The 69992-nt window shown below is 51.6% G+C and overlaps 1 protein-coding gene across 3 annotated transcripts; it reads left to right on the plus strand.

Moving 5' to 3' along the window:
• Positions 1 to 1078: 1078 nt before the first annotated feature.
• On the plus strand, positions 1079 to 37491 carry AKAP1 (A-kinase anchoring protein 1). Of its 3 annotated transcripts, XM_019981438.2 has the most exons (12): positions 1210 to 1228; positions 2747 to 2875; positions 21610 to 23167; positions 25367 to 25500; positions 27231 to 27357; positions 27879 to 28006; positions 29518 to 29695; positions 30927 to 31077; positions 31466 to 31533; positions 32301 to 32374; positions 32574 to 32636; positions 33002 to 37491. In XM_019981438.2, the coding sequence occupies exons 3-12, from the start codon at positions 21634 to 21636 to the stop codon at positions 33074 to 33076; spliced, it is 2532 nt and encodes an 843-aa protein (XP_019836997.2). In that variant the 5' UTR covers positions 1210 to 1228; positions 2747 to 2875; positions 21610 to 21633; the 3' UTR covers positions 33077 to 37491. The 3 variants fall into 3 exon arrangements, with proteins under 3 accessions (XP_019836996.2, XP_019836997.2, XP_070628605.1); XM_019981437.2 differs by lacking the exon at positions 2747 to 2875 and having other exon boundaries at positions 1079 to 1228; XM_070772504.1 differs by lacking the exons at positions 1210 to 1228; positions 2747 to 2875 and adding an exon at positions 12218 to 12427.
• The last annotated feature ends 32501 nt before the right edge of the window (positions 37492 to 69992 follow it).

The raw sequence follows: 69992 nt of genomic DNA on the forward strand, positions 1-69992 counted from the left end.
ATAGGCAAATGTTATCTCATCGTCATTTAAATTTGTATTTGAAAACTAGGGAAAATTAAGCATGTTCATAAGTAATATGAACTTTTTTCACTTCCTGTCCTCACTTCCCTGGCCAGCTGGAACCCGACCCTGTCCACCTGTACCGGGGGTTGGGGGGGGGGGGGGCGCAATTTATTTTCCTAAGTTTCCTCTTGGCAATAATTATTCCAAATCCCAACCGTCTTTAGAGCAAAGTGTGTCACTCCGAAAAGGGGCAAGAGTGACATGTGAGTTGTGACGGGCACTCCCATTATGCAGTTGCTGCTAAGTCACTTCAGTCGTGTCCGACTCTGTGCGACCCCATAGACGGCAGCCCACCAGGCTCCCCCGTCCCTGGGATTCTCCAGACAAGAACACTGGAGTGGGTTGGCATTTCCTTCTCCAATGCATGAAAGGGAAAAGTGAAAGTGAAGTCGCTCAGTCGTGTCGACTCTTAGCGACCCCATGGACTGCAGCCCACCAGGCTCCTCCGTCCGTGGGATTTTCCAGGCAAGAGTACTGGAGTGGGGTGCCATTGCCTTCTCCCATTATGCAGTTATTATCGTGCAATTATTAAATATCACCAAATCACGTACAATGCAATGATGAATCACACTGAATATATCTATTTAAGTGAAGGCGAGGGAGGCGCTGCCCACCAGCGGCCCCTCTGCCTGCTTCAGGGGCCTCCCGAGGCAGGCAGACGGTCTCACTAGCCCCGGAGACCGTCCGCGGCCGAGGCGGGCGAAGCCGCGCAGAGCTCGGAGCTTCACCGATGGAAACGCGCAAGAAGCGTCCCAGAGCATCCAGCGCGGCCTGTCTCCCGAGCCCCACCGAGACGACAGCTCATCTCGCGAGAGCACGGGCAGCGCCCGGCGGCGGCGACGGCGGGCGGTGGCGAGCGGCGGGCGGCGGCCAAGCGCTCTAGACCGCGCCCCCTCTGGCGCGGCCGGGAGCGGCGCGCACGCGCAGGGGTGGCTGGCCGGCGTGGGGGCACGAGGGCGGGGGGCGGGGCCTGCGTCGCGCCGCGGGCACGTCGCCGCGCGTCCTCGGTATTTAATGTGTCTGTGTTCCCCTGGCCCGGCCGAGCACGTGGGGGAGCGGTCAGAGCGCTGCGCTGAGGGGCCGCGCGGTAGAGGCGGGGGCCGGGGGGCCGGGGGGCGGCGGCGGCGGCGCGAGGACTCTGCACCCTGACGGTGGCCGAGCAGCGGTGAGTGGGGGCCGCCGGTGAAACGGGGAGCACCTGCGGGGGCCCCGGGGGCGGCGCCGTCGGGGCGGCGCTGAGGCGGCCGGGCCGTCGCCGCCTGTCAGGCAGGCCCTCTCCCTCCCACCGCCCGCGCGCCCCGCCGGGCCCCGCCTGACGCGCCTCTGGTGACCGGCCACGGCCGCCCTCGGCAGCCTCGCGGGCCCCCCGCGCGCGTCCTCGTCCCCGGGGGGCGGGAATCGCGGGCTCGGCGCTCCGTACGCCTCTCCGCGGCTTAACTTTCCGCGAGCTGCGGCTCACACCCTCCGGGGCACGGACGCCAGTGCGTCCCACCCAAGGTCGCCCGGCCTCGCGCGCGTTTCGCTTTCAAAGGTCGCGTGCGCCCGGCCTGCGCCGGGAGAGGCGGCGGCGGCGGGCAGGGCCAGGTGCTCACAAGGGCGCGGGAGTGTCCGAAGGCCCGCGGGCGCCCTTCCCCCGCCTCCTCCGGGGTTGGAGCTGAGCTGGTCACTTCAGAGAGCTCCCCCAACTTCTGGGCTCTCCCGTCGTGCCCCGGGTTTCGCCGCACCGAGGCCCGGCGGTGGCACACCCGAGCGGGCAGCCCAGCCCCTGGGAGCGGCACGCGGCGAACTCAGGGCACGGGGTCTCGGTCTGCGGGACCGCGAGGCTGAGCTCGGAGATCCGCTGTGCTTGGAACCCTGTTGCGGGAGGAGGGAGGTTTAGGGTCCTGGTATCGAAGGCTTGGTGTCTCTCGAGGACAAGCTCTCCCAGCCCCTTTACAGGGTGTCCGGGGAGACGGAGGCGTGCCGCCCCGGGCGCCCGCTGACCTCGCGCCCCGGGGCGGCCCGGGGGGAGCACGCTGGTTTCGGGGTCACAGGTCCCAGTGTGCGTGGGCAGGCTTTGGTCTGGATGCCTCGGGGGCGAGCTTTCACCAGCCCTCCTGCTTTGTGCCACCTTGGGTACGGTCGCTCCTATTTCCCACCCCCGGAGGAGGCCCAGAGAAGGACCGGAGCTGTTGGTGGCAGGTGGTGCCCAGTCGACTGGCTGGGAAAACCGCGCGTTTCGCGGTCCCCCTTTCCCGCGGAGATGACGAGGTTGGCGGGCGCCTTCTTGCCCTCTCGTCCTCCGCTAACAGCAGCCGGGTTTATGTACATAACTCCAGGTGTCAGAGGAGGCCTCTCAAGCCGTGTCGGGTATATGGGCGAGCCCTGAGGTTGAACTAGCTGTCTTTCCCCTGGGGAAGTACAGGCTGTCTGGTGTTTAAATGTATCTCCTGTAGGTTAATCTGGGTTGCTGGACACTAGGTACAGTCATATCTTGTTGGTTGGTTTGTTTTCCAATACCCCCACCTCCTTTGTCGAAATTCTGGATCAAGAAACCCCATTCACAAAAAGCTGTCAATTCTGGGAATTAGTAACCTTACCTTGCTGCCACATTCTTGGAACTAAGTCCTTCCAAATAATTTTCTTTTAAATTCTAATTAGAAGTTTGAGCTCTTAGCACTGCCCATCCCCTTTGCTCTTAAAGGTACAGAGCATCTTTGAAGCGAAGAGAGGGGAGCATGACGTGCCCGTCTGTCAAATTCCTCTGTTCTTGAAGTTCAAGGGATTCACCTGCTGATGATTTAAGACATTCTTAGCACTGGAGACAAGTGAGGTAGATTTTTTTGACTTGTGTTGAACCTTTCCTCTAACTTCTGAGCTTGTATTATGGGTTCTGGGTAGTAATTCCTGGGTGTGCATTTAGATGAAGAATGGCCTTGGGCTATAGTAGGTTCTCTGGATCCTACAGGTATGCAAATCATTGAAGCCTTGGTGCCTATCTGAATTCAGTAGGCTCTATTGTCACACATATTGTCAGGTGATGGCCCCTGAAGTCGCAGAAAACTGATCCCCTCCCAGCCTGTGGTGACACTGGTCTGCTGTCTAGCTCTTAGATTATCTGCTCTTCCGCCCAGCAGTCTCTAGGAAGTACTTGGCCACTGCAGGGTGTCGGTGAGGATGTCAGTTGAAGTGGCTGCTCAGGTGCCAAGGAGATATGTCTCCAGAATAAGGTTGCTCAGCGTCAATATTTTAAAGTAGTTTATTCTACCTAGTAATGCAGATTATTCTTGGGCGTTGAACCCAGGCCAGGTCAAAATCACCATTTGTGGGTGTAGGCTGGTTTTAAGCTTTTCAGTCTTCTTTCGTCCTCAAGACAAATTGAGATAATATTTGTGGGGCGCAGCGCTGTGCCTGGCACATGTTGGGTACTCACACATTATTTTTTTTTTCCCTCCTTCTCAAGAGTCTCTGAGACTGACTTTGTTTCTCTTGAATCTGTTAAGTGACTTGAATATTAATAAAAGGACTCTATTCCCCAACCTCTCACCTGGAAACTTGGTTGGAAGGAGGAAAAATTGGCTTCCTACACATTGCCAGCCAGCCTCCTGGCTCAAGCCACGTGCCTGGTGAGCTGGTGCTTTCCAGCCTATTCTCCCCCAGTGCTTCCTTCCTAATCTTGTGAGTCTTGAATGAGAGGTCTTCTCTGCAGTGTGGACTGTTGTGCTCTGGTGGGGAAGTTTGGATGTGAGTAAATGCCTTCATCCTGCTATCTAGGGAGTTTATCTCCTCTGGGGAGGAGGTTGGTCCTTATGGGCCTCTTAGTCCGTTGAAATCGTCTCATACTATTTGAGTTGCTAATCTGTGTGGGATATATTTTAATCCCAGACCTTCATTCCTAGGGCATGTGTTTTCATCTACATCCCTTTCTGATGTAATGCCTCACACAGATTTCACCTTTGATTATTAACATCAACTACCGATTGTGTGTGGCATTCTCACTGAGCAAACCTGCTGTCCCTCATACCTAATTTTAAACTTGGGCAATGCAGAACAAGGACAGTGCTTTGGGTAGGACAGAGTGGCTGGAGAAGTCACTTGTGGAGACAGAAGCTAAAATTTAGGGGACGGCTTTTCCTTGATAGTTACTCTGCGAGGTGAGTTACAAGCAGGCACCTCCCTGTTCCTTTAATCCTCACACTTCTGAGTACAGTTGAGGAGGGTGAAGCTGGAGGTCATTCGGGATTGTTTCAGTGGCAAATAAAAATACAAATTGAAGGATAGAGAAACTGACTAAATTTGTGTTTGGACTTACACTCGGTCCTCTGGAGGGCTTTTGTGAGAAGAACAAGGAGTCGTCAAGTCTATGGGGTTTTCACCTTTTCTGTCTGCTGCTTCCTAAGCAGATTGTTGCAGTAAAAGGAATGTGTGTTGCCGTTCAGCATTCTGAGGACTGGCTTTCAGTCTTATGGACCTTTCTAGGTGTCCTCTTCCTGTCCTGTATGGTTCTGCTAAGTGGTCTTTGTTCTGTTCAGTTCTTGCCATCTGAATGTTTCCACAGCTCAGTTTGGTAAGTTTGTAGAAGTTGATACTAAACTTGCTGTCGCCATCTGGCAGTGCTGGTCCTCACTGAGGCCCATGCACTTGGGAACAGAGCAGGGCCCCAGGAAAGTTCTGGAAGTAAAGCTGAGCAGTGCTGAGGTCTTGTTTCATCCCTGAGGGGTTAGCTAACAGGAGTCTTGGTTAGGGGTGGCAGGGTGAGGTGGAGGTTGAGGTCTCTACAGCTTTCAAGACTGAAACCTGGCTGGAGTTCCGGGCAGGTCTCAGTTTCTGCAGCTGGGGAAATAAAGTTAGTCAGTATGAAATGCATTCAGATTGTGCTTCTGGGAGCCCTGGAGTTAGTCTGCCCCTTACAACTGCTGGTAGGTGGAGTTGCCTGCAGGGTGGGGTATGTTTGGGCCAGGGATGCCAGGATAGTACTGCTGCTGCTGCTGCTAAGTCACATCGGTCGTGGCCAACTCTGTGCGACCCCATAGACGGCAACCCACCAGGCTCCCCCGTCCCTGGGATTCTCCAGACAAGAACACTGGAGTGGGTTGCCATTTCCTTCTCCAATGCATGAAAGTGAAAAGTGAAAGTGAAGTCACTTAGTCCTGTCCAACTCTTAGCGACCCCATGGACTGCAGCCTACCAGGCTCCTCCATCCATGGGATTTTCCAGGCAAGAGTACTGGAGTGGGGTGCCATTGCCTTCTCCGAGGATAGTACTAGCCAAAGACCTAAAAAAAAAAAAGTCAATCCACTGTTTTAAGTGCATTTGAAGTTCACTTAGCTCTCAGGTGCTACTGTATTAAGTGTTTTTATTTCTTACTATATCTTTATTTTCCTGAATCCATCCTTAGGGCTGGGGGTGTAGAGCTGCCTGTCCTATAGATAGCTACTAGTTATGGGTGGCTAGTTAAATTTAAGCTTTTTAAAGCATTAAGGAGAATTTAATTATTAGCTCCTTGGTGACATTAGTCACATTTCACATGCTCACATAGCTTCATGTGGCCCAAGGCTGCGGTACTGGACAGTGCAGATCAGGAACGTTTTCATCGTCACAGAAAGCTCTGTTGGACAGCTCTGGTCTTAGTTCTTTGCCCAACTCTAAGAGCTTCATTGTCTCGCCTTGTAAAGCATCACGTGTTTGGCCTCAGTCTTCTATATTCCACAAACCGAACATCTTTGGTGACAAGTGATTTATCAACTCTCTCCATGGCATGTTCAGAAGCAAGTTCTGGTCTACCAGTTTGGAGGGCAGTGATCAATCATGAAACAGTTGGAGAGAGGCGTGTAGCAAGGGGTCTGGGGATGGGAGAGAGAAGTGAAGGGCCGGACGCTAAGCCTTGGGAAAGCCATCTTGGCTCGAGAGACTGTTCATCATCGTAAAGGTCCTCGCTAGTTCTCCAAGGCCTGTGCTCATTGGCCTTGGTCATCATGTCAGCAGACTTGCTATTTGGTCCTTCAGTGGCCTGGTGACTTTTGCAGGATCCCAGCGTGGGCCTTTCTAAGCCAGGTTGTGTGCACCTTACAGACGAGTGTCATTTTCATTCTGTCCCGGCAGGCCGTTTCAGCGGTAGGAAGCCTGTCTTTACCGAAGGCTTTGGGGAGAGTTGGTTCCCAGTGGGGATCCCCAAGTCTTGGTGTGGGTCTGGCTCTGGGGAGCAGGCTTTATTTCCATATGCCCCTCATCTAGTCCTGGGTGTGCTTGGTTTTAACCCTGCTAGACTGGCCTTTGGCATATACTGTGAACTCTTTTCTTGGAGCCTGACAGAAGATTTATAAGGCATTTATTGAGCATCTGCTGTATACCTGATAACTTAGGAGGGTTTTTGCACATTATTCCCTTTTTATTCTCTCTCATCCCTATGAGGTTAAGAATTTCTAGTTTTGTGTATATGGAAGCCAAGGCTCTGCGAAAAGGAAGCTGATTCCAGGACACAGGGCTGGGCTGGGTCAGGCCCTTTGGGGCTCTTTCTTATTAACTGCCCTGTTACCCCTCCATCCTCATCCAGAAAGTGAAACCAGGCTTTTAAAACGTAAATTTATTTATCCCACAAACTGAGTCAGACTGTTAGATCATTCCAGCCTCATTCAGCCTTAGGAGGGAGGTATTTGTATCTCATTTCTTTCAATGTTATTTTACGGGAAACGGGAGTTAAGGATCTTTAACGCCCTTATATTTCCAGTGTTTTTATCGTCAGAATTATGCAACCGTCCAGTGCCTTCAAGCTGCACAGTAATGGCAGTGACTAAGAGCAGACAGCCTCCTAAGTGAGGTAGCCCTGCCTTAGGGCCTGGAAAACTGCTCTGAAGACTCTATGGCTTAGTTCAGTCACCTGGCTGAAAAGGCTGTTGTGAAGCCACTCAGTCCTTGGCTAATAATAGTGTGGCCTGTCAGACCTTGCACAGGGTCACGGGACAGTCCCCTGGCCCTCAAGCAGGCTGCAGCCCAGAGCAGCCTGGTCCCTGTTGGAGGAGGCCGCCCCACTGCCCCCATCACTTCCCTCCAGCCTTGGCTTGGAGGACAGGTTTCCACCCCCACCCCCCGCCCTGTGGATTTCCACCCCACTCACCTCCCCCTTCCTGTCTCTCCAAAGAGAAAGGAGTGGCTTGCCCGGAGCTGCATGGGCTGGGCCTGAGAATAACCTCCTCGCTTTGTCCTTTGACTTTGGTGCGGCCTGCCCGGCCAAGCATGTGCTGTCATGCTATTTTTAGCAGGTGGTTCCTTTAGGAGGGCCAAGTGCGTGCGGCTTCAGTGTGTGGGGCAGGTCCGAGCTCCAAAGCCGCCGCCTCTCTTAATCAGGGAGGAAGGGGGAGAAAGCCCCCTAGAGACCACCGTGGGTGTGGGAGTGGCCACTCATGAGGTCCCCGGGGCTGCCGCTTCTATTGGGACCTGTGGCAGGGACCCAGCCCTTTCTCCTGAGCAGGCAGGCATGTGACCGAGGCAGCCCTCTGAGCGGACGCTTGTAGGTCAGGACTGCCATCCTGGGGAAGGACAACCCAGCGGCTGGGTGCTGTTTCCATGGGAAGTCACCCAGCCTGAGGACCGGCCACTAAAGAACTGCAGCCTGGAAACCGGCGTCCTCTGGCTTAAGCCAGAAGAAAACCACGAGGGAAGGGAAACTCATGCCGTTCACGGGGAATTCTTCCTGGGGAGTCACTGAGGCCCAAAGGAGACGAAAAAGGGGGCTGACGGATACGTTTTGTCCCTCATTGCCCTCCTTCCTCACCCTGCTCCTCCCTCGCTCCTTCTTTCCTCTGACTCCGAGCTGCCAGCCCCTCTCCCTGTTTCTGATTAAGGAAGCTTCGAGCCATATAAGGTCCTCTGTTGCCTATGGTTTATGTTGGCTGGAGAGCAAGATTGTTTTCGCAAAGTCTGATTGAAAGAAGTGGCAAGGGCTTCTGTGGGGCTGCGTATATGTGTGTGTCTGTCTGTGCCTGTGTCTCTCTGTCCGTCACTGCCCTCTGTCCCCAGCCCCCCTCTGTGGGGGGGGCCTGGGCCCCCTTATTCTGACAGATACGTTTGAAGGTGTGAAGGGCTGAGGGTAAGAGCTTAGCTCCAGTTCCCCAAGGGTAATGAGGGGTGTGCCCCCAGGTCTTCCTGGCAGATGAATTTGCTGAGGGAACCTCTTGTCACAGCGTCCCTGCTGTGCTACCAGCCGCAGGGGCGCTCTGTCCTGGAATGGATTCTGCAGTCAGCTTCTGTTTATTAAGAACCTGCAGTCCCGTGGCTCTTGGGGCGCCCTCTCCGGAGGGAGTTGGGTGAGCTTTAGCTCAGCGTCTGCCCAGCGGTGCTGGGAACGGCTCCTCGGGCAGCAGCCCGCAGTCCTGCCCTGCCCTCCGCTTCTGGCCGGCTCTTGAGTCAGCCAGGCTTGTGACTGCCGCAGGACTCTGGCCTGACTTCTCCCTGCTGGAACTTCTCCCCCTCCTTTCCCGTCCTCTTAGGTCTTGGCAGAGCTGCTCCTTGCCGTTCACGCTGCTGCCACCTCTGCAGAGATCTTCACTGACCATGCTGTCTAGAGCTAAAGCTCCTCCTCTCCCGGGCGGGCTTCACCTGGCTTTCCTCGGCCCGGGCTCCTCGTTTAAACTACACAACACTTTCTCAGCTCTCCCAGATGGTATCGTTCACAATGCCGTTCAGTTCAGTCACCCAGTCATGTCCGACTCTTTGGGACCCCATGGACTGCAGCACGCCAGGCCTCCCTGTCCATCACCAACTCCCTGAATCCACCCAAACCCATATCCATTGAGTCGGTGATGCCATCCAACCATCTCATCCTCTGTCGTCCCCTTCTCCTCCTGCCCTCAATCTGTCCCAGCATCAGGGTCTTTTCCAGTGAGTCAGCTCTTCACATCAGGTGGCCAAAGGATTGCAGTTTCAGCATAGTTCTTCCAGTGAATGTTCAGACTGATTTTCTTTAGGATAGACTGGTTGGATCTCCTTGCAGTCCAAGGGACTCTCAAGAGTCTTCTCCAACACCACAGTTCAAAAGCATCAATTCTTTGGTGCTCAGCTTTCTTCACAGTCCAACTCTCACATCCATACATGACCACTGGAAAAACCATAACCTTGACTAGATGGACCTTTGTTGGCAAAGTAATGTCTCTGCTTTTTAATACGCTGTCTAGGTTGGTCATAACTTTCCTTCCAAGGAGTAAGCGTCTTTTATTTCATGGCTGCAGTCACCATCTGCAGTGATTTTGGAGCCCCCAAAATAAAGTCTGACACTGTTTCCACTGTTTCCCCATCCATTCCCCATGAAGTGATGGGACCAGATGCCATGATCTTAGTTTTCTGAATGTTGAGCTTTAAGCCAACTTTTCCACTCTCCTCTTTCACTTTCATCAAGAGGCTTTTTAGTTCCTCTTCCCATTCTGCCATAAGGGTGGTGTCATCTACGTATCTGATATTTCTCCCGGCAATCCTGATTCCAGCTTATGCTTCTTCCAGCCCAGCGTTTCTCATGATGTGCTCTGCATGTAAGTTACATAAGCAGGGTGACAATAAGGATGCACAGGAGTGTGGTTAATCCATTGCACGACGGGATGCCCAGGGCTCAGTGCTCTGTTGAGAGGCTGCGGGTTTCTTACACAGGTTCCCACATCTCTACAGTGTTATCTTATTACCTGAAATGTGACTCCCTACCCCTCCCTCCATCTTTGCTTCCTGAGGGCTCCCCCACCTGCAGTGGATCCTGGCTCCCTGTGGGTCTTTAGTCTTTATTAAACTGCTGGCTCTGAGGGGTTCTGCTGCCTGAGGCTAGCTTGCCCTCAGTAAGCATGTTCTCTTTCTGATTGTTGCTGTGTGTCAGGAGGCAGTTGGGGGTTTCTTGAAGCAAGGTTGCTATCAGTTAGTATTTGAAAATAAACAGTATAAGTTTGTACATAGGTGGATTAGCGCTGATACATATTAATCATATAGGTAAAAGTTGTATGGTAATAGAACATGTAGTTAATATTTAGGAGAGTATTAATTTATCATAGGGTTGCTTGTAGAAGGATTTGACTTGACTCTGCTAAGGTTTGAAAGAACAGCCCTTTGCCCAGAGTGTTCGCCCACCTGTCCTGACCCCTTCTGGAGGGGGCTGGCCTCCCTCCTGAGTACTTCTGCAGGGCAGCCTCTGGGTCTCCTGGGGGGTCGGGTCCAGACCTCCGCAGACCCAAACCCGCGCACATTCGCAGCCCTGTAGGCTCTGTCCTTGGGCTCTGTGTCCATGGGTAAGGAAGGCTGGATCTGTTTCTAAGCAGTGTACTGCTTTATTTTTTCCTTCCTTCCTTTTAAAAACTGCTGTCTGTTCTGTTTTTCTACTCTGGAAGATACGGACTTGGCCCATTCCTCTCCATTTTCCCCCTCATTGTCTCAGTAGAGGGGCAGCTCAGCGTTTGGTCATGTTACAGGGTTGTGGTATTTATATTGCCATGGCTGCAGAGTTCTAGCTTCTCCGAGTTTCCTCTCTGGTCTTCTCCCTTCCTCCTCTTCCCCTAGTTGATTTCCTGTGTTTCTTTAGCTTGGTATTCTCTGAATCTCTCTCCAGCCTCTGGCTCTACCTTGGGCCTTGGCCACTGCAGTCCACTGGTGGGAAGCTCCTCTCATGCTCACCGTGTGCTCAGCATCCCCGGGCCCCTGCGTCCTGGAACCTCCTCTTCCCCTTCTCTGGTGTTGCTTCCTTCCTCTCCTTTCTGGTTTTACTCCCTTGTCTTGGTGAGAACATGTGCGAAGGTGGGCAGCCAACCAGAAGCAAGCTGCTCTGAACACAAGGACAAGCCCCTTTGAAGGCAGGAGTTGGGGCTGTGTGGCTGAAGGCGAAGGGTTGGTGGAAAGACGGCAGAGAAAGCCAGGCCCTCAGATCCTTTCTATCAATACCACGCCCGCAAAAGACGGGCTTTACTCTCGGAGTAGTTGAAATGAGAGTGGATCCAGATTTGGGTACCAGGTAGTGGCGGGAACGAAAGTCTGCGTGCTGAACGGGCACCCCGCCCCGCTTGACTGGCTCAGTGCTGCTGTTCATGCTCCTGTCTTCTCTTACCCCGGGACAGTCCAATTTGGGACATCTGGTGGCCAGATCCTCCCCCCGCAACCAGAACCCTTGATTCACTCTCGGGCTAAACCTGTCACTTGGTCAGTGGCAGTACCAGGCCAACTGAGGAAGAGGTCACTGGGGAATTTTCCCCCAAAGAAACTGAAAGGCTTGGAAGAAGGCCGTGTTTCTGTCTGGTTCATGTCTGTGCCCCGCTGAACTTTGTACCTTGTTGGCACCAATGAATTTTTTGTTGAGTAGAAATTAGCTTATGCGTTCAGGTCATTTCTGAGTTAGTCCTGTTGCACTGGCTGCCGTTTGGGAAGTCGGTGTCGTATTCCCTCTTTGCGTCTTTTGCCTCTCCTCAGCATCTTTTCTGATTCCTTTTGAAGGCATGTGCCGTCCTTAACAGCTTTCGGGTGAGCTTGCTGTCCAAGCACACCTTCATATCTTTGGGGCAGTCTTGTGTTCTCTGGTTGTGGGTGGGAACTCCATGTGCCTGGGAGCACTACCCTGGCACCTGATCTGTCACCGTCCTCAGAGACCTGTCAGAATTCACTGGTAAAGCAAGAAGGTTGCCAGAAGCCAGGGATGAGGGGCAGGATGGATGTGACATCGTCGTTCAGGGATGCAGTGGGAAGGTTTTTGTAGGAGATGCTGATTTTATCACCTGAAGCTGAGTGAGGCTAGATGGTTGTGGGTTTAGTCGGAGGAGTCAGGGGATTTGGGGTGTTCCTTGCATGGGTTTCTGGTTTCTGAAGTTTTGCAAACTGGAAGCTTAATTTTGAATTGAGCTGGAGGAGGAGATCTTGATTTGAACCATGTCCAGATGGGATGTTTTGCTTCTGACTTCTTACCTGGAGCTCTGGTACTGGACCCCAAGTTTCTGCTTCAGCAGGAGAAGCCTTCCCTGAGCAGATCCTCTCACCTAGACATTACTGGGAGAAGGCTCCAGTCTCCTGGAGGGCAGCCAGGAAGCGCCCTGTGACTTATGGGACCGCGGGTCCCACCAGGGTGGGCAGTGTGGCGGGGCTGGCTGCGCTGGCTGCCCTGCTGCTGCGCTGGGCCGTCACAATGGAGGGTGTGGAGGCAGCCCTCTCTGTGAGCTAGTGTGGAATCTCTAGGGTGCTCACACGAGTCACAGCCCAGCCAGGCCCCCTAAGGATGAAGGTAACAACCCTGTGAGCACGGGCTGGGCGAGACCAACCACCTGAGGATGGCCGCGGCAGTCTGATTCCGGGGCCTCAGTCATGCTGCTGAGGGTCCGCGGCCCAGCGCACCATCGTCCCCCACCCTCAGGGGCAGGACCACACTCTGCCCGGCAAGGTGGGCACTGGCCATCGCGCCGTTGACCCGGCTCTTGTGTCTCCTTCGGGCCCTTGAGGACGCCCTCTAGCACCGCGTCTGTGCTCGGGACGCGAGGCTGCCACTTGCTGCACGTGGCTGTTTGGGTTTAAGCTGACATTAGATTTAAGGTTCAGTTCCTCTGTCACCCCGGTCCCGTTTCCAGTGCTCAGGAGCCCCTTGTGACGAAGTGGCCTCCAGTCCTAGCCTTCGGTTGCCCCTCAGGGATGGCCCAGGCCTTTGCGTCTTGCGACCTGCTCTGCTTTGGCTGAATCTCAGCTGCCACAACTTCTCCCTGCCATCCTCGTCCTCACGGCAGAGGTCATACTCCTTTGTCCTCCCCCACCAGCTTTTTGGCTCTGGCTCCCGACTCTTTCTTCCCCTCTCTGCTGCCCCCTTCACTCCCCATTGTGTCTTGGTTCAGAAGCTCAGTTTCTGTTGTTAGCCCCATTACAACCTAAGGAGATCCTGGCCTTCTTTGAGACAGCCTCCTGGGGTGAGTACTCTTTGCCACGTCTGAAGGTGGGCTCAGCTTGGTGCAGTTCTGTGTGTGAGAGACACCCAGAGTCTTCCATTGGCGTTGTGAGCTTCTGGTGACAGGAAGTTTTTATTTGCATGGTTTAAATGTACGCACATAACCTCAGCCTGGTGAGGAATTGGGTAAATGCGTCCTGTACAGATCCAGAGACACCCTGGTAGTCCTATACAAAGACCTCTGTGTGTGACCTTCCTCCCAGGGTGGAGGGTGGTGAGGGGGGCGGGTCGGTGGGGGTGATGTTGGCCCAGCCAGCAGCCTGCTGTTCTCTGAAGGCGGTGGCAGCAAGTGCTGGGTCATGTAGCTATTTCCTGTCCTTGGAAGGGACCCCTTAAGAGGAGAAGCTCCTTAGCAAGAGTTTGATGTGCTGGACACGCAGCGATGGGGTGTCTTGCGCCCCCTGTTGGTGAACACCCCAGGACTGTAACACATCATGCTGGAATAATGGAAGAAACGTTCCAATTTCCACTTGGAGAGTGTATGACAGTCCATTCAGAACACAGGAGTGGATCCAGGCCCAAGCCCACACTGGACTTGTGAGTCTCCTGGTGTTCCCTCGGCTCTTGTGTTACGACCAGTTCCCCCGCCCACCCGGTCATGAATCACATGCCATTCTTTTTCTAACAATAACCGCAGCCAAATTGACTTAGTTACTGGGACCAACACTTGTTTTCTTGTTTAATAAATCTCCTGGAAATTTGCCTTCTTACTTAGCAGAAGGCTCTAGACTGCAGTGACTGAACTGGTCATCAGGCTTGGGGTGAGACCAGTATTTCTCCAGGGGTAAGCTCTTCTGTGGAGAAGGAAATGGCAACCCACTCCAGTATTCTTGCCTAGAGAATCCTGTGGGCGGAGGAGTCTGGTGGGCTGCTGTCCATAAGGTCGCACAGAGTCAGACACGACTGAAGAGACTTAGCATGCATGCATGCATTGGAGAAGGAAATGACAACCCACTCCGGTATTCTTGCCTGGAGAATCCCAGCGACAGAGGAGCCTGGTGGGCTGCCAGCTATGGGGTCGCATGGGGTCGGACACCACTGAAGTGACTTAGCAGCAGCAGCAGCAAGCTCTTCTGAGAAGCTGCAGGTGCCTCTGGGAGAAGGAAGAACTCTCTTTAAATCCTGGGGCTGCTGCTGCTAAGTCTCTTCAGTTGTGTCTGACTCTGCGCGACCCCATAGACGGCAGCCCACCAGGCTCCGCCTTCCCTGGGATTCTCCAGGCAAGAACACTGGAGTGGGTTGCCATTTCCTTCTCCAATGCATGAAAGTGAAAAGTGAAAGTGAAGGCGCTCAGTTGTGTCCGACCTCATGAACCGCAGCCTACTAGGCTCCTCCATCCACAGGATTGTCCAGGCAGGAGTACTGGAGTGGGGTGCCATTGCCTTCTCCGTAGATCCTGGGGAGTCCAGGTGAATGCTGCAGTCTTGTGGGGCTGTGGCACGTGCCAGCCTTGGGCTGTGTGACCACTGGGAAGCCAGCCAGCCTGCATCTATTCCCCAGCAAATGGACCTGCTAAAAATAAACAGGCAGCTATTCAGTTCCACCAGATTCAAAATAGCCAGGCCGTCCTCCCCACCAGTGTTAAGGTCCCTTCTGCATTCTTCTGCGAGAACGGGAGGCAGTGTCCTTGGCCTCCCGGGTAGTAGGCCCTAGGGAAGGAACCTGCCTTCCCAGTGAGTGAGTGTGAAGGCTGCTAGACCTATGGTGCTAAATGCCACTTGTATCTTCAAAGGTTCAGGTTAAAACAAGTCACACATGCACAGAACCAGGGCCAAGAGAGCAACTCGTGATTCTGTGCCCAGAGAAGGAAGGTAGCAGTGGGCTGACGGAGGCTGCAGAGTGTGTATGTATCTGTGTGTGTGTGTGTGTGTGTGTGTCTGTGGTCAGTGTTCAGGAGAGGTGGGCGCTTCCTACACCACCTGTCCAGGTCTGTCAGACCTTGTGAAGCAGGGAAAATCGGCACCTCACTGATTCACAAGTCTATCCAAGTGACATTAGCTCAGGTAGGACCCTTCCAGACTGAAGAGCCAAGGAAGTGAGGGGCAGTTCTTGACTGGTGGCAAGTGGGGCTCCCTATGAGGTGCTCCCAGGCCGCCGTGCCCTTGGTGAAATCCACTCGCCTCCTGAACGCGTTGCCTTTGGGTGGAGTGGCTGCTGGTCCGGGGGCTTCTGGCCCTGGTCCCAGTGCCCTTGCTGCTCTGCGCCCCACTCCTGTCTGGGGATCTGCTCGCTCTGAACTCAGGAGCCGGGAGCAGTTCCTGCGGGAGACGGGGCAGTGCAGGGCCAGGTGCTGCTGCTTACACGGAAGCTGTGGCTCCTCGGCTTGAGGGCCCGGGTGAGTGGTGGGCGCTGGGGCTCCGCTGGGACATCCCGGGTCCTGTGGGGAGGGTGACGTTGCTTCACAGGAGCAGCGTTTCCCGCCTTCTCTGAGGCCCTTTTGGGTATTGGTCCGGCTTGGCAATGTAGAAAGTGTTTCCTGAGCTGTCGTTAACTGAGTGGCCTATTGGGCTGGGTGAGGCTATAGGTGGTGACTCTTGCTGGGAGCTTGGGCCTCAGTGTGTGCGGACCGAGCTGGGCTGGAGGGTGAGGTGGGCAGGTGGCAGGTGTCGTGGCCCCAGTCTGCACTAGGAAGGGAGCAGAACGGGGAGGCGGCAGGGGAGGCCTGGCACGGGGCAGGTTAAGGTGTGCGTGTCCTGGGTGCAGGACCGAAGCTCGACAGGGGTCTGTGTCTGACCTCTGCCTCAGGGTAGCACAGATCTGATCCGGGAGTGGGGCGGGGCCTGCGGGAGAGCAGACCCCTGCCATCAACTTTAGTTCCAAGGGAGTGGGGAGCGGGTTCTCCCAGCTGTTTTGAGAAGCAGTTTGTATCTTGGATAGCAGCTCCCCACTTACACCCTGATTTTTAAGACTGTAAAAGTTGGGCCCCTGGTATGTAACGTGAGGAGACTGCCCACTCTGGGTTGTTAAGACGTAGGATTCTTTTTCTTCCTCTCCATCCCATTCCATTTAATCTCTTACCTGAGAGTAGAGAATGGCTAGAATACGATGGGAATCGCAGCTATAAACTCTGGGATTGCCGAATTAGTGAAGAAGTAGAATAGGAATTTGCTGATGAGAAGAAAACCTCGGTTCATACCCCAGCCCCACTTCCTGTTGCGTGTGATCTCTTGGGTGGGACTTGATCTGATATCAGGCCAGGGACGGACTGCCTTATCCTGAGTGCCCCCTTCCCCCCAACCTGTTTTCTTTCTCAAATTTCATTTTTTAAATTTTTTATGTGAAAGACATTAAACACAAAGCAATTCTCCTTAATCTCACCTTTTCTGGGGTGTGCGCAGGTTGTTATGGAACAGTGATTCCCCAACTTGACTGCACTTTGAAATCACCTGGGTTGATTTCAGGTGGAATCAAAACCTGACGCCCAAGTCTCAGCCTGAGATTCTGATTTAATTGATCTGGGTGCCACCTTGGGGTTTTAAAGGTTCCCAAATGATACCAACAGGCAGCCAAGGTGGAGAATCTCTGTTAAAAAAATTTTAAATTCTCTTCCTGAAAGAAAGAAGACTATCTCTATTTACAGATAAGGATAAATAAATAGACAGGTCTGGGAAGATTTGCGAGATCAATGTACAAACCTCCCCCCTTCCATAACCAAGAGGCCTGACGCGGATCTTTCCCAGTTTTTCCCTGAGATTATGTGAACATAATCACAAATGCACACTGGTCTACAGCTTCTGTTTTCTGTATCACGGCAGTTTTCCCATGTCAGTACATGAGATCAGCTTCCTTCTGCAAAACTGGTATATGCATAGGTTCTGCAGTACATTTAGCAGTCATTCCTCGGAGTTTTGCTTCAAATGATACCCCAATGAATGCTCTTTTTTTATAACTTTTTATTTTATATTGGAGTATAGATGATTTACAAGCAGTGTAATAGTTTCAGTTGAACAACTGTGAGGAGTCTCCACCATTCATATACATGTATCCATTCTCTCCCAAACGCCCCTCCCATCCAGGCTGCCATATAACATTGAGCAGAATTCTATGTGCTATACAGTAGGGCCTTGTTGGTTATCCGTTTAAAATGGAGCAGTGTGTATATGTCGATCCCAAACTCCCTAACTATCCCTTCCTCCCACCCTTCCCCCCCAACAACCCTGAGTTCCCAGTGAACATTCTTAATACATAGAGATGTCTGCCTGTGTTTTTCTTTTTTTAAAGGAAAGATTCTGGGTGTGGGATTTGGGCATCATAGGATAGGATCATTAAGTTTTAAGAGAAGTACAAACTTCTTTCCTTGCTCTGTACAATGCCTTGTTTGCACACACCCTTGGGTTCTGGATTTAATGTGGAGTAGACCCAGGTTCTTTTCCATGGGGATGGTTTTGATCCCTGACTCCTGTACAATGTCACGAACCTGAGTCCATAATTCATCAGGCACTCTATCTATCAGATCTAGTCCCTTAAATCTATTTCTCACTTCCACTGTATAATCATAAGGGATTTGATTTAGGTCATACCTGAATGGTCTAGTGGTTTTCCCTACTTTCTTCAATTTAAGTCTGAATTTGGCAATAAGGAGCTCATGATCTGAGCCACAGTCAGCTCCCAGTCTTGTTTTTTGCTGATTGTATAGAGCTTCTCCATCTTTCGCTGCAAAGAATATAATCAATCTGATTTCAATGTTGACCATCTGGTGATGTCCACGTGTAGAATCTTCTCTTGTGTTGTTGGAAGAGGGTGTTTGCTATGACCAGTGCGATCTCTTGGCAAAACTCTATTAGCCTTTGCCCTGCTTCATTCCGTATTCCAAGGCCAAATTTGCTTGTTACTCCAGGTATTTCTTGACTTCCTACTTTTGCATTCCAGTCTCCTATAATGAAAAGGACATCTTTTTTGGGTGTTAGTTCCAAAAGATCTTGCAGGTCTTCATAGAACCGTTCAACTTCAGCTTCTTCAGCGTTACTGGTTGGGGCATAGACTTGGATTACTATGATATTGAATGGTTTGCCTTGGAAACAAACAGAGATCATTCTGTCATTTTTGAGATTGCATCCAAGTACTGCATTTCAGACTCTTTTGTTGACCATGATGGCTACTCCATTTCTTCTAAGGAATTCCTGCCTGCCATTATATGGTCATCTGAGTTAAATTCATTTTAGTTCACTGATTCCTAGAATGTCGACGTTCACTCTTGCCATCTCCTGTTTGACCGCTTCCAAATTGCCTTGATTCATGGACCTAACATTCCAGGTTCCTGTGCAATATTGCTCTTTACAGCATCGGACCTTGCTTCTATCACCAGTCACATCCACAACTGGGTATTGTTTTTCTTTGGCTCCATCCTTTCATTCTTTCTGGAGTTATTTCTCCATTGATCTCCAGTAGCATATTGGGCATCTACTGACCTGGGGAGTTCCTCTTTCAGTATCCTATCATTTTGCCTTTTCATACTGTTCATGGGGTTCTCAAGGCAAGAATACTGAAGTGGTTTGCCATTGCCTTCTCCAGTGGACCATATTCTGTCAGATGTTCAAGCTGGTTTTAGAAAAGGCAGAGGAACCAGAGATCAAATTGCCAACATCCGCTGGATCATGGAAAACGCAAGAGAGTTCCAGAAAAATATCTATTTCTGCTTTATTGACTATGCCAAAGCCTTTGACTGTGTGGATCACAATAAACTGTGGAAAATTCTTTAAGAGATGGGAATACCAGACCACCTGACCTGCCTCTTGAGAAACCTATATGCAGGTCAGGAAGCAACAGTTAGAACTGGACATGGAACAACAGACTGGTTCCAGATAGCAAAAGGAGTACGTCAAGGCTGTATATTGTCACCCTGCTTATTTAACTCATATGCAGAGTACATCATGAGAAATGCTGGGCTGGAAGAAGCACAAGCTGGAATCAAGATTGCCAGGAGAAATATCAGTAACCTCAGATATGCAGATGACACCACCCTTACGGCAGAAAGTGAGAGGAACTCAAAAGCCTCTTGATGAAAGTGAAAGTGGAGAGTGAAAAAGTTGGCTTAAAGCTCAACATTCAGAAAACGAAGATCATGGCATCCAGTCCCACCACTTCATGGGAAATAGATGGGGAAACAGTGGAAACAGTGTCAGACTTTATTTTTCTGGGCTCCAAACACTGCACATGGTGATTGCAGTCATGAAATTAAAAGACGCTTACTCCTTGGAAGGAAACTTATGACCAACCTAGATAGCATATTGAAAAGCAGAGACATTAGTTTGCCAACAAAGGTCCATCTAGTCAAGGCTATGGTTTTTCCAGTGGTCATGTATGGATGTGAGAGTTGGACTGTGAAGAAAGCTGAGCGCCGAAGAATTAATGCTTTTGAACTGTGGTGTTGGAGAAGACTCTTGAGAGTCTCTTGGACTGCAAGGAGATCCAACCAGTCCATTCTAAAGGAGATCAGCCCTGGGTGTTTTTTGGAAGAAATGATGCTAAAGCTGAAACTCCAGTACTTTGGCCACCTCATGTGAAGAGTTGACTCGTTGGAAAAGACTCTGATGCTGGGAGGGATTGGGGGCAGGAGGAAGAGGGGACGACAGAGGATGAGATGGTTGGATGGCAGCACCGACTCCATGGACATGAGTTTGGGTGAACTCCGGGAGTTCGTGATGGACAGGGAGGCCTGGCGTGCTGCGATTCATGGGGTCGCAAAGAGTCGGACATGACTGAGCGACTGAACCGAACTGAAGTGAGACCCAAGTTCAGCCCCTTGAGGTATTTTAACCTTTAGGATGGTAATAGGTATTCCAAACCAGGTAGTTGAGGATTAAACAATGCACGGGAAAGCATCTAGTGAGGTTGTGTTTGAATCTGAAGCTCCAGGGTAGCATCTTTGAAGCTTTCTGCCTGAAGGGATTAGTACAGTCTTCTGAGCCCCGGCCATTGCTTAGCTTTGCTTTTGTATTTTCCAGTCCCATTGCTTCATCTTTGAATATTAGCAAGAAGGTTTCTCTTTACAAACAAGGGAGTTTCTGGAAATGACTGCCCCCCAACCCCTTCACTTTGGAGCAGAACACTCCTCCCTGGCCCCTTCCGCAGCCGCCATGTGCTGGGGGACCTTGGTGGTCCTGTTAAATGGCAGCGCGCGATTCAGTGGGCCCGGGGTGGGCAGCAGGTTCTCAGGTGACGCTCAGTGCTTCTGGTCCATAGACTACGCTTCGAGAAGCAAAGTTTCCAGGCCTGTTTTTGCAGTGGTTGAACTTTCTTTTGCCTTGGCTGAACATTAAAACCACCTAGGAAACAAGAGTACGCTCTGGTATTTCCAGAGTGCACTCATGTAAATAAATTCAGCTAGTTGCTGTTTAGTCACTAAGTTGTGTCTGTCTCTGTACCCCGTGGACTGTAGCCCGCCTGCTCCTTTGTCCTTGGGACTTCCCACGCAAGAATACTGGAGTGGGCTGCCATTTCCTTCTCTAGGCCATCTTCCTGTCCCAAGGATTGTGAACCCACATCTCCTGCGTTTCAGGTGGATTCTTAACTGCTGAGTTACAGGGGAAGCCAAGTTAAACTAGTGCAAGTTTAACAGTTAAAGAATCGTTAAAGCATCACTTACGTCCACTACCACGCACAGACCACATTAGGGATAATTCACCGTAACAGTGGAGGATTTTTCGTTTTAAGGATTCTTGTCATTTTTGCAGACAAATTTTGCTGGTAGGGAGGCAGTGCATGCAAGTGTGTGTTCTAGAACACGTCCGTCACATGCCTCTCATGAGAGCTAACCCTGCTTTACCAGCACTTCATGTATGTCTCAGCTGACCTTAGCCAGCCATTCCTTACAGTGTGTCCCCGCCTCACAGGTGGAGAAAGCCATTTCCGTCTCTTGTCTACTGCCTCTTCTGGGCTCTTAGTCCTCTTTGCCTGGATCTGACGGACCAGGTACTCAGCTTCCTTTCATTTGACATGCTCCTGTAATAAGCTAGAAGCACAGTTTGGGAGTGTGTGTTCCTTGCAAACCAAAGCTGGTTCTCTATTTACTGCAGAAAAAAGCGCAGCCTCTGCAGTGGATGCAAGAGCCTCACTGAACCCGCTGAACAGCTTGACTCTCAAACCACTCGATTTCCACAGCCCTGTGTGTTGCTGGTCCCTCGCCTTGGGGCACCCCCCATCCCTTGAAAAATCTCACTTGTCCTTTGTTCTGACTTAATTGTGGCATAACTACTGTTTCCTTGGCTGATGGTTTGGGGGATGATTTCGAGGGGACGTGTCCACACGGATTTCCATGGGTATTTAAAAGTGCTGCAATATCACCTGAATAGAAGTGTTCTGGGAGTTTAGAGAATGAAAACACTAAACACAGCTAGTCCCTTGTGGGGGAACCTAGGGAGAATTGGGCATCAAGAAGTGATGCAGGAAAGGACTTGGTTTCGGGAGCCGGCTCAGTGTGTTTCAGGGGAGTGTGCCTGGATGAGCGGGCAGCAGGCCGGGGGCAGTGCGCGCCCCCCCACCCCACCGCGTGGGTCACTGGCCGGGGTGTGCCCAGAGGGAGGGCTGCGCCTTCCAGGGGCCAGGGGCGCGGCTGGCCTTCCTGGGCAGTGAATCCCATCAGGAGCCCTCGCCGGCTCTCACGGCTCCCCCTTGCTCTCCTCTTCCCGCAGGTGTAATTACTCCACGCCTCCAGGATGACGATCCAGTTCCGTTCACTCTTCCCCCTGGCCCTGCCTGGAGTGCTGGCGCTCCTCGGCTGGTGGTGGTTTTTCTCCCGTAAAAAAGAGCCCCTCGACAGCCACGACAGAGCAGCGGAGGCCGGTGCGGTGGCGCTGCGGGCCGGCCCTGAGGCCCAGGAGGTGCTCCCAGTGGAAGACTCGCGGCCTGGAGCAGCCAGCCCACCGCCTGAGAGGGAGCTGTGCGGTGGTGGCAGGCCCTCGCCGGAGCCGCCGGCCCTGTTGCGGGCACACCCGGCCTGCCGGAGGTCCGAGTCCTCGGGCAGCCTTCCGAACCCCGCGGACACGAGACTCCGCCCGGGAGCGCGCAAGGAGGTGGAGCTCACCCTCGCGGGCGACGAAGCCAAGGCTGTCCCTCTAGAGTGTCCCCTGCCAGCCCCCAAGGGCCTTCCGTTCCCCCACGAGGCAGTCGAGGTGTGTAAGCGAGAGGCCGTGCTGGGCCGGCCGGGGGGACGGGGCCGCCAGGGTCAGCCTGCAGCCCCCGCGGAAAAGCCGGCCCCTGAAGAGAAGGCCCGGGAGACAGGGGGCGCCGAAGGCACGGGGGACGCGGTGCTGGGAGAGAACGTGCTGGAGGAAGAGCCGGCGGCCTGGGAGCCAGCCCCCGAGTTAGAGTTACAGAGCAGCCGGGCGGCCGGAGCGGGAGAGAAGGACCCGGGCCGCCTGCTGGACGAGGCCGTGGTGGAGGCGGCACCCGAGGAGGAGACGCTGGCGCCGCGGGGCCTGGCGGGCCGAGCCTGGGATGGAGCCTTTCCCCAGGAGCAGGGTGGGGAGGAGACTTGGGACAGAAGCGAGAAGATCGAGCAGGCTGCCTTCCAGATCATCTCCAAAGTGATCCTGGAGGCCACCGAGGAGGTGCTGGCCACCACCATGGGCAGGATTGCAGGCCGGGTGTATCAGGCCTCAGCCACCCAGCCCCAAGGGCTGAAGGAGGAGAGCTGTGCCTCCGCCAGCCAGAAAACCCCCCTGGGCCTGGAGGCCTCGGAGCCTACCCTGGCTGCGGTAGAGGCGGCCCCGGGTCTGAGGGACACGGCCCTCCCCTCCACAGAGCCTCCGGCAGGGGACCTGCCAGCGCCAAAGACCTACGTGAGCTGCCTGAGCAGCCCTCTGTCCAGCCCCACCAAGGACAGGAAGCCAAAGAACTCTGCACACCACATCTCCCTGGCCCCCTGCCCTCTGCCGGCTGCCCCCCTCCGCGAGTTGCTGGACGAGGCAGGCGGCACCGGGGAAGAGACCACCCATGTCCCCTGCGTGTCTGACGGCTGCCATGCTGTCCCCTGTGGCGCGGCCTCTGGGCAGTGCTCAGATTCCGCCAGCACCTCGGGGCTTGAAGACTGTTGTCTGGAGACCTCCCCCAGCCCCAGGGGCGAGGCCGCCACCCCACCGCTGCCCGAAAGTACTGTGCCCGTCAGCAATGGGGTGCTGAAGGGGGAGCTGTCAGACTTGGGGACTGAGGACGGATGGACCGTGGACGCGGAAGCAGACCATTCGGGAGGTAGGCGGGCCTGGGGTGTCCCCGAGAGGAGCGGGGTGTCTCCCCTCATTCAGTTGGGAAAGGTGGCTGGCCTGCCTCTGCTGCTTCTGTAGTCACGATGCTCTTCTACACTGTGTCCCAGCGGCTTGCAGAAATCGGGGTACAGGAGAGAGCTGGGGGGGCAACTGAGAAGTGAACGCTGCCCTGAACCCCAAAGCCATGGGAGCTGTAACTTGGTTCTGCAGCCGGGGACCCTCCCCAGCCCTTCTGAAGGAACCAGCTCAAGTTGGGTTCACCCAGTAACTTAATGTACACACTAACTTCCTAATAGCTTTTGTAAAGACGGAGAGGCCCCTTTAGCTTTAATCCGCTTGAGTACCAAGAACGGGTGAGCTTTTTCAATGATTTATTTCCTTTTAATAACGTGCTTGTTCCCATGTCTTCACCTGCTTTCCTTCTCCAGAAGCTCTTTCGGGGTAAGTGCCCAGAGAATGGCCACAGCCTCGAATCCTTGCGGGAGGCTCGCGCCTCCTGCCTGTTGCTGTCACCTATTCCTTCGCAGAGAACCTCAGCCATTTCCTTTCTGTGCAGCTGCAGTTCCACCCCCGGGAAAGGGGCACTTTGGTAATGAAGTGTCCAATGGGTTTTTCGAGTGCTGACCCCAGCGTAGACAGTTCAGACCGCTCACTTACAGGTCAGCAGCTCCTGACCCTGGTTTTGCAGCTTCCCTGGGGTATTTGCACTTATCTCACGGAAGAGGCCGCGGGTTCCTCTGCGGGTTTGCAGCCTGCTTGTCCTGGAGGTGCTCCCATCATCTGAGCCCCAGGAAGGCCGGGGCTCCTCTGGGGAGCTTTACTGCTCTCAGCAGCGTCTTGTGGCACCGCGTGTTGTCGCCTGTAAGGCGCTGTTAGTGACGAAGACACTGCTGTTTTGTGTGCCTGCGATGGGAAACAGTGCTGCCGGCCACCCGTGTGGAGAAGTCAGGGGCCAGAAGGGGCACCCGGCTTCAGGGGTGCCAAGTTACTTTCTTAAAGTCATTCTAAAACATCTGAAAATGGACGGAAGTGGACCCCAGTTTGGCAGTGGCGGCTGCTGGGATGAGTCTAGGCCTCAGAGGAGGGGTGGTGGGCCCTGGGCACAGCAGGTGGGGGCTGCCGGGAGTTGCGGTGTGGTCTGAGCCCCCTCTAAGTGTCATCAGGGTGGAGGCCCATCCTGCTTGGTCGGGCAGCAGCTGGGGGCTGGGTACGAGCCGAGCCCGCATCAGCCAGGTAGGCTAAGCAGACCTCTCTCCAGAAGGGTGGTTTTCCCAGCGTGAAGCCCCTAGTGTCGAGGGAGGCGCCTCGTCGTAGCTGGGAGGAGTGCCTGCCTCTGTCTAGGCAGGGCCGGGATCTCTTGGTAGGGGATTATGTCCAGGGCTTAGAGAAACCATGTGGAAAATAACCTAGTTAGTAGCCTCTCAGGAGTGATCTATTTCTGGCAGTCGAGTCTTCCATATTTCAGCCAGAGCCACTTTCTGAAGCCGTCTGACCCCTTGTCTGGGTTGTGGGCCCCCTGGCAGACCCTGAATGTGGGTGTCCTCTTGGGACCGAAGACCCATCGGGAGCCCTGAGAGCCTTCAGCGGTGCGCGAGTCAGGCCTCAGCAGAGGGAGGGGGCCTCCTCCCGTCGCCCACTCTTCCCGGCCCTGACCGGGATAAGGGCAAGTGGGGACTCTGTAGTTCTGATCGGCTGAAGGCCCCTGCGTGAGTGCCCCGGCCTGGGGCCTTGGGGCCCAGGGACCCTTCATCGGAGGAGCTGCTTGGTTGTGTGTAGACCAGCTGTGACCAATTGGGCTCCACCGAGACCTACACCAGGCGCAGGCCGCCGAGACCTTGGGGACCGGCTGGCCTGTCCCCTCCCCCACCCCATGGACTCCCCTTGCTGAGCCAACATCAGTTTCTTCCCAGTTCACCACTTGTCTCTGCTCCAGCAGCTGTGCTGGGCGCGGCTGCCAGTTCAGCAAGTGGGGCTGTAAGTGACAGGCTAAAATTAGGTGTATCTACACCCCCAGTCCGCCTTTCATTGGGGCTGTTCTGAGCCTTCTAGACTGCGAGTTGACAGTCACCTGCCAAGCCTGAGGAGGGGGCGTGGGGCGGGGGCCTCCTGGGAGTGCCAGTTTGGAAGTTGTACGTTATTAACTGCTCTGGGCCCGTGTCTGTGCGTGCTGCTTCCTCCCCTGCAGGTTCAGACGGGAACAGCATGGACTCGGTGGACAGCTGCTGTGGCTTCAGGAAGCCTGACGATTTCCAGAATGCCCAGGCAGGCTCCAATCCCAAGAAGGTCGACCTGATCATCTGGGAGATCGAGGTGCCAAAGGTAAGGGCTGTGAGCGCTAAGAGACCCCGGGTCCCAGCTCAGCGGGCTTGGGAGAGGGGGCCAAGGGGGGACCTAAACCAGGAGAAGCCCCCAGGGAGCCGGAGGCTGAAGGGGTGGGAATGCTCCGCTTTGCCTGGAGTCTGGAGAGCTCCGGCAGCACGGAGTCCCTCCAGCTGCCCTTGGGGGCGGCGTTCTCACACTCCCCGGCTCCTCCCCTCCTCAGGGCTCCTCTGGGCGTGCAGGGCTCAGATCAGTTTGGAGATGCTAGCAAAGCGAGGCTGAGGACAGGGGCTGGCCAGGAGTCCCCTCAGCACGCTCTCCTCACGCTCTCCAACGCAGACTGTATTTTATAATTGAGCACAGCATAAATCCGTATTTTAGAGAGCTTGAGGAATATAGCAGTGTAGGAAGAAAATAAAAATCAGCTTAATCCTACCCCCGAGAGTTACTAGGAAGACTTTTATTTCCTTCTCATCTTGCACCCTGTGGTTTTTAAACAAAACTAAGATTATGTTGCTTTAATTAATGCTTTTAAATATTTAACAACTTAATTTTCCTGTGTTATTCTTTGAAAATGGAATTTTAACTGCATGATTCATTGTGTGAATGTCAGTTTACTTCACCAGTCCCCCAATTCCAGGGTGCTTAAGTGATTTCTAGCTTCTTGCTTTTCTAACTTACATCTTATTAGCTTGATCTTGACGTTTGTCTCAGGGGTTCAGAAATAATTGGCCAACTGCATTCTTCTGGGCTCTTAGCCTCCTGCCAAGGTGGAAACTTGGCCTGGTGTGACCTCGAGGTCAGGCGGGCCGCTCTGACACACACGGCTGGCTCCCTTGGTTATGTCTTTATCCCATTGATCCTGAAGGCAGAGCTGCCCTCTTTTCTCTCCTTCAGTGGTTGCAAAGGGCACACCCAGGCAGCTTTGGGTGCAGGGTGACTGTGTCCCTAGCAGCTCTGCCGGGTGGGGTCATTGGGGATTGCTTCAGGGTTTGTCTTATATTGGGCTGAGTTTGGCTCCTGTTGCTCACAGGGGATGTGTGCTCTGGAGTTGGCAGCCGGAGCCCAAGGGTTCTTTCTTAGACCTTTGTTTTCAAACTGAGGCCATTCTTTGGACCTGAGCAGACTTGGAGAGGTAGAGGACTCAAAAATCCAACCTTGCGCTTAGAAACATCCCAGTGTCTAGGAGGAGAAAATGCTGCCTTTGCAGCCTCTGAATGTGAGCCCCGTTGTGGGGGAGGAAATGGAGACTGCCGTGTCCTGGGGCTGCTGCCTGGTGCAGCTGCTGCGTAGCTGTGTGCAAGGGAAAGGCGCTCAGTTGAGTCCGACTCTGTGCGACCCCATGGACTGTATCTCCATGGATTATACAGTCCATGGGATTCTCCAGGCCAGAATACTGGAATGGGTAGCCTTTCCCTTCTGGGGATCTTCCTAACCCAGGGATCGAACCCAGGGCTCCCACTTTGCAGGTAGATTCTTTACCAGCTGAGCTATCAGGGAAGCCAGTAGCTGTGTGAGCCTGGCCAAATTAGTTTAACCTCTCTGGGTTTGTTCCATCAACTGTAAAATGGTGATAAACAGATGCTGTTTGTTTTGCACTCAGAACCGTGCCTGGTGAGTGAGTGCCGAGAATACGTGTGAGCCTGACCTGGTATGAAGCAGAGACGGGTCTTGGGGATGCTCGAGTTTGGCTTCTTGTTAACCCTCTCACTTCTCTCTCTCTCCTGAAGCACCTGGTTGGTCGGTTGATTGGCAAGCAGGGACGCTACGTGAGTTTTCTCAAGCAGACATCTGGTGCCAAGATCTACATCTCCACCCTGCCTTACACCCAGAACATCCAGGTCTGCCACATCGAAGGTCAGTGGCAGCCGCTGCCTGGGTTTTATGACAGTTTTCTTACCTGGAACGTAAGCGACTTGAAGCATTTGAGTCCCACTTGCTCCCTTTTGGAGTCTAAGTCTCTGAATAGAAAGCCCTGCTGCTCACCCCAGGTGAAGGGAGTGGGCAAGTCTTCCCTTTAGCCTCATCTTCACTTGCGGTACTTAAAGGAGACTCTGGATCCCCCAGATCTTCTGGCGGGAAAAGGGTGGGCACTCGGGGACTGGCCAGGGGTCCTGGGCTGATGATGGACAAAGGCCAGGCCTCTCCGTCAGCTAAGCTCCTGTTGCGTTAGTGCAGTCGTAACCAATAGAGGCCAAGTGTGAAAGGGCGACAGGCTTCCAGCTTTAGATGCATTTCACCCTAAGGCGAGGCTTGGCATTTTGGCACCTTACAGGTGCACCTGAACTCTGGGGAAAGGCGGTGCGGGGCGGGGTGGGCCCGAGTTTAGTTTTGCTCTCTGTCTGAGCCCTGTGACTGTGGTCTGGCCCCACATTCAGGCTCTCAGCATCATGTGGACAAGGCGCTGAACTTGATTGGCAAGAAGTTCAAAGAACTGAACCTCACCAACATTTACGCTCCCCCGCTGCCTTCGCTGGCACTGCCTTCTCTTCCAATGACTTCCTGGGTGAGCATGCCCCTTCCTCCTGGCTGGCCCCAGATGGAAGCTCCCGAGGCCGTGGGCAAGGAAGGCCCGGGGCACACTGAGGCCTGCCCCCTCACCTCCGGCCAGTGGCCAGCTCTGCTTTTAGTTCTCTGGGTTGGGCTGGGGGCCAGGGTGCTGTAGGAAACCGGAGGCCTCTCGGTCCCTGCTTGGAAGGACCGCTCTCCCCACCTCTGCCACCTGGGCAGTCTGTTCTCCAGGCAGTTGCCTGGAAGGAACTACTCCCTCCTGACTGGCCGTGTGCAGGCTGGCTCGGGATGCCTTCGAGCTGTGCCTTGTCCTGATCACCCTGAGACCTGATTCGGGGACCCCCCGGTGGAGTTGGGTCCAGCGGTGGCCCTGGTGAAGGAGGCCCTTCCCCTTCCATCCTCACGAGGGGCACCTGTGTCATAAAGGGAAAGACCCCCACTCCACCTCCAGCCCTGGGAGCCCTAGCAGAGGAGCTGGCGTTTTGGGGCCTGTGTGCTGGGGCTGTGGGGTCTCTGGGGCCTGTCACCCCTTGCTGCTGTGTGCCTCCAGCCCTGTGCGCCTCGTCTCACTGGGAGCAGAACTGTAGGTTTCTGGAGGCTGAGAGCACTGCGTGTCACACGTAGGCTGGGTGTGCACTCCAAGAGAACGTTCAGGACGCTGGCCTTTTCATCCTGTGTCTCCTCCCTCCCGGTACCCTTGTGCTTCGGGGGAAGGGTGGGTGTCCCTTCCTTTCTTGTGGATATCTGGGAGTGGGCTGACCCCCACTCCACGCTTCACTTCTGAATCATCGGGGTTTCCCGTGAGGCTTGGCCCCAAACCCACTCTCTCTTTTTCAAGTAGTTGAGCGGTTGGTGAGGCCTCCTGTCCTTGGGCTCTGAGTGGCTGGAGCCATGGCTGTCAGCCTGCAGGGCCGGGGGGTCGGCGCGGAGCTCTCACCTGAAGCTCTTTCTGTGGCCGCCTGGCTGGAGGTGGCGTGGATGCCCTTCTGTGTCCACAGTGCCTCGGTGTTGCCTTAGCTTGGAGGGATGCCAACAGTCACGCTGGAGCTCCTGGAGTCAGCTGCCGTTCCAAGGAGCTGGCAGAGTGGCCCTCAGGCTTGACCATCTCTTACTCTTGTTCTCAGTGGCCACCCCATCCCTGTTTGCCTTCCCTGGGTCTTACAGAGTCTGGAGAAGAGGTGGACTGGGCAGAAGCTGTGCCCAGGCCCGTGGGCGGCCAGACGCTCCATCCACCATGGACACCTGGGGGCCTCCTTGCCCAGCTGAACTGAGGCCACCTCTTGTGGTTACTTGGGGCATTGCAGGGTCAGGGCCACAGGGGAGCCAAACACTTTGAACAGCTTAAGAGAATTTTCCTTGCACCTCTGCTGTCTAGGAGCCATGTTGCTTTGGTTTGCTGTGCCTTTTTCGAAGATGTGTCGATTTGGAGTCTTGCCCTGGGGCCTCAGAATTTATCCCAGGTGTGAGAAGGGTTGCTGAACGCACATGCCCCTCTGCTCTCTGCAGCTCATGCTCCCGGACGGCGTCACTGTGGAGGTAATCGTGGTCAACCAGGTCAACGCCGGGCACCTGTTTGTGCAGCAGCACACACACCCCACCTTCCACGCGCTGCGCAGCCTGGACCAGCAGATGTACCTCTGCTACTCTCAGCCTGGCATCCCCACCTTGCCCACCCCAGTGGAGAGTAAGCGCTGCCCTCGGGGCCAGAGGGGGGCGCCTGTGCTCTGGCCAGGCTCGGGGAGAAGTTTTGGGGGGTCTCCTCTTGTTCTGCCCATGGTTTTAACCAGCAGGAGGCTGTTCTGGGGCTCTTCATGGGAATAGCATCCCTGAGTTCTTGGTGTCGGCTTGGGGTGCACTGGGCTCCATTCCCTGGCTAGCTCACACTGGTGTTTCCATAGGCTGACGGAAAGAAGGGGTCAGAATACAGAGTTGGCACGAGGGTTCAGGTCTCAGCTCTGCTGCTCGCCTGTTGAGGGCTGGGGTGGCTACTGTGTGTGTCAGACACGCACAGTACCTGCTGCAGACGCCACTCCCATAGATGGTCCCAGAGTCTGGTGACGGTGGGTTGGGGCATCTCCAGTCAGCGGGTGAGAAAATGAAGACTCTGAAGTCAGTGACTTGCCCAGGTGGACCCTGCCCCGGAGCTCTGTTACCTTCATCACCCTCATTAGCAGAGATCTAATGTCTCTTACCTAACTTGACTCCTAACCTGAAGCCCCCAGTGGGCGTTAAGACATAAGGAAAACTTGAAATTTGGGGGACATTTTATATTAAGCTTTTCCTTTTGGAGGAATATTGTCAGGTTCTCTGACGTTGCTTCAACCCAGAAGTGAAGACAGAACTGGAGGCCAGGAGGTGACTGGACTGGACTGGGGCCTGCTCTTCAGGGTCAGGGCACAGTGAGGCCAGCCGTGTCACGGCCCCCGCCCTTGCTGCTCCGGGCTGGGGTTGGTGGCGCTCAGGGGCACTTGCGCTGTGGCCTGGTTGACTGCCCCGAGCATTCCTGCTCTCAGCACCGTCCTGAAGCAAAGGCCAGAAGTGGGCTTCGGGCTTGGGAGCCCTCGGTCTGGTCTGCGGTGGGCCAGAGCAGGTCCTGGCAGCCAACCAGAGATCTGCTGCACTTGAGGCTCTGGATTCTTTCTGAGACATTCCTTTCAGAGTATAAGGCAGGTGCTGGTCCATTCCATGAATTCTGGAATTTACCTGGCTTATATCAGGTAATCTGTGTCTACCTTTGGCCTCAGAGAACGTCTCAGAGAAAGAGGCGTGGGTGGGCACTTTCTGGTCTCGGGGGCGTTGCGGCAGCAGAGATGCACGGCTGGCAGGCCTTGCCCTTGGTCCGTGCTGGGCCCGGGATGGCCTGTGGCCGCCCCGCCCTGCGCCGGCTCTGGGCACACGCTCTCGTCTGCCCGCAGTAACAGTCATCTGCGCTGCTCCTGGCGTGGACGGGGCCTGGTGGCGAGCCCAGGTGGTGGCCGCCTACGAGGACACCAATGAGGTCGAGATTCGCTACGTCGACTATGGTGGCTACAAGAGGGTGAAGGTAGACGTGCTGCGGCAGATCCGGTGAGTCGAGTCGGCCGTGATGTCTGCCAAGCGGGCGCCTGGGACGTGGGTGGGTTCTTCCTGCCGCTGCCCACTCTGTTTGGGAGAGGATGATGCAAACGAATCCCGTCCTTGCCTCAGCCAAACAGAGCAGAGAGGCCCGTCCAGTGGAAGAAGTCCAGGTGTCGCTGGGCACAGGGAGGCGGCGTCTCTTGCGCGCTTGATGGAAGCAGCGCCTCTGGGGCCGGGCCTGCGCGGGCGAGCGGGAGCAGTGGCCTGTGCCTGTCGTGTGCGCCTCTGTGTGGCTTCACTGGGTTTTGGGGTCACGGCACTGAGCGGGAGGGGAGTGTCCGCCTGGGGTGAGGCAGTGTGGCGTCCGGGCTCAGCTCGGACCATGCTTGTCTTTCAGGTCTGACTTTGTGACCCTGCCGTTCCAGGGAGCGGAGGTGCTTCTGGACAGCGTGATGCCCCTGTCAGGTAACAGGTGGGGCCGCGGGCCGGGGCGCAGCAGGTGTTGAGAGGAGGTCTTCTCTGTGAGACCCTTGTTCTCAGCTTCCAGGCTTAAGCAGCACAGGTTGCGGCCACTCTGCTTCCATGGACTGGTCTGGGTGGAGGCCCGAGAAGTTGCGTTTCTAACAAGTTCTCCGCGGTGCTGGTCCCTGGACCCCCGCTTTCAGGCCCACTACCCTGGCCTCCACCTGGGCCTCTGGCTTTGAGAGGCTTCCTGCAGAGACTGCTACGTCCCTAGATGCTCCCAGACCTTAGCCCTGTGCTCCCGTCCTCCCTGCCTCTCACCCTGGGTGTGTCCTTGTTAGGAGGGTATGATCTGACAAGAGATGCTGTCGCGCGCCCCACCCACCTGGGACCGCTGCGCAGAGTGGACTGTATGGCCAGCTGCCTGGTCTGAATCGCACCTGCATCACTGTGGGCGCGGCTGACCGTCAGCCACTGACCCTTGTCTCACATGTTCTCACCTGTAACGTGTGTTCCTGAGTCCGTGAGATGACAGTCCATTCAGCCCCCGAATCAGTGTCGGTGGCAGCGATACTTCCACTGGAGGCAGCCTCTGTCCCCCGGGGGGTGGCATGCAGCAGGCACCCCGAGTGTACCCAGGGAGGCCTGGGGCTCTGTCCCGGGAGGTCCTGCTCCGTGGCAGCGTGTGACGTCTGCTTGGAGAACACCTGCGAGCTGTGTGACGAGTGCTCGGCCTCTGAGAGTCGAACGCTGCTTTTCCCTCTCCTCAGACGATGACCACTTCTCCCCCGAGGCGGACGCGGCTATGAGCGAGATGACGGGGAACACAGCGCTGCTGGCTCAGGTGTGTGGTGCGGGCGGGCTGGTGGGTCTGTCTCAGGAGCCCCCGCCTGGCGCCTCCAGCCTCTCTGAGCTCTCCTGGCTTCTTGTGAGCAGACCTATAGCGCCTGCCTTCCCCTGGCCCACACCCTAGGTCGACCAGCAGTCTTGAATGAGAGGGGCCTGGGGTAGCTTATTAACACCATGGGGGGTTTTTCTCTCAGGTTACGAGTTACAGCCCAACCGGCCTTCCTCTGATTCAACTGTGGAGCGTGGTTGGAGATGAAGTAAGTTCTGGCCTCCTCTCCCCCGTCACGCCCAGAGACGCTCTTGGTGGCCGCCGTTGGGGTGGGGATGCCGCTGTCATCTAGCGGGTGGCGGCTGGAGGTGCAGCTGACGATCCCCGCGGAGCTCTGGCGGCCCCGTAGCAGGACGTCCCTGGGCTCTCTTGGACCTTGTCCCTTGGGGTTTCCCCTCCGTCCCCTGGTACTAGAGTGTGGAGAGCCTGCTCGCCCGCTGGGAGAGCCTGTCCGTGAGCCCCTGGCGGGCCCGGCCCAGTCACTCAGGCGCCGGTGATGGGGCCTGGGCTGAGGGGGACCCGGAAGGTAGGCCCAGTGCCGTGGCCGCGCTCTCCAGCACCTTTCTCTCCTAGGTGGTGTTGATAAACCGGTCGCTGGTGGAGCGAGGACTCGCTCAGTGGGTGGACAGCTGCTACTCGAGCCTCTGACCCGCTCCACACCACCTCTGGAGTCTGTTTTGCACTGTTGAAATTGGGCTTGGCACTCAAGGCAAAGACTTTACAGCAGAATTACAAACACTTGTTGTCTCCAGAGAGTCCTTTCGTTCCGTACTGTAGTCATGTTGAGCTGTTTCCGTCTCTGAGACGAGGGAATTGTGGGTTCTTTTCAAAGCCATCAGATGGCGTGTAACAAGCCAGTCAGCTTAACCTGGCTCCAAGCTGTTTATAAAACAAACAAAAACGATGAAAGGAAAACTGCCTCAGCTCGGTTGTCCTGCCCTCCCCCCATTCCCTTCCTCCCTTCCTGCCTCTATATTTCCTCCCAAACCCAGACCCCTGTAAGCAGACAGGCCAAGGGATGTGTTCTTGCTTTTGGGGAAGGGATTCTTTTACCTTCAAGGCTTTCTTCAGGGAGCAAGACATGAACTGACTGATGGGCGTCAATCGCTTGTATAGCTTACAAATGAATTTATGATTGTTTAACCATTTTTTATGAACTCCATCTAGGTCTCTAAGAAGACAGACTTTTTAATGCATCTGTAAATACAGAGCAATCGTACCTCCGGCCTCAGTCAGTGATAGAGGGGGGGGGAACTTATCTTGCCAAGCCTGGTTGTAATTTGTAACCATTTTCTATTTGTGCAAACTCTGTAAATATGTTTAAAAAAATGTAATTATTTTGTACAAGATACACTGGAGAACAAAGGGAACTCGCGGTTTTTCCACATCCCGTGTCATCTATGGCCGCTGCCTGTCCCAGCTCCCATTGCTTCCTGCATAACCGGACAGGGTGAGCGTATGGTATAGGGTGTGACCCGGGGATTTTTTTTTTTTTTTTCCTGTACAAATTTGTTTAAAAAAAAAAAAAAAAAAAAAAACCCTCAGTGGATTACCTTGCAGTGGTGTGTGTTGATTCTTTTTTAGACTGATTTCATGCAGCATTGTGCGATTAAGTAACTTAAACATACAAACATACAAATCTCAAATTGTATACACTGTAGCTTCTGTTTTTTCCCATGGTGCACACAGCTGGGGAGTCGTGGGGTGGTTGTGAGTGTGGCGGGCTCTAGGGTGCCACTTAAACTAGGAGACTCATGGCTCTCTGAAGACAGTTTAGCCAGAAATTTCCATCTGGTTTTTTCCTCCCCTTTGCTCCACAAGGTGGCAGCCAGCCTTCCTCTGGCTTCTTCCTGTGATGTTCTCAGACAGCCAGGCTTGAGGAGAAAGCACTGGTTGCCCAAATTCTTTGTGCACTCTTAATAAATCTGTGAAGTGATTTAAGAGCAGAACCAAGTCTTGATCGAAAGGCCTCTCCTCTCGAACATAGGCTCCGGGCCTTGAGCCGTGGCCTCTGGGCCTGCCCACCCCTCCAGGGTCCCTGGAGTGCTAATAGAGCCCCAGGGCACAGAAGGCATTCTCCCCAGAGCTGCAGCCTCTCTCCCTGGGTTTGGGTACCGAGTGGGTGAAACACAGGCTTCAGTTTCCATGTTCAGATAATGGTGGTGGTGGATGTTCAGTGGCTCAGTCATGTCCGACTCTTTCTGACCCCATGGACTGCAGCACACCAGGCTTTCCTGTTTCACTCTCTCCTGGAGTTTGTTCTAGCTCATGTCCATTGAGTCGGTGATGCCATCCAACCATCTCATCCTCTGTTGGCCCTTTCTCCTCCTGCCCTCAATCTTTCCCAGCATCAGGGTCTTTCCCATGAGTCGGCTTTTTGCATCAGGTGGCCAGGGTATTGGAGCTTCAGCATCAGTCCTTCCAATGAATATTCAGGGTTGATCTCCTTGCAGTCCAAAGGACTCTTAAGAGTCTTCTCCAGCACCACAGTTCCAAAGCAGCAGTTCTTTGGCACTCAGCCCTCTATGGTCCAACTCGTGTCTGTTCACTACTACTGGGAAAATCATAGCTTTGACGATATGCACATTTGTTGGCAAAGTGATGTCTATGCTGTTTAATTCGCTGTCTAGGTTTGTTATAGCTTTTCTTCCAAGGAGCAAGTGTCTTTTAGTTTCATGGCTGCAGTCACCATCCGCAGTGATTTTGGATCACAAGAAAAAATCTGCCACTGTTTGGTATCAGCCTCATAAGGCAATGAAATTGAAATATTCCTGCTGGAATGGAGCTTGGCCCTCAGCGAGCTCTCGTGTGGTCTTAACCACCAACAGCCCTCACTCCCAGCCGTAAGTGGGTTGTGACTTTGGTCAAGTTGGTTATACGCGGGGCTAAGCCTTTTCTTTACAGCTTGCATCACTGAAACGGGACGTGGCGTGTGGCAGCCTTTAGGCTAGTCTGAAGAGGGCTGTCACCGCCGGGGGTGCAGACGTGGCTTCTCTCTTGGGAAGCAGTGGAGGGGTTTTGACGGCCGGAACCCGTGATTCTGTGCAGGGTGGAGTGCAGGGGAGGTGACGGAGTGGAGGCCAAACCAGAGTGGTCTGGCTGAGATGGCTTCCTCTGGGAAGGCTCTTGGGCTGACAGGTGATGGGATCAGGACTAAGGGCCCAGGCTCATGGGGGGCAGGTTGTGCTTGGTGTCTCAGGGCTTAGCTCTCAGGGCTGGGATATTGGAGAAAACGTAAGAAGTTACTGAGGAGCCTGTACACTTTGGATAGATAGTGTTTAGGTTGCCGTGGGCCTTGGATTAATTTCCAGAGTTCTGAAAAAGGTCATTTTGACCATTTTGCTGGTACTTGCGTTGCTTTTACTGAGGAGTGGATTTCCAGGTTCGTGGAGGTCCTCATTCTGCCAGGCCAGATGGTGTCCCTCTGCTTGTTGGTGTGTTCTCGGAATTACCCGGGGGAGCCTGGTGGGCCGCCATCTATGGGGTCGCACAGAGTTGGACACGACTGAAGCGACTTGGCAGCAGCAGCAGCTTAAGTGTAAGCGTGAACTCTTAAATGGGAGAAGCTAAGGGCAGGGATGATCTCCGCCAGGTGTGAGGGAGAGGTGGATGGCTGAGCACAGGAGCCGGAGAGCCAGCCTGTTGTCACTGCAGGTGCTTGTGTGGGCTGTAGCCCCTCTCTGGTCCTTGGGGCACTGCTGCGGGAGAAAGGACTGGACCTAGAAGGGTGTCGGTGTCTGTTCTGGGGTTACTGCTGCACCACCGTAGGTTTAAGATAAGGTTGAGCTGGAGTTGCGGAGAACTTACTGCCAGGTGCTGTGCTGTTTTACAGTAATCCTTGGTCCTCAAAAGGCTCAGTGGTAAAGAATCTGCCTGCCAATGCAGGAGACACAGGTTCCATCTCTGTCATGGAAAGATTCCCTGGAGGAGAAAATGGCAACCCACTCCAGTGTTCTTACCTAGAAAATCCCGCGGACAGAGGAGCCTGGTGGGCTACAGTCCATGGGGTCGCAAAAATGCTGGACATGACTTTGCGGCTAAACATCACTTGGTCCTCATGACCACCTCTGGGGTGAGCCACAGCTGACCCCAGAGATAGATGGTGGGGACTGCGGTTTGCAGGTGGAGCAGATGTGAGGCTGAAAGCCAGGTTCTGGACCACAGCTCCTCTGTGTCAGTGTGAGAATGATCGTTCCCCCTCCTGTGTCCCCAGACACCACAGTGGCTCACTGACCAGCCTCTAGGAGAGTTTCAGAACTGAGAATTGGAAAAACACAGACAGGAGAGATCCATCATTTCACCTCTTAGAAAAATTAACATTTGTGTAAACAAACCCAGGAGAAACTCATGGCACCTAGGCCAGACAGGAAACATTTTAAATCTGATCTAAAAGGAAAACAGTCTCCGTGGACGTCAAAGAATGTGGACAGAAAATTGAAAACCCAGACCCGTTTCTAGACCAGCTCTGTCCAGCGACATGGAGTGTGAGACGTGTATAGTTTGAAATTTTCTAGGAGTCTCAATAAGAAGGAAAGAGCAGATGAAATCAATAATGGTTCATTTAACCTATCTCAACATGTAATGGGTGTTAGAAATACTGAGATATTTGGGTGTTTTTATATTAAGTCTTCGGAATCCCGTCTGTGTATTTGCACTCACAGCAGCTCAGGTGCTCCACAGTCACGGGGGGCTGGAGGCTGCTGGTCTGGGCAGCTCAGGACTGGCCTGTTGCCTTCATTACTATCACTCCAGTACTGACAGCCTCATGGGTATATTCTTACTCAGAAATTCTGGGTTCTTTGGTGCATTTAATTCTCCAGGTAAACTAGAATGATTTTTTTGCGGGGGGAAGGGAATTGTGGAAAATGTTCTGCCACACCTGAAAATAATGCATTATTGTTGGTTTGGTATAAAATTTTATGTGATCTATTAAATTCAGCTTGTAAATTAAATCTGTTTTCCTTTTTTGCTGTCTCCCTCCACCCCCTCCCCCAATTTTTTTCTCTTACCTGTACTATCCATTTCTAAGACGAGTACATTAAAGGATTTTGTATGTATTGGCATCATGTTTTCCTGTCTCCTTGACAACTTTCTGGTGAAATCTGGAAAGTCAGTAGGTGAATTTCACCTGTTCATCGTGATCACTGTTGTCATATTATTTGGTGTTTAGTTCATTTTCCTGTTGCTTTCTGACTGGCTCGCTCTCTCTTTTTTTTTTTTTCTTTCATCATTATTTGCTTGGTCAAAAATTTTCCCTGTAGTAAATTTAACAACATTCAACAAGTATTAATTAACAACATTAAGTTATTAATGTTATTAAGTATTAACAACATTTAACAAGTATTCAACATCTTGATTCTGTGTTATCAGTGAGTTTTAAGTTACCCACTTTTCTCCCTAAACAAGAAGAAACTCAGCAGAATGTCAGATTTCTGCCCTTCCTACAAGTATGTGCACACACACACACGTTCTGTGTCCCCTGAATTGTGTTGAAATATCTAGAATACAGTTCAGAATTATAAACTTTTCACATATACCTCTATCTCAAGAATGTTTTAATGGTGACATTGAACTTCAGTCATGTTGTCAACGATTTTTGCCCAACTCACTGTTAGGAACTTTATTGCTCATCTATTTCTTTTTTTTTTAAATTTTATTACCAAAAAGGAAAAATTGAAGGATGAAGGATGATTACAGTATTGTGTTCTGACCCACGCCAACACGAGTCAGCCACGAGTGTGCACACGTCCCCTCACTCTTGAGCCTCCCTCTCACCCCTCTAGGTTGTCGCAGCCCCTGTTTGGGTTCCGAGTCACACAGCAAGTTCCCACTGGCTGGCTGGCTTACACGATAGGGTGTGTGTTTCCAGGCTCCACTCGTCCCACCCTCTCTGTTTTACCCTCCCCCCATTGCAGCCTGCAAGTAGGTTCATCAGTAGTCTTTCTAGATTGCATATGTATGGGTTAATACGCAACATTTGTTTTTCACTTTCTGACTTCACTCTGTATAATAGGCTGTAGGTTCATCCACCCCACTGGTACACACACGTGGGCACCTTAGCATTGACAAAGGAGGCAAGAGTATTCGGTGGGGCAAAGATAGTCTCTTCATTAAGTGGTGCTGGGAAGACTGGACAGCTACCTGTAAAAGACTGAAATTAGAACACTTCCTAACACCACACACAAAGAGAAAATGGATTAAAGACCTAAATGTAGGATCAGAAATAATCAAACTCAGAGGAAAACAGGCAGAACACTATTTCTTATATACGTGTTCCTGAGTTATTTTGATCCACTTCTAAAGTTATTTTGGGTTGTGCTGGCTCTTTGCTGTGGTGAGTGGGCTCTCTAGTTGCAGAGTGGGGGCTCGCCTTTTTTGCAATGCCCGGGCTCCAGGGTGCGCCAGGCCTCAGCAGTTGCAGCTGTGCTGATGCCCAGGCCTGTGGGATCCTCCCAGACCAGGCATGGAACCTGTGTGCCCTGCATTGGCAGATAGATTCTTATTCACTGGGCCACCAGGGAAGTGCTTTTGATTTACTTCTGTTTGTTGTGTTTCTTCTGACTTTTCTGTGTTTTCAGAACACGTATGAATCGTTGGTCATCAGAACCTTTCTGTCCTGAGGTCAGCCTTAGTGTCTCTACTGGAGCAGACGCCTGCCAAAAAAACTGCCCTCCCTCCCCCTCCGCACAGTAGGATCACACATTCTGACACCAGGCGCCATTAGCGAAGGGCGGGTCAAGGTGCCCTCAGTCCCAAGGCTGAGGCTTCAGGAGGCATCGTGTGCCCTGTTGGCCCAGCATCCGCTAAGTTCCGGGTGGAGACTAGCCTGCGTGCCCGGGTGCCCACAGAGAGATGGTGAGGAACGGAGCTGCAGTCACCCGCAGAGGGGGTATGGGGTGTCCCAAGTGGGTCTGTCGTGAGTTATGAGGTCTGGGGGCTACGTGTGGCTTATCATGATCAATGGTGTTCTGGCCCCAGACTTCCCTCTGAGGACACTGAGCTCTGGCCGTGGCCTTGGGGGCAAGTTCCTTACTCCCCAAACCCCATCTGTGAAAGAGTGAATTAGGTGCGTACAGAGGTGTCTGCCAGGTTTGACTTTACACTGATCTCTAAGGGCCTTCCTGGCGATTCCTCTTAGGGGGCTAACTTATTTTGCATTTTTACAAAGCACATTATCTAGGAGAGATCTTGGCTGTTTGCCGCTAGCAGTAGGCCCAGCTAACAGAGGGTGGGGACAGCCCCCCCATCTTGACCTGGGGTGGCTATCTTGTCTTTCCTGGCCCCTGGCTTGGTGATGGACAAAAGCTCCGCCTGCTCCCACTGGTCTCTTCTCTCCATTGAGCGCCTGCTGTATGCCAAGCATCCTGCTGTGCTGTGCTTAGTCGCTCAGTTGTGTCTGACTCTTTGCGAGCCTTCCAGGCTACTCTGCCCTTGGGGATTCCCCAGGCAAGAATACAGGAGTGGGTAGCCTATCCCTTCTCCAGGGGATCTTCCTGACCTAGGAATCAAACCAGGGTCTCTTGAGTTGCAGGCGGATTCTTTACCAGCTGAGCTGCCACATAAGCCCAAGTATCCTGCCAGGAGGCTGCAAAGATGGGGCACATTCTGGCCCTTTGGAGGCATCTCTACCTGGGGAGGCGGGCTTGGTGAGTCTGCACAGCTGGTGCTTCGACGTGGAGCCACCCTCCCACACTTCCTATGGGATCCTGGCAACTGCTGGTGAGGTGGGCACTGGGGGCTGAGAATCAGCAGAGCTGGACTGGAACCCAGGCCTTCCGGACTCCAGGCTGAGCTTTTCTCTGCATGTGGTGCCTCAGCTTCCCTTTATGAAGCCAAGTTGCCTGTGCCCAGCAGGAGGCGGCCTCCACTGGGCTCCGCTGAAGGAAGGGGAGGCCGAGGGAGGTGGGCAGTGGGCGGCGGAGGGGAGAAGCCGGGCGTGCTACTGAGATGGAGTTGGCCTGCGGGACTAGGAACAGAGCTGGTAAAAGTGAGAGCAGAGGAGGCCTCACAGTAGGCAGTCTGCAAGGACTTCCTGTGTGCAAGTCTTGTCTGTTTTTTGTTCTTTAATAGGTGGTGCACATAACACAATACATGATTCCAAAGAAAAACGAGGAGAAGAGGGCACCGCCACCTCCTTTTCTGTCCCCCAGACACACGTCTCCTCTTTGGGAGACTGTTATGAGGTTCCCCTGTTCCTGCTCAGCACATGTGAGCGATAGGGCGATGCAAACCACGGTCACAGGGCAGGCCCGAGTCTGTAAATGGTGTTAGCTGCACAGAGCAGCAGCTGTGTGTATACTGTCTAGGGCTGCGTTTCTGCTGCAGCCACGCAGTTGAGCAACTTGGATAGAGGCCACCCCGCAAAGCCCCCAATACCCAGTCCTTTATAGAAAAAGTTGGCTGACCGCCCCTGGCTGTAAACATTTAAAAGTCAGTATGTCCTGCCTCTTTCAACCAGAAGTTCCTTTGTTGAGAATTCCAGAGCCTCAGGTTCCTTGGGATGGTGTCTGGTCGGCGGCCCCCTGCTGGAGGTCTTGTTTCTGAGCAGGTGAGCGGGCCAGAGCCTGGGGTGGAGGAGGCAGCAAAGAGTGGGCCACCACCCAGTGCGCTGGCAGCACCTGTACTGACGCTCAGGCCCCCCACTGACCCACGTCTTCCTCTTAATAAGACTCCTGGTGATTTGTGTGTACACCAGGGTCTGAGAAACACTGATCCAGGGGTTGTCAGTCATGTCCGACCTTGGCTGTGTATTTGGAATCGCCTCAAAAACCACATGTGCCTGGGACCCATTCTCAGAGATGCAGATTTTAAAAAATTATATATGTGGTTGCGCTGGGTCTTAGCTGCGTCACGCGGAATTTTTCACCCGGCGCATGGAGACTCTGCGGTTGTGGCTTGTGGGTTTAGTTGCTCTGCAACATATTAGAACTTTGTTCCTTGACCGGGGATCAAATCCTCATCCCCTGCATTGCAAGGTGGATTCTCAACCACTGGACCACCAGGGCAGTCCCCAGAGATGCAGATTTAATTGATCTCAACAGCCTGGGCATTTATTTTATATATATTTAATATTAAATATATATATATATATATTCTTCCCTGGTGGCTCAGCTGGTAAAGAATCTGCCTGCAATGCAGGAGACACATGTTCGATCCTTGCGTCAGCAAGATTCCCTGGAGATGGGAATGGCAATCCACTCCAGTATTCTTGCCTGGAAGATCCCTTGGACAAAGGAGCCTGGCAGGCCACAGTCCATGGGGTTGCAAAGAGCCGGACATGACTGAGCGACTAACACTTTCACAACTTTCACTTTTCATATTAATATATATAATATACAAACACACATATATAAATGATTACCTTTGGAGTATAACGTATACTCTCTATTTGTGTATAGAGTGCACAGATCTTGAGTAGAGAATGTACACATTTTTTGCATAATTACACCTAGGGTAGCCATTATCCAGTGAGGAAAGAGGAACGCTTCCCGGGTTTCTCTCACGACGTTTTCTGGTTGGGACCCCCTTCCAAGGAATCCTAATTCTTGTGTCACCCTAGGGTTAGCTTCACCTGTCGTGGAGGGATCACCCAGAAGGTGCGTGAGGTCACGTGCCTCGGTGGTGCCTTGCTGTGCGAGCTCCTCCTCGTGAACACGCCGCAGCTCTCTGATCCAGCCTTTGGACGACTGTCATTTCAGTTTCCACGTTCAGGCTGTAATGAATTAAAGTGCTGTGATTTCTTCTTGTGTTTTTAGTGGCTGCTGCTGCTGCTGCTGCTAAGTCACTTCAGTCGTGTCTGACTCTGTGCGATCCCATAGACTGCAGCCCACCAGACTCCCCTGTCCCTGGGACTCTCCGGGCACGAGTACTGGAGTGGGATTTCGTGGCCACATGTATCCATTTCTCTTGAGCCCGCACCTGGGCGGGTGCTTGCTGCGCCATGGGGGAGGACTAGGTTTACCTTCAGTAGTTACTTGTGTACTGGGACTTTAAAATGCTCAGCAGATGACTCTGATGTCCTGCTGTTATTTCTTCCAGCTGCTGTTCTGTCAGTTTCCCCAGTCACCTTCCAGTAAATTCCTCACCCACCTCTGTTTCTTGCCACCCGTAAGCCCTGTCTACCAGACCCCGGGCAGTTCCCACCCAACCCCTGAATCCCCTTCAGTGTTTAAATCTCTCCCCATCATCCCTATCGACGGGATTCTGTCCAGCCTCACTCGGTATCTCCCCTGCCAGCAGCCTAGCTCAGACTCTGGACCCAGTTCTTCCTCCTGGGCCCTCCAGGCATGGACACAGTAGCAATCTACCACAGGGATGTGGTGTCTGTCGATTCCCAGCACCCTCCCTGTCTTGAGAGCCCTAACACTGGGTTGACAAGAGGGTGAGCAGGCGTAAAGCCTATAAAGCACTCGGCACAGGCACTGGTGGACAGTACTCAATAAATGACGCCCAAATGCAGATAACAGAACGTTTCCCAACTCACTCCAAGTTTTGATGGACAGTACGGTGTCGAGACTTCCCTGGTGGCTCAGAGGTTAAAGCGTCTGCCTGCAATGCCGGAGACCCGGGTTTGATCCCTGGGTCGGGAAGATCCCCTGGAGAAGGAAATGGCAACCCACTCCAGTACTCTTGCCTGGAAAATTTCATGGACAGAGGAGCTTTGTAGGCTACAGTCCATGGGGCTGCAAAGAGTCGGGACAACTGAGCGACTTCACTCACTCACTCACTCACTCATGGTATCGAGAGCCGCACTATCTGATGGGGCAGCCTCTGACCACAGGCAAAATCTGATGGGGCAGCCTCTGACCACAGGCAGAGAGCTCTTGAAAAGTGACTTGTCCAAACTGAGGCGTGTTGTAAAATATATACTTTGTGAGAAAAATGATTACATGTTGAAATAATATTCTGAATGTAGAGGGTTAAAGAAAATAAACACCCTGTACTTTTTTTTCTTAAAAAATTTTTTTTTTGGTTTTTACTTTTAAGCTGGATAATTGCTTGATTTATTCTCTCTAAACATGTTTATTTTCTTTATTTTTGGCTGCACGGGGTCTCTGCTGCTGCGTGCAGGCTCTCTTGTTGCGGCGAGCAGGGGCTGCTCTTTGGTTTCTCACTGCGGCGGCTTCTCTTATTGTGGAGCCCGGGCTCCAGGGTGCGCAGGCTCGGTAGCCGTGGCGAATGGGTTTCGTTGCTCCACGGCATGTACAATCTTCCCAGACCAGGGATCGAATCCACATTCCTTGCATCTCAAGGCGGCTTCTTAACCACTGGACCACTGTGGAAGTCCTGGTGTTTTTCAATTTTTAATTAATTTTTTTTCTTTTTGTCTTTCTCTTCTTTCTTTCTTTGTGTTTTTAAATGGCTGATGGGCATGTGAAGATGGCTCAGGTGGAGCACAGGTTGCTGTTGGACTGCGCTGGGGAGAAGCATGTCATTACAGGAGGTCACTTTTTCATAGAGTGTTTCTCAAATTAGGGGCTCATGTTTTTTGCTTCAGCGTTTATATGGAGTGACTCCTAAAAATGCAATGTGCGGTGCCCTAACCAGAAACTCTTATTAAGAGTGAGACTGGGAATCTGCATTTTCAACAACCTCCTCAGCTAACTCCTGCCCTCTTAAATATGAGATCTACTTCTTCTAGAACTTGGGGTATTCAATATTCCTCTTTAACAGGTATGCTCCCGTACTTCAGATTGTGAAAAGATGGAGCTCTTATTTCCTACTTTGACTTGGCCGCCAGGAAGTGCTGAGGACTGCTTTGGGTTAAATTAAATCAGCAATTAATTCCTGTGTAACCCGGGTGGCTATTTTGCTGTCTGCCAGTATGTTGGAATTGTCATGCCTTAGGTTGGAGGCATCTGGGGGACACACACCAAAGTTTGTATTGTTGAGTTTCTGGCTTCAAAAGACTTGTCTTCCCGTTGCATTTCTGCCTGTGGTTGTTCGGAGGATGAAAACAATCATTTAACTTCAATAAGAAGTTTACCTAAAGAAAAAAAAAGGAAGAAAGAAACAAGAGTTAACCAAGGGAAATGCACTCCACACAAGTCAACAAAGGGTCTGCAATTCTTTCTGCACAGATTGCTGCCACTATGGTCTTAGACCACTAGATGGCACCATCGCACAAGTTTCTGGAAGTGTTACCTCCCTCCAACTTCTCTCCCAACTGATTGAACAGTGGTTCTTCAAGTAAAGTCTCAATCTCAGAATTTATTAGAGATGCAAATTCTCAGGTTCTACCCAAGATCCACTGAGTCAGAATCTGCTTTAACGTACCATCCAGGTAGCTCTGCTGCACGCTAAAGTTTGAGAATCACTGTCCTAGAATCCACCTTGGGATTCAGTTCAATTCAATTCAGTTCAGTTCAGTCACTCAGTCGTGTCCAGCTTTTGCAACCCCATGGACTGTAGCACACCAGGCCTCTCTGTCCATCACCAACTCCCGGAGTTTACTCAAACTCATGTCCATTGAGTCAGTGATGCCATCCAACCATCTTATCCTCTGTTGTCCCCTTCTCCTCCTACCTTCAATCTTTCCCAGCATCAGGGTCTTTTCCAATGAGTCAGTTCTTCGAATAAGGTGGCCAGAGTATTGCAGTTTCAGCTTCAGCATCAGTTCTTTGAATGAATATTCAGGACTGATTTCCTTTAGGATGGACCGGTTGGATCTCCTTGCAGTCCAAGGGACTCTCAAGAGTCTTCTCCAACACCACAGTTCAAAAGCATCAGTTCTTCGGCGCTCAGCTTTCTTTATGCTCCAACTCTCATATCCATACATGACTACTGAAAAAACCATAGCTTTGACTAGACGGACCTCTGTCAGCAAGGTAATGTCTCTGCTTTTTAATATGCTGTCTAGGTTGGTCATAACTTTTCTTCCAAGGAGCAAGTGTCTTTTAATTTCATGGCTGCAGTCACCATCTACAGTGATTTCTGAGCCCCCAAAATAAAGTCTCTCACTGTTTCCGCTGTTTCCCCATCTATTTGCCATGGAGTGATGGGACCAGATGCCATGCTGTTAGTTTTCTGAATGTTGAGCTTTAAGCCACCTTTTCACTCTCCTCTTTCACCTTCATCAAGAGGCTTTTTAGTTCCTGTTCACTTTCTGCCATAAGGGTGGTGTCATCTGCATATCTGAGGTTACTGATATTTCTCCCAGCAATCTTGATTCCAGCTTGTGCTTCTTCCAGCCCAGCATTTCTCATGATGTACTCTGCATAGAAGTTAAATAAGCAGGGTGATAATATACAGCCTTGACGTACTCCTTTTCCTATTTGGAACCAGTCTGTTGTTCTATGTCCAGTTCTAACCGTTGCTTCTTGACCTGCATACAGGTTTCTCAGGAGATAGGTCAGATGGTCTGGTATTCCCATCTCTTTAAGAATGTTCCACAGTTTGTTGTGATCCACACAAAGGCTTGGGCGTAGTCAATAAAGCAGAAGTTTTTCTGGAATTTTCTTGCTTGTTCAATGATCCAATGGATGTTGGTAATTTGATCTCTGGTTCCTCTGCCTTTATTAAATCCAGCTTGAACATCTGGAAGTTCATGGTTCATGTACTGTTGAATCCTGGCTTGGAGAATTTTGACCATTACTTTGCTAGCATGTGAGATGAGTGCAACTGTGTGGTAGTTTGAGCATTCTTTGGCATTGCCTTTCTTTGGGATTGGAATGAAAAATGGACCTTTTCCAGTCCTGTGGTCACTGATGAGTTTTCCAAATTTGCTGGCATATTGAGTGCAGCACTTTCACAGCATCATCTTCTAGGATTTGAAACAGCTCAACTGGAATTCCATCACCTCCACTAGCTTTGTTCGTAGTGATGCTTTCTAAGGCCCAGTTGACTTCACATTCCGGAATGTCTGTCTCTTGGTGGGTGATCACACCATCGTCATTATCTGGGACATGAAGATCTTTTTTGTACAGTTCTTCTGTGTATTCTTGCCACCTCTTCTTAATATCTTCTGCTTCTGTTAGGTCCATACATTTTCTGTCCACTATTGTGCCCATCTTTGCATGAAATGTTCCCTTGGTATCTCTAATTCTCTTGAAGAGCTCTCTAGTCTTTCCCATTCTACTGTTTTCCTCTATTTCTTTGCATTGATTGCTGAGGAAGACTTTCTTATCTCTCCTTGCAATTCTTTGGAACACTGCATTCAAATGAGTATATCTTTCCTTTTCTCCTTTGCCTTTTGCATCTTTTCTTTTCTCAGCTATTTGTAAGGCCTCCTCAGACACCCATTTTTCCTTTTTGCATTTCTTTTTCTTGGGGATGGTCTTGATCACTGCCTCCTGTACTATGTCACAAACCTCCGTCCATAGTTCTTCAGGTACTCTGTCTATCAGATCTAATCCCTTGAATCTATTTGTCGCTTCTACTGTATATTTGCAAGGGATTTGACTTAGGTCATACCTGAATGGTCTAGTGGTTTTCCCAACTTTCTTCAATTTAAGTCTGAATTTGGCAATAAGGAGTTCATGATCTGAGCCACAGTCAGCTCCCAGTCATGCTGAAGAAGCTGAAGTTGAACGGTTCTATGAAGACCTACAAGACCTTCTAGAACTAACACCCAAACAAGATGTCCTTTTCATCATAGGGGACTGGAATGCAAAAGTAGGAAGTCAAGAGACACCTAGAGTAACAGGCAAATTTGGCCTTGGTGTACAAAACGAAGCAGGTTAAAGGCTAACAGTGTTTTGCCAAGAGAACGCACTGGTCATAGCAAACACCCTCTTCCAACAACACAAGAGAAGACTCTACACACTAGCAAAGTTATGGTCAAAATTCTCCAAGCCAGGCTTCAACAGTACATGAACCTTGGGGTAGCTTGGGTGAATGAAGGTGAGTGGAAGTGGCTAGAGGCCTTGCTGGAGAAGGGTGAGGTGAGCTGGGGGAGTGGGGAGGCTGGGAAGGGAGACAGTGAAGGTCGCTGGTGCAGGGACAGGTCCACACTGTCCGTATTTGGACAGGGCTGGTCCAAACAGGACAGCAGTTAAGGAAAAGGGAATGGGTGGCGATTTTGTACCTTTCTTTTTAGGTTAGGCATGTCAAACGGTATCAGCTGGATGGGGGTAGAAAGGGAGAGTCACTAGGGAACCCCCACCTTAGATGAAAGGTCCTGAACCGGGAAAAGAAACGCAGGCTGCTCAGCCTAGGTCTCCATTATGGAAGGCTATCTGTTTCTGCCCATTCTGAAATTTCACCAAAGCAGCCACTGTTAATGAACTAAAATCTTGCAACCCTCCCGAGATGATCCACGAAGATGGATGCTCAGAAATCAAAAAGAACCTTGAGACTAGGGGGAACTATCTCTAGTGTATTAAAATCGTGTCTCTGTCAAGCCTATCTGTATCCTAAGGGGAGGCCAGTGCCAGAATTAATTCATATCTTCTTTTTCCTTTTGCACGCAGACAAAAATTCCTCTCGCGGGTGGTTCCTGTTCTTTCAAAGGAGCAACGCATCATGCAAATAATTTTTTTTTCAGCTGTGACGTATACAGGTTAGTTTGATTTATTTTTGATGTCAGAAACAAAATGGAAAGTTGGCGCTTTAAAAACGAGTGTGGCTGGCTGAATAAATAAATAATATGCTCTGGGCCAGAACCTGCCAGTGCCTCCTTAATTGCCCATTGATTCTTTAATTCTCTGCACTTTAACATCTGCGGAAATTAAGAGGCCACAGAGCATGGAGATGTCTTTTGTTAAACAAATGAAGGAAGCTGGGTTTTAGAAGGTGTAGTTCTTCCTGGGCTCTGACCTGGTATTTAAAGGCGGGAGGAGGAAAGCCAGGAGCCCTTGGTGGTTTCTTCCGGAGCAAGCGGGACTCACTTGTTTCCAGACATGAATATTTATGGTCTGTTCCCAGCCCTGAGAACACGGAGCGACTTAGCACCAGGACATCATGCGTCCCTCCTGCGGTTTCCTGGGTGTAGGGAGGCGGCCTGGCGAGGCCCCCCTCTGGAAGGTCAGGGATTGATGTTCTACCCTCGCCCACTAACCTGAGCGGGCAGGCCACACGTCCTGGGGAGCCACCTCCATTTCTCGCAGGAAGGGAAACCTCCCCGGAAGATTTCTTTATCCTCATTTCCAGGCTGGATGGAGGCACCAGCCATTCTCACCAGCCTCAGGAGAGACCCTTGGTGTGTCCCCAGAAGGCTTCCAGAACCCCGTGGCCTCCAGAGCATCCGAGCTCACCACCACCCTTAACCTTCATCGGTCATTCCAAACTTTGGAAAGTTCGAGCGCTTTCTCTCCTCCGTGCCTCTGCCAAGACTGTCTCCGCTGCTGCTTGCCTCTTCTAACACGTGAGGTTCTTGCTTCTAGGAAAGTACTTCTGTGTTCTTTCCACCCCTGGACTCCCAGCCTCTTACCTAGATGTGGAATGGTGGCCTTCCAACCCCCGCTGGGCCATTGAGGCACTTGGAACACCCTTCTGCTGAGACATTGCCTCCTACTATTTGCGAGTCCCTAGGGAGCAGGGCACGTCTTCTATTTCTGCAACTGGTCTATGAAACAGGCCCCAGAACGTCATCGACACTCCAAAATGTTTGGTTGAATGAATAAATGATGAAGTGCATCAGACCCCAAGTGGATACTATAGAAACTCAGTTAACAGAGGATGGAACCCTCAAAAGGGAATTCCATGACTGATTCCTTGCTTTTTTGGCTGAGCCTGGCTAAAAGCTGTGTGATCTTGGGGAAGTTACTTAACTCCCTGGGCCTCAGTTTGCTCATCTGTGAATTAGGGTCAATAATAACAGCGCCTTCTCAAATCGTGGGAGTTTAACGTAAAGTTTCTGGCATCTAGGATGCACTTGATATTTTGTTTATTATTTAATACCCTTCAGCTGCTAAATGGTGTACAGGCAGCACCAGCTGAGTGGTTCTCTGGAGAAGCCTCTCGGAAGACAACTCCATCGTCATCTGCTTCTGTGGGTTCTTACAGGGTGGGGTCCACCCCTTTCCCTGGATCCAGGGGACCCATCATTCCCTCCACACTCAAGACCCAGTTCCTGGTCCCCTCGCCACTCTCCCCTTGAACCACCGTGGGATGCTCCTGGGCCGTAATTATGGCTCCAGGGGGACCCCGCCGTCAAAACGCCTGCTGCCCTGGCCCCCGCTTCCAGATGCCCTTTCCTTCTCAGCTGGGAACCGCCCCCCATTCGGGCACACGTCCTCAGCTGGCTGCCTGCGGAAGCCTCCCCTTTCTCAGTCCCAATTCCCCTTTCCATCAGCATCTCCATTACATTCGAATTCTCGCCCTTCCACTTATCAAATCAGCATCGCACCTGCCTGTCTCCGCCACTGTCAACATCCCTGCCTGTGTGCCGCCTGCAGCCTGGGGCCCACCGCTCCCCCCTCTCCGGCAATTATGATTCCCTCCCCAGCTCACGTCGAAAGTCTTTGTTCTTCTCCCTGAACGTTCAAGTTAATTTCTACCGACTGTTTATTCAGCCTTTGTACTGGCGGGCCCGCTACTTACTCAGGAAGCGAAGCCCCTAGAGGGAGAGAGTGGGGACGCTGCACAGCACTTTAGGACAGGAAGGAGACACTTCAGAGAGAGGGGGGTGAGGCAGGCGCTGGGGGGGCCCTGGACGTGGGTGAGGGGCGGGGAGATCGGCCCAGGCGCTGTTTTTTGGGTTAGCATCCCAGTGGTTGATGAGGCTGTGAGCGTGTGTGCATATGCATGTGGATGCACACACACGTGCATTTACAAACCTGTGTTTATGTAGGAGGCTGCAAAGCATAGCTGTCCGTGGCCATAAGTGCCTCTCAGTTGGTCTTTTTTTCCACCCAGCATTTGGAGTTTGCAAAGGGAGTTCTGGGCAGGCAGCCTTGCCCTGCTCTGGAGCAGAGACGAGGTGGTCCCACGGGGAGGGGCACAGAGGCAGATGGGAAGCCGTGACGGGGGAGGGCTGGGCGGGGTGGCCTGGGAGAAGCCGTGAGCAGGGAGGCCCAAGGAAGAGGAGGCCTTTTTAAGCTGCCTGCTGGGAGGTGCTGCTGAGACGCTGCAGCCTTCACAGAAGACTCAGTTTGGGGAGTAGCAGCTTTGTATTTGAGGTTGCTTGGAGGATAGCTGTGTGTGCAGAGAAGAGTTCATTTATGAACTAGTGCGGGGGTGCCGATTCAGCCACAGCCAGGGCTAGAAGTCTCTAACTTCCAACAGCTGGGAATTTTGAGAAATCTTGGTGAGAGCTTCAGCCTGTGCGATGAAGGGGTTGAATCAATGTCACCCCTTAGGGAGCCTGGGATGCTCTATATAAACACATGTGTACACATCAGAATATGTTCATAATATAGAAAATGAATAAATACAGAATTTTATATAACATGTATGCACACTAAGTCACTTCAGTTGTGTCCGACTCTGCTACCCCATGGACTGTAGCCCTCCAGGCTCCTCTGTCCATAGGGATTCTCCAGGCAAGAATACTGGAGTGAGTTGCCATGCCCTCCTCCAGGGGATCTTCCCAACCCCGGGATCGAACCCACATCTCTTATGTCTCCTGCTTTGGCAGGTGGGTTCTAGGCACACTAGCCCCACCTGGGAGGCCCTATATAACATACAGTATGTATAAATTCAGACCTCCCTGGTGGCTTAGTCAGTCAAGAATCCGTCTGCAATTCAGGAGACCTGGGTTCGATCCCTGGGTCTGGAAAACTCCCCTGGAGAAGGGAATGGCAACCCCCTCCAGTATCCTTGCCTAGGAAATCCCATCAACAGAAGATACTGGCAGGCTACAGTCCATGAGGTTGCAAAGATTTGGACACAACCCCCACCACCATGTATAAATTATACACAGCATGTTAAATATAAATGTATAAACTCATATATGGTAAAATATAAAATACATAAAAATCAAATATATTTGTATAATACAAATACATCAAAGTATATATATTGTAGTATATAATCATGTATGTAATTATACACAAAATACAGAACGTGTAATCATGTTTTAAATATGTATAAATGTGGATATATACACAAAATGTAGTAAAACCTTGGACCATAAAATAAAGCCACTCTTTGTTTTTCCCCTTCTATCTCTAACTTTTATTTGGAGTGGTTACTGCATTTACATTTTCCAACTTTGTGTATAATTGATGCATACTTGGTATACAATCAGTTGCACATATTTAAAGCACATGGACAAGCCTGCGAAGCATTGCCAGCCAAGATAATGAACATATCCATCCCTCCCCAAATTTACTCCAGTCCCTGTGTAATCCCTCTGCTTGCTCCCCACCTCCCTCCCATCCCCAGGCGATCAGCAATCTGCTTTATGTCACCGCAGATCAGCTTGTGTTTCCTGGGACTTTGTATAAACAGAATCGTACAGTGCGTGCTCATTTCTGCCCAGCTCCTTTCACTCAGCCTCCTTCATGGAGACCATGTTGGTGCCAGCGTCAGGGGCTCCTTCCTTTTTATTGCTGAGATCCTCTGAACAGATGGACCACGCTTTGTTTATTCAGTCGTGTGCAGAAGGACACTTGGGTTTAATATTCACGTGAGAATATCTCTACCTCCCACCCCACCACACAATGAATTGTAGGAAGTTCCTCTTGCTTCCCAAGTTTCTCTTTATTTCTTAAGAGCCTGAAGAGGTGCAGAGTTCATTTCTCCAAGGTAAGTTCAGGGCCTGCCGCCAGCACAAGGGTGCCTGCCTGGGAGGTGGCCCACGTCACTTCACCCTCATCAGCTCCTCCCGGGGGCAGGCTGGCCGTGGGAGGCCTCCTAACACCACTCCTTGTGTCTGAGGCTCCTTGGTCTCAGGGAGCTGGGTCAGAAGAGGTGCCAGCGGCTGGCCTGGCATGCTACCCAGGTCACTCCTATGCAACCTGTTCTCTTCATGCCTGGACATATCTGTGTGTCAGGGTGGATTCTGGGCTGTACCCGGGAGTCAATGTGGTTACACTCCTGTGAAAGCTCACACTATGGGTGCTCAGCCCCTGCTGCTGACCTAGAGCCTCAGTGGGGCCCTCGAGTCTCTAGCTGTTGTTTCTGGAAGGCTCCGGGCAGCCCTTCACATTCCACCCAGTCTCTTAAGTGGTTCCCCGCCCCCACCCTCCCTGCAGCCTCACCAGCTCTCTTGCTGTTTCTCAAGCACGCGTCGTGTTCCCGCCTCAGGGCCTTTGCGCTTGCTGTTCCCTCTGCTAGAACGTTCTCCCCCTGACATCTGCTCCTCTTTTACCTAAACTTTCACCCCCACAGCTTTTCATATCTCCTTTCCCACTTTTTTCCCCTCTAGGCATCACCATCTAACACATTGTATAGTTGACTTCTCTCTCTCTTGTTTATCATTGTCTCCTCCACTAGATTCTAAGCTCTATGAGGGCAATAATTTGTCTACCTGATCCGTCGGTAGCCCTAGCTCCTAGACTGCTGGGCACATTGCTGCTGCTGCTGCTAAGTCGCTTCAGTCGTGTCCAACTCTGTGCGACCCAATAGACGGCAGCCCACCAGGCTCCCCTGTCCCTGGGATTCTCCAGGCAAGAACACTGGAGTGGGTTGCCATTTCCTTCTCCAATGCATGAAAGTGAAAAGTGAAAGTGAAGTCGCTCAGTCGGCCGGGCACATTACAGGTGCTTAAATATTTGTCAAAAGAACAAATAGGTGGATGCCTGGCTCACATCCATTCCATTGGAGAAGAGCGTCCTAGTCCCTTCAGGACAAATAGCCTGAAGAGGCAATTTCAACCTAAAAAGGGTGTGAAGCTTCCACACTGAGAGCTGGGGACTTGGCTCTTTTTAGCAAGTCCGGGTAGAGCCAGCAATGCCGGAACTGTGCCCCCGGGGCTGCCAGGGTCAAGTCTTCTCCATGGGTCAGCTCCTCCAGGTGTCTGCAAACTGTTTACAAAAACAGTGAAATCTGAATAAAATCTAGCTTTCACTTAATAGTAACACACCCATGTTGGTTTCTTATTTCTGACAAATATGCACTGTAATGCATGATGGCAAATATTAGGAGAAAATGAAATTAATTGGATGCACATATTCAGGAACTCTTGGGACTATAAGTCCTCTGTGAATATAAAATTAGCAAAAGAAAAAGGTTATTTTAAAAATTTTTATTGCATTAGTAAATGTGAGTGAGTGTCAGTGGCTCAGTCGTGTTCAACTCTTTGCAGCCCCATGGACTGTAGTCCGCCAAACTCCTCTGTCCACGGGATTATCCAGGCAAGAATACTGGAGTGGGTTGCCATGCCTTTCTCCAGGGGATCTTCCTGACCCAGGGATTAGAACTGAGTCTCCTGGCATTGCAGGCAGATTCTTTACCATCTGAGCCACCAGGGAAGCATTAGTAAATTAAATTCATGAAAAATACAAATCTGAAATTATGGGCGACCATTATCTTCTTCAATAGAGAATTTATTGCTATGTGTTGCTTTGGTTACACAGCATTGGAAAAAAACCTCGACTTCCTCAGTGGAGCAGTTGAAAAAACGGCAACAGATTTAACAGCTGCCGCCCTGCGGTCTCGGGATATGCTGGGCTGAAAGGGGAAGGTGGGGAGCTCACTCTGAGGTCTGTGAAGCCAGCGGCCTGCGAGGGGTTAATATTTTGTACAAAGCCCATTGGAGTGTGCCTGTTGTTTCCTTCGGTTTCAAAACAGTTTAAAACCTCTTTGAAAGGTGACATTTGCATCTAAAGTTGCAGAGCCCCCCGTGAAGCCTCTCCAGGGCTTTGCCAAGCACACTTTGAAAACCACAGGTCTAATCACAAGTTCCCATTTTACAGAAGAAACTGAGGGCTGGAGAGAAAGGACTAAGGTCTTAACAAGTCCAGGGCCATCCAGGTTTTCCTTTCTCCAGCCATGAGGTTTATTCCTGTGGATGGATGTAACCGGATTATTCTTTCTAACTGCTGGATAGAAAGTCTTTGAATGCTTCAACTTACGTTTTTCTCTTGATGTCATGGACTCTATTTCCATTTTTTCAAAGCTCCAGTGAAACATCTTAAGCATGTTTCCTTATTCACATGTCTAGAGCTTCTTTTTGTGTGTTAGTTGCTCAGTTGTGTCCGACTCTCTGCAATCCCATGGACTACAGCCTGCCAGGCTCCTCTGTCCAAGGAATTCTCCAGGCAGGAATACCAGGGTGGGTTGCTATTTCCTCCTCCAGGGGATCTTCCCAACCCAGGGATCGAACCCGAGTCTCCTGCATTGCAGGCAGAGTCTTCACTATCTGAGCCATCAGGGATAGAGCTTCTTTCTGTAGGACGTGATTTCTAAATTGCAGGATATACATACCCTCAACTTCACCAGAAAACACCAGATCATTCTCTAAGTGCTTGTAAGAATCACAGCTCGGGACTTCCCTGGCCGTCCAGTGGTTGAGCCTCTGTGCTTCCAGTGTAGAGGGTCTGGGTTCAATCCCTGATCGGAGAACTAGGATCCCATAAGCCGCAGAGCCAAAAACAAAACAAAGCAAAAAGAAAATAAAACAAAACTCAATGCCTGTTGTGATAGTTGCCCAATTCTGTAAATATACCCCAAATCACAGAATTGTGCAAAAAAAGAAGTGAACTTGCGTGCTCTGGTATGCAAATTGTAACTCAAAAATTTAAGAAGAGAAGAGTTACATGCCTCCAGAGCAGAGCACACCCTCTGTGAGTCCCCACCCCACCTGTACTGGAGTTGTCAGGAAAGAAGGGAGCGGAGCCCCCCCATTCCTCTAGTGTGATACCCTTCCCTCTGGAAACCTTGATGGTCCCAGGACTGGGTTCTTGCCCTAAGCCAGTCCCCACTCGCTGGGTGGCCTTGGGTGAGTCACTTCCCAGCCCGCCAAACCAAGTCTGACTCTCATCTGGGATGTGGGGACGAAGGCCAAGCTGGCTCCTAATCTGAGTGTTTTCACTCAAAACTTCACCACCTTCCCCATAAAAACAGACATACGGATTTCCATGATTGAGAAAATACGCCACCATCCTAGGCTACTCTGAGCTCATGAATGATTTACAGTGAATTTGTATTTCATTAAACACGGCAACGTGCATTACATTTTGAAATGGTCATAAAGGTAGCTGTGATCAACTTGTTTCTTCATCACCATGTTTTATACGCACCCACACCCCTGCGCCATCGTCACCTCTCCATCCGTGGCCGGAAACTGCTGGACTAGAGACGTCTGTGATGGGAAGCTGGCCTCGTCTCTTCAGAAAGGACCTGAATCCTGCTTTTGCCGTCTGCCACGTCGCCTAGCTTCCTGGGGCCCTAGCTTACACTCACGTGTGCATGCGTGCACACGGCACTATTCTGAGCACATGTCATGTACTAAATTACACGCGGAACGCAGTCCCTGACCCCGTGCCCTCTAAATGCTAGTTCTTATTATTGCAATTAATCCTCCCATCAACCCTACGAGGGAGTTATCATTCATTCATTTATTTGGAGATTTATATCTCATTTATTTGTTTAGATATTTATGGAACGTGACTGTGTTCCAGGCTTCAATTAGGCACTGGAGATACATCAGGGAACAAAAACAGTCGCAAATCTCTGCCTTGATGAAGCATACCATTATTCTACACTTTTTTTACACTTAAGGATGCTACATTATTTTACACTTAAGGATGCTGGAGCACAGGAAGGTTAAATGCTTTTTCTGAGTAAGAAAGAAGGTAAAATCCCTTCACTTTCACCCGGGAACTGCTTCTCCTCGCACCCAGTCCGTCCACATGATGCCTGCGGTAGCTGCTCTGGTCTCTCACGGTCCTGCTTATGGCCCCTGGACCACGCAGAGGACAGGAGTTCAGCTCCGTGGGGTTTTGGACCTGGGATCAGAGAAACACAGAGTCAGCCCCTGGAAGCAATGAGAGAAGCTGGGGACGTTTTCTTCCGTGTCGAGAATGTCACTCTGGAGGGACCCGGAAGCAAGGCATGGAGAGGTGCAGGAGAGACAGACAGACAGACACGCCGGTGTCATCTCTCCAGACTCAGCCATTCCTGAGACCCGGCCATATTCCTCTCTGGATTCGCGGAGACCCCAGTACTTTTAGACCAAAATCTCCCTTTTGGCTTCAATTTGCACCCAAAGCGCTCCTAGTTAGTTAGCAGACCGGGAGCGGCCAGGGCCCCGTGAGAAGGTGCTCCAAGCCTCTGTGAGCGCCTGCCACACCCCAGCCTTGCCTTTTGGCATCTGGAGCTGAGACTGTCCTGTTCTTAGATAACTTTGCAATAGATTCTCTACCTCCGGAGCATGTGGCTGCCACCTAACTCTTAATAAATCAGACGGGCGCTTTCTGCATGGAAAAGAGCCGCAGCCATACATCATTTTTGTTTTCTTCTTGGGGAGAACAGCCATGCTACAGCAATAACCTGCCACGTATATGTCTCAAAGCCCTATTTATATAGCCATATGGATAAATATATATAAATAGGACTGTGGAATAATAGATTAAGGGATCTGCTCATCCATAGAAGACTTATGGGGCTTTCAGGACCTAATGGCGGCCTGATTCAGTAAGAAAAATGGGTCTTCAGCAGGATGTGGCCAAGAATTAGATGAGCCCATAACCTGATGGAGAGCCCGCCCAGGAGATGGGGAGGAGGGGAGGGCCGGATGAGGACACAGAAGCTCTGGCAGGACAGACTGCGGGAGGGGCTGGGCCGCGCGGGACTGCAGAGAGCCACGGGCCCTGAGCTGTCTTCCCAGCTCAGCCCTGAGTTTGCTCTGTGACCTTGGGCAGGTCGCTTGCCTTCTCTGAGCCTTGGCTCCTCCCGTGGACTCACTGCCCTTCCAGCGGTTCCCAGCCTCTGTGGGGCCAGTTCCCTGGAAGACAGAGTTTCCACAGATCGCTGAGTGGGCGGGAGTGGTGTGGGGATGACTCCAGCACATCACACTTACTGTGCCCTTTATTTCTAAAGGGCAGACCATCAGGCTTTAGATCCCAGAGGTTGGCAAGCCCTGCTCTAAGTCCTGTTTTTCCCGCTCTGACATTAAAATGCCTCTGAGCTGCAGGGTTGCTGCCCTCGGAGGTTGGGCCAACCTCAGGGAGGTGGAGGTGTTCTCCCAGGCCTTGAACCATCACTGGTGAGTCCCCTGAAGCTGTATTTCTCAGGAGAGACTTGCAGCCACAAGACTAGGCGCCCTGCTGCTAAGTCACTTCAGTCGTGTCTGACTCTGTGCGACCCATAGACGGCAGCCCACCAGGCTCCCCCGTCCCTGGGATTCTCCGGGCAAGAACACTGGAGTGGGTTGCCATTTCCCTCTCCAATGCATGAAAGTGAAAAGTGAAAGTGAAGTCACTCAGTAGGTCTGACCCTCAGCGACCCCATGGACTGCAGCCTTCCAGGCTCTTCCGTCCATGGGATTTTCCAGGCAACAGTGCTGGAGTGGGGTGCCATTGCCTTCTCCTGGGGCCATCTAAATGGCAATAACAACAGCTGACATTGCTGTTTGTCGTTTAGTCGCTAAGTCGTGTCCGACTCTTTTGCAACCCTTCGGACTGTAGCCCACTAAGCTCCTCTGTCCATGGATTTCCCGGGCAAGAATACTCAAGAGGGTTGGCATTTCCTTCTCCAGGGGCTCTTGCTGACCCAGGGATTGAACCCACATCTCTTGCATTGGCAGGTGGATTCTTCACCGCTGAGCCGCCTGGGAAGCCCGACAGCTACTACGGCCTCATTATATCTGCAAGACTGCGTCTGGGTGCTCTATGCTTGTGCTCAGCAGCAAACATTTATCGAGTACTTACTATGCCAGGCACTGTCCCGTACACCGTACATATATTACCATCCTCACAAGAACGTGGGAGACAGGTGTCATAATTTCCTCCATTTAGAGATGAGGAAGCAGAAGTACAGGGAGCTCCAGGGACTGGTCCAAGTGGTCCAGCAACTGGGAAGTGATGGTGTGAAGACACCCCCTGGAGTCTGACTCCAGCGTCTGCATTCCTAGTCTCCTCTGGGTATGTCCCTCGTACAAAGCGAGAAGCAGAGGCTACAAGGGGTTAATTCGTGTGTGAACAGCCGGGCTCCTTGGAGTTCTCAGACCCATTAGTTTCGTGGGAGAGGTTAGAGAGAAAAAGTATTTCTCCCCACTCCTTGTCTTTCTTTCAATTTTTCCAAGTCAGTCATTTTTTTAAAAACAAAAGCCTATTTACAGAAGCGACATACAGGACCCAAGATAACCACGTGTCTGCCATGCTTCAGCGAACCTCCAAATCAGAGATGGGCTGGATAACGTGTACCTGGAGCTATTGGCTTTTTCAGGATTTCAGGCTTTTTTTTTTTCCCATTCCCTCTGCGGGCTGAAGCCAGGCTTTTGTGACTTGATGAGGACACATTTCTCCTGGGGTGTAATAAGGCAGCCAGAGTTAGACCTAATGCCCAAGAGAGAACATTTGCTATTTTGAAAGAGTTAATCCTAAAGCTTCTTTCTTTGGCTCCTGCCTTTAGAAAAGGCATTTCTAAGGCAGGTCCAGGCAAGACTGCACCCACAATAATCCGCCCTCAACCATCTTAAGGCTAATCAGGAAACTTTACTGAGCACTTGTAACATGCCAGGCCGGGCGCTGGTGGCGGGTTTACCTCTCCTGACGCCTTCTCCGGGTTGTTTTTACTGTTACCCTCACGTCGCAGCCGAGGAGCTGAGGCACAGAGGTGCATAGCTCAGCTGAGATGCCTCAGCCAGCAGGGGGCTGAGCTGGGACTGGAGCCCAGACTGGCACCCCAGACCACGCTCCTGCACCGCAGGGCCCCCCCGCGGGCACGTGGGCAGAGCCCGCCCCACTCCCCGCTGCCCATCTCCAGCTGCGTGCTGGAAGTCCACAGACCTCTCTCAGACCTGGGTCTGCATGCAGGACAGACCTCCCGGAGGTTCCCAGGGGCCCTTTCTTTAAGCTGTGGTTTATTACCCAATGAAGACATGTCAAAATGGCTCGTAAACATTGTAGTGTATTTCAAATGCAAACATGTTTAAAGTTAAGCCCATTAGCACGAAAAATAATATAAAGCAATTTAAAAGTGCTTTTCCAAGACAGTTACTGAATTTATTTGTTCACAGCTCACACAGACAGTAGAATCTGATAAGGGAATATAAGTATTCTTTTGTTTTTATTGGAATATAACACATATAGCAAAGTATCTGTGAAGTACACTAATCTGAGGGATATACTTGATGGCGTGTATACACACACACACACACGTATATATGTCTCCCCAGTGGCTCAGCAGTCAAGAATCAGCCTGGAAAGCAGAAGACACAGGAGACGCCAGTTCAATCCCTGGGTCAGGAAGGGCATGGCTACCCGCTCCAGTCTTCTTGCCTGGAAAATCCCATGGACACAGGAGCTTGGTGGGGCGCAGTCCATGGGGCGCACAAAAGAGTCAGACACGACTGAAATGATGGCGTGAGCACGACACATCCCTGTCACCCTACCGGATCAGGATATTTACAGCACCTAGAGGGTCCTCTGTGCCCCTTTGCAGGCACTGCCCCCCAAGAGATAACCACCATTATGACTTCTATCACCACTGACTGGTTTTGCCTACTCTTGAATTTCACATAAATTGAGTAATGCAATGTACATTCTCCAGAGTCTGGCTTCTTTCCCTGAACATAATATATGCGATCATCCATGTCTTTGTGTGTAGCAGTGGTTTATTCTTCTTATTGTTAGCATTTCAATTGTATGAAAGTGCACAATTTATCTACCCATTCTCTTGTTGATGGCATCTGGGTTATTTCCATTTTGGAACTATTACAAATAAACTATTACGAGCACTTACTATACATTGAATGTTTGTTTCCCCCAAAGATTCTATGCTAAAACTGAATCCCCAACATCGTGATGTTTGTAAGTGGGGCCTTTGGAAGGTGATTATGTTGTGGGATTGGTGACCTTATAAAAGAGACCCCACATGTCCCATCCGGGGTAAAAAAAATAAAAATAAAAATAAAAGAGACCCCAGAGTCCGCTTGCCCCTTCCGCCGTGTGAGGGCAGAGCAAGAAGATGGCTGATCACAAATCAGGAGACAGGTCCTCATCAGACACAGTGTCTGCAGAACTGTGAGGAATAAATTTCTGCTGTTTCCTCAGGGTGTACGCTCAAAAGTGGGATCGCTGGGTCATATGGTAGATTTTTTTATTCCTAGTGTTTTAAGGAATCTCTATACTGTTCTTCTTATTTTCTATTCCTAGTGTTTTAAGGAATCTCTATACTGTTCTCCTTAGAAGTTCTATCCATTTATATTCCCGCCAACAGTGCAGTAGGGTTTTCTTTTCTCCGTACCCTCTCCATCATTTATTATTTCAAGTTTTTGTGTTTTTTTTTTTTTTATAATGGCCATTCTGATTGGTGTGAGCTGATATCTCATTGTAGTTTTGATTTGCATTTCTCTAATAATGAGCAATGAAGGAATGGAGATGCAGAAGTAGAGAAGTAGAGAACGGCACAGCAGGGGAAGGAGACGGTGGGAAGGACTGCGAGCGTGGCACGGACGCATAAGCACTAAAACGTGTAAAGCAGAGAGCTAGAAGGGGGCTGCTCTGTGACACCGGAGCCCGGCCTGGCGCTCTGCGATGACCTAGAGGGCTGGGCCGGGGAGGGAAGAAGGAGGCTCAAGAGGGAGGGAATATATGTGGATTTAATTATGACTGATTCACTTTGTTGTACGGCAGAAACCAACACATCATTGTAAAGCAATTATCTTCCAATTAAAAAAAAGATTCTGTTGTTCATGTGCCGCCTAGTCTGTGGCATGTGTTACAGAGGTCTGGTCAGACTAAGGTGATGTTCCTGCCCGCCTTTTTGGTGGCCTCTGCGCTCGTTTCCTGTGGACAGGGTGTGTGCATGTTCAGTGTTACGTGTACGGCACCATCATTCTGACAGCAGCGCACAAGTGTGGAAGGAACATTTAGAGATGGAGGGCGGATGTCACGTCCTGGGTCGTGTCAGCATCAGGGTTTGAACTGAGTATTTTGGAGAGATGTCCAAGTTTACACAGGACTTCCTTGCGGCCTGGGCCTCAGGGTGCCCCCCTGGGTCCCTTTCTGTTAAGAAAACTCCACTGAGGCACTGCTTTTGTTATAGGAATTGCCTGTTTAATGATTCTCCTGAGAAACAGAGTTGAACGGATGTTGCTCTATATTTGTTATAGGACTCAGCTCCCATGAAGCTCCCTGTCTGCTCTCTGCCTACAGGAGGCGGAGGGAAGCAGGCGGTGTAATTCAGTCTGAGCCCGAAGGCCTGAGACCCAGGAACACGGATGTCTCAGGGCGGGAGAAGACGGATGTCCTGACTCAGGCAAAGAGAGCACGTCCACTCTTTCTCTGCCTTTCTGCCCCACTAGGGCCCTCAGCGGGTTGGAGGGTGCCCACCTCCATTGCGGAGAGTGATCTTCTTCACTCTTGTCTACTGATTCAAATGCTAATCTTTTCCAAGACACACCAAGACATAATGTGGTTTTTAAAAATATTTATTTACTTACTTACTTATGATTGTACAGTGGAGGTAACGAATAGATTCAGGGGATTAGATCTGGTAGACAGAATGCCTGAGGAACTGTGGACAGAGGTTTGCAGCATTGTACAGGGGGAGGTGACCAAAACCATCCCCAAGAAAAAGAAATGCAAGAAGGCAAAGTAGTTGTCTGTGGAGGCCTTACAGATAGCTGAGAAAAGATGAAAAGTGAAAGGCACAAGAGAAAGGGAAAGATACACCCAACTGAACACAGAATTCTAGAGAACAGCAAGGAGAGATAAGAAAGACTTTAAGTGAACAATGCAAAGAAATAGAGGAAAACAGTAGAATGGAAAAGACTAGAGATGTCTTTAAGAAAATTGGAGATACCAAGGGAACTTTTCATGTAAAGATGGGCACAATAAAGGACAGAAATAACAAGGACCTGGATGGCATAACTGACTCGATGGACGTGAGTCTGAGTGAACTCAGGGAGTTGGTGATGGACAGGGAGGCCTGGCGTGCTGCGATTCTTGGGGTCGCAAAGAGTCGGACACGACTGAGCGACTGAACTGAACTGAACTGAACAGAACAGACACAGAAGAGATTAAGAAGCGGTGGCAAAAATACACAGAAGAACTGTACAAAAAGGGTCTTAATAACCCGGATAACCCTGATGATGTGGTTATTTACCTAAAGCCAGACATCTTGGAGTGTGAAGTTAAGTGGGCCTTAGGAAGCATTACTACAAACAAGGCTAGTGGAAGTGATGGAATTCCAGCTGAGCTATTTCAAGTCCTAAAAGATGATGCTGTTAAAGTGATGCACTCAACATGCCAGCAAATTTGGAAAACTCAGCAGTGGCCACGGGTCTGGAAAAGGTCAGTTCATTCCAATCCCAAAGAAAGGCAATGCCAAGGAATGTTTAAACCACATAAGTGTGCTCTTTTCACATGCTAGCATGGTCATGCTCAAAATCCTTCAAGCTAGATTTCAACAGTCCATGAACCAAGGACTTCCAGAGGTATAAGCTGAGTTTGGCTATCTGATGCAAAGAACCGACTCATTGGAAAGACCCTGGTGCTGGAAAAGATTGAAGGCAGGAAGGAAAGGGGGCAACAGAGGATGAGATGGTTGCATGGCATTACCAACTCGATAGACATGAGTTTGAGTAAGCTCTGGGAGTTGGTGATGAACAGGGAAGCCTGGTGTGCTGCAGTCCATGGGGTCACAAAGAGTCAGACACGATTGAGTGACTGAACTGAACTGACTGAAGCTGAGTTTAGAAAAAGCAGAGGAACCAAAGAACAAATTGCCAACATCCGTCGGACCATAGAAAATGCAAGGGAATTACAAAAATACCTATTTCTGCTTTACTGACTATGCTGAAGTCTTTGTGTGGATCATAACAACTGTGGAAAATTCTTAAAGAGCTGGGATGGGAATACTAGACCACCTTCCCTGTCTCTTAAGATTCCTGTATGCAGGTCTGCTAAGTCACTTCAGTCGTGTCCGACTCTGTGTGACCCCATAGACGGCAGCCCACCAGGCTCCCCCGTCCCTGGGATTCTCCAGGCAAGAACACTGGAGTGGGTTGCCATTTCCTTCTCCAATGCATGAAAATAAAAAGTGAAAGTGAAGTCGCTCAGTCGTGTCCGACCCTCAGAGACCCCATGGACTGCAGCCTACCAGGCTCCTCTGTCCATGGGATTTTCCAGGCAGGAGTACTGGAGTGGGGTGCCATTGCCTTCTCCAGTATGCAGATCAAGAAGCAACAACTGGAAACTTACATTGAACAACTGACTGGTTCAAAATTGGGAAAGGAGTACATCAAGGCTGTATATTGTCATTGTGCTTATTTAACTTATATGCAGAGTACATCATGTAAAATGCCAGGCTGGATGAAGCACAAGCTGGAATCAAGATTACCAGGAGAAATATCAACAGCCTCAGATATGCAGATGATACCACTTTAATGACAGAAAGCAAAGAGGAACTAAAGAGCCTCTTGATGAGGGTGAATGAGGAGAGTGAAAAAGCTGGCTTAAAACTCAGCACTAAAAAAAACTAATATCATGGCATCCAGGCCCATTACTCCATGGCAAATAGATAAGGAAAAAGTGGAAACAGTAACAGACTTTATTTTCTTGGGCTCCAAAATCACTCTGGATGGTGACTGTAGCCATAAAGTTAGAAGACACTTGTTCTTGGAAGAAAAGCTATAACAAATCTAGACAGCATATTAGAAAGCAGAGACATCACTTTGCCAAAAAACGTCCATATAATCAAAGGTATGGTTTTTCCAGTAGTCACGTACGGATGTAAGTGTTGGTCCATAAAGAAGGCAGAGCACCAAAGAATTGATGCTTTGGAATTGTCGTGCTGGAGAAGACTCTTGAGAGTCCCTTGGACAAACCAGTCAATCCTAAAGGAAATCAATCCTGAATAGTCTTTGGAAGGACTGATGCTGAAGCTGAACCTCTGATACTTTGGCCACCCGATGGGAAGAGCCGACTCATTGGGAAAAGACCCTGATGTTGGGAAAGATTGAAGGCAGGAGGAGAAGGGGATGACAGAGGATGAGATGGTTGGATGGCTTCATCACCCCAATGAACATGAGTTTGAGCAGACTCTGGGAGATAGTGAAGGACAGGGAAGCCTGGCGTGCTGCAGTCCATCGGGTCGCAAAGAGTCGGACGCGACTGAGCGGCTGAACAATGACAACAACAACTTTACTTCTTTGGCTGTGTAGGGGTTTAGTCGTGGCACGTGGAATCCTCCTTGTGTTTTGAGGATCTTTCATTGCAGTGCGCAGACCCTTTAGTTGTGGCTCACGGGTTCCAGAGTGTGGGGATGGGCTTAGTGATGCATGGGCTTAGTTGCTCTGTAGCATGTGGGATCCTCTTGGATCAAGGATTGAACTTGTATCCCCTGCATTGCAAGGAGGATTCTTAACCACCGGACCACCAGGGAAGTCCCCAGACAGTTACCTGGGGCTCCCTCAGCCTGGACCAAATGAGTCATAAAATTAACCATCACACTGCTGTACTTCAGACTTCCCTCATCCTCCAGCCACCCAAGAACACCCAAGAACACCCAAGGGAGGTGTTCTTCCAGTTAGTGAGGTCGGGAAAGGGCTACAAACCCCAGAAGGAGCCCGCTGGAGGAAGGAGGGAGAGGAAGCAATCCCGCTTTGCCATTTCTCCACGTGGGATCAGGCAAAGCCCCATGGGATCCAGCTCAGGGTCCTCCACTCCTCTCAGCGGACATCTGGGGGGCAGCTCCCACATGCCAGATGCGTTTGCTACTTGGTGTGGCCATTCTAGCTCCCTTGCCCGTTTGCTCTGATTAGCTATTACCTGTGTCAGGCACCTCGTTAATTTCCATTATCGCCCGTCTTCACGACTCCTCCAGGCACAAAAGAGAAAAAGGCACAGCAGAGAGACAAGGACCTCGTGCGGGGTCACAGAGCGAGGGAGTGCCATCACAGGCCTGCCCCGGAGCGCCGCTCCCTCCCCTGCCGCGGGGAGGCCATGAGGCTCCTACAGAGGGCCCCCGTTACTGTGAGCTACACGTGTGCACAAGATACACAGATGTGTGTGTGCGCACACTACTTCCCGTGACAGACGTGGCTGTTTCTGAAAGACGAAGCACAAGGGATGTTTTGCGAATTGAATTACATTATTTACCTGGGGAGTTGACTTCAAAAAGAAATTTAGTGGGCGATAATAGGATGAGGCTGTTGGAAAATGTGACCCTGTCTTCGGCGTAGGTTTTTCTGGTTGAGATTCTATTTAAAGCGGGAGCTGCACAGCCCCACCTCCCCCTACCCCTCCCACCCACCCTGTTTGCTGCCATCACGTGTCCGCTGCAGGAGGCTGGGTGTCCTGTCGTTGTTTGCCGTGAGGCAAGGCCCTCAGCTGGCTCTTGGCCTAGGCTGGGGGGGTCGGAGGCACCATCGGAGCTCAGGACTGGGGTCAAGGTGGTGCCCGGGGGCCAGGTTCTTGCTTTCTCCCTACTGCTCAACAAGCCCCCCAACTTGGCACCCACGGAGGAGCTGGTCTTTTCTGCCCGGTCTGATAGTTTGAGAGTCTGCAGGGTGAGCTAACATAGTAAAGCTAGAGAAAGGGGTGCTTCCAGGTCTAGAAGTGTGTTCTTCGGTCTGTTCCCTCGGATGGGTGAGAGGAGCAAGCCACCAGCCCAGCGTGGGTTTCAGTCAACACGGCGGGTGGGGGGCTAAGCGGTCACCCTGCCCACCTGTCAGCTCGCCCTCATTCCTGGGGAGCAGCTCTGGGGCCAGCGGCCCAGCCACGGGCTGGCCTTTGCTCTCTCCTATGGTCCAGCCTGCACCTCCCAGAACGTCCCCACTGGGACTGCCCAGACAACAGAGTGTCCCTGGAAGGGGGTCCGCTCCCTCACCCCTGGGAGCAGCAGAGCCAGCAGCCCACAGCCGCAGCCTGAGTGCTGGGCTGGGAGGACTTTGCTGCCAGCTCCCAGGAGGACCAAGCTCGAGGGCGAGGACTGGGGCCGTGTACCCAGAAAGGTCCCTCCGAGAGGTAACAGATGGTGGAAAAAGAAGGTAAGATTTTAGGAGGGAGGGCTTCCTGGGTGGGCCAGTGGTTAAGAAGCTACCTGCCAACGCAAGGAATGCAGGTTCGATCCCTGGTCCAGGAAGATACACGAGCCCTGGGGCAACCAAGCCCGTGGGCCACCACTACTGAGCCTGCGCCCGTGCTCTGAAGCAAAGGGACCTCCTGCAGAGAGCAGCCTGGCACGGCAACTAGAGAACAGTCTCCACTCTCCACACAGCCTAAGTAAGTAATAAATAAAATTTAAAAGTTATGTAAGGAGGGACAGTCGTGTTTTCAACTCTATTCCAGGAACTGTATAAGGTGCTTCCCCATAACCTATGCTGACTGGTCTTCACAGCAGCCTAATAAACCAGATACTGTTTATTATCACACCCAGGCCCAGTGGCTCGGGCATGCAAACAGTGTCGGCATGGGCTCTGGGCTCAGAAGGAGCCCTGCACTCAGTTTAATACTCTGCTGTCAGCACCTGGAAATCTGTCATCGTTTTTTAGCAGGGTGTTGGGTTTCCATGTGTGTTTCTTACACTGGGCCCTGCAAGTTTGGTACCAGTCCTGACTATCCTGTTTACAGACAAGGAAACCAAGGACTGTCCCTCATCTGCTCAAGGTCACAGCCAGGAAGCGGTGGACTTAGGACTTGGACTCAGGGATGTCCGACTCTCAAGACCACCCTCTCCAGCCCGCCGTGGGGTGGCATCCAGCAGGGTCTGTGGTACATCAGCCAGGTCCCTGGATGGGCAACTGCAGTGTTGCTCGAGGGCTTGTTAGACCCTCTGGGGGAAGGGCCTGTGTTCTAACAAGCCCTCCGGATGACGCTGATGTAACTCAAGCTTGAGGGGCTCTGAGCTCAAAGATGGTAGCTAACAGGGAAAAGAAGAGCACAGTGAAGGGAGGATATGCAGATGGAGAGGGCGTGCGTGGTTTGTGGGGGCTGCTCTGCTGTGAACAGGCTGGCCAAGGCCAGCTCAGTGAGAGGCGATGCTTGAACCCAAGGGTGGAGGAGGTGGGAGGTGCTCTGTGGACTTGTGGAGCGGGGGCAGGAGCCAGGAAGAGGCAAGGACCAGCCTGAGGCCCGAGGGTGGAAGGTGCCTGGTGAGCCTGAGGCGCAGGACGGAGGCCCTGGGGTCCCGACACACGTGGGGACGGTGAAGCCTCATTCCCCTGTTACCAAGCCTCGGCCCCCAGCCCCTTTATCTCGTTTATTCCATCCATGTGACTGCTGCCTGGGGAGACAGTTTCTGCAGTCACCCAGAAGAACAGGTGAGGGGCCGTTTCTCCCGACAGGCAATCTTGCTCTTCAAGGGGGAGGCACGAGGGCCCACCTGGAGGTAGGATTCGTGGACGAATCAATCCTCCTTGGCCAAGGTCTTCAATGTGGCTTTCTCACTTCCTGGCTGGGGGAGCGGGGGAGCTGCTGAGAAGAGGCCAGGAGACGTTTCCAGGTGGTCTCAAGACTGCCTGGGGCCCCAACAAGTAACTCAGGGAGTTCTGGCTCTGACTCTGCGGCTTGGGCAGCAGGTCTGCAGGCTTAAGGGTTTTCTTAAAATTTCAGGGCCGAACCTGTGACCCAGTGTGAAATTCCAGAAGGAAAGGACCGGCAGAAGAGACCAGCGTTGGCTCAGTCTCTTCCTCAGGAGTGACTCTGACTCTGGCGTCCACAAGGCTCCTTTGTCTCTTTTCCTATGTCGTCTCTTTGCTAACTTCAGCCCTTGTGCAGAATCTGCATCTCTCATCAGTGCAGGGTGATGAGATCTTGGACTTAAAGGCAGTGTGGAAGGAGTGGAGAAGTGAAGGAGTATTAGAGTGAATGACGGAGGACTTCCCTGGTGGTCCAGGGATTAAGAATCTGCCTTCCAGTGTAGGGGACATGGGGTCGATCCCTGGCCACGGAACTAAGATCACACATGCCTCAGGGTGACTAAGCCTGAGTGCTGCACTACTGAGCCCAATTTCCACAGCTAGAGAGAAGCCCACACACTGCAACAAAAAGCTCCCATGCGCTGCAACAAAGATCCTCTGTGTTACAACTTAGACCCAATGCAGCCAAAGAAATAAATATAAAAAAATGAGTGAAAGATGTTTAGACTTAGTTAAGGATTGGTTTTGGGAGGGGGCGTGATGGGGAAGGGAAATGGGAAATAAACTTCCAAGTTGGAGACCTGGGTGATACTAGCTGACATTTAATTGGGTGCTGATTCTATATTAGAAAGCATATCAAATGCTCTCTGTGCACTGTCCCATTTAATTCCTCATTATACTCATTTTATAGATGTGAAAACTGAGCCTCAGCTAGGGAAAGCACTCGCCTCAGGTCATGGAGTTAGTAAGTGGTGGGCTCGGCCCAAACCTGACTGAATCCATGACACCAGTGGTCTGCAAACCGTAGCATATATTAGAATTACCTGGAATGCCTGTTCTGCTGGAGATGACTGTGCCCAGAACTAGAGTTTCTGGTTCAGCGTTCTGCGTTTCTATCAAGTTCCCAAGTGACGCTGAGGCAGTTGGTCCAGGGACCACAATAACAGCAGCCCAATAACGAGGCTGTGCTCTGGGATGCGGATCAGCATCTCATCCTGATGTCAGCTGGCTCCCTCTCTGAAAGTCTGGCTGAGCTGGTCATCAGCGGTGTCAGAACTTCAGCTTTTTCAAAAAAGCCCCAAGTGTTTTTAATGTACGCTAAGGATGAGAACTGCTGCTCTAAACCCCATCGATAGGCAATGCAAGAGGAATAGCAGGTTTCTGGAGGAAAGAATGGTCCCTTTTCACTAATATACAGAAACATAATGACTTGTGCTTTCAAGCTCAAAATCCCCAGCATTAAGAGCCAATCTGCTTAGGCCCAGCTAGATGCTAATTGAGTTTCCTCTCCGGGCAGGGTACTCGCTCGTTCTGTACAGCCTTTCCAATGACCTGAGTGTGGACTGATTGGGGCCACTCGATTGGTGGGAAATGACAAGATGGAAATCCATTGAGGAATTGATGACAGGTATCCTTGCAACTGGGCATTTTTCTTATGAGTAACAATCTCCGGTGATTTCATTCAAGTTTGCAGCAGCATGTTTTATGACCAAAGCCCTTGCATAATTATGCAATGGAAATGTATTTGAAATTGCTTAAGTGGTTATATATAGGTAGGATTTGCTCAGGAATTTGAGGTACTTTTAAGAAGTCCATATTCAGTTGGATTACCTTCGAAATGTGCTTTGGAAATTGGCGTTTACCGCTCCCAGTTCAGTGCTGGGAAAGAGGAGGGTGCTTTTTAACCTAAAAGCCATAGTGCTTTTTAGAGGACTGGCATTAATGGTTTTCAGGGATGATTAACTTGTACCTAGTGATTAATTTTTAGGAAATAACAGGGAGGCTTGTGACTACTGCCTGAAAGTACAAAGACAGTAAACAGATGAACAAATAGAACAAGGCAAGTTGAAGGTCTCAATTCCGCGGCTCTCACCAAGATTAAAAAAAGTGATGATGTTGACTGGATGCAGGAGAAAGAAGAGCAACTGGAAACAGGGAGTGGTGGGGCCTCAGGTTTGGAGCTGCAGAAGATATCTAGATCAGGACTCA

The sequence above is a fragment of the Bos indicus genome, chromosome 19, assembly GCF_029378745.1.
Source record: "Bos indicus isolate NIAB-ARS_2022 breed Sahiwal x Tharparkar chromosome 19, NIAB-ARS_B.indTharparkar_mat_pri_1.0, whole genome shotgun sequence".
NCBI lineage: Eukaryota > Metazoa > Chordata > Mammalia > Artiodactyla > Bovidae > Bos > Bos indicus.

Coding starts and splice junctions, on each gene's coding strand:
- AKAP1 (XM_019981437.2), top strand. CDS start 21,634: ATGACGATCCAGTTCCGTTCACTCTTCCCCCTGGCCCTGCCTGGAGTG. Junction 31,078..31,465: donor GACGTGCTGCGGCAGATCCG/GTGAGTCGAGTC, acceptor CTTGTCTTTCAG/GTCTGACTTTGTGACCCTGC. Junction 32,637..33,001: donor GGAGCGTGGTTGGAGATGAA/GTAAGTTCTGGC, acceptor TTTCTCTCCTAG/GTGGTGTTGATAAACCGGTC.